The following is a 72,089-nucleotide window of genomic DNA, read 5'->3' as shown; positions in this document are numbered from 1 at the left end:
AGCTAGTTATTTGGTTTGCATGGTCTTTGTTTGGTCAGTTTCAAGAAATACTATGCAGAACACCTATGTTATCTCCCTGCCTACCCTTCCTCCATCAGTGCAACCTGCTCCATCCCCTAACTCAGATTCTTGCCCTTCGTTTGCCACATTTTCTCACTTTGACCTAATTTCCATATTTTTGTGCAACATTGCTCTATCCATCCTTGAACAAATCCAACCATCCTCATCACTTCTCAGCTTCATTTTCCAGGTCCTAGACCCCTCCACATCCTCATCCAACCTCCATCTCCACTTTTCCACCTTTCTTCCACCATCAACCCTTCAAAATCCCCTTTCGGGACATCCTGTAGAACATCCTGTAGAACCCCTGCAGACTTCCTGTAGAAGATCACGTGAGCGGTTTTTCGAGGTCTGAACACTGTGAAACTCTCTGGAAGGGTGTTAGGGACCCCTTAGGCCCTCTTCTTACCTTCCCAACCTCCTGCAAGTGCCTACCCCATTTCCTTTCGCCAATCAACCTCTGCATAGTTAAAAACAGTTAAAGCACATGCACATATGATTTTTACAAAATCACTCAAAAATACAAAAAGATGTTCCTTTTCAGATTTCACTTCAGAAGTAGCTTAGACACATGCACTTTACCTCCCCAAGAGTCAATGGCATCCCTTTCTGTAGTTTCATCCTCTCTTTTTTGCACCAGTAGGGGTAGTCAGTAAATCTAGGGTTTGCTAGGGTTTGCATTTCCTTTCAGCTTTCAGCCTCTTTCTGCAAGTAGATTAGCTTCCTTTGAGTTACTTTTGTCCATCATAGTTAAAAGCTTCTTCTAAGAGCTCATAGAAGTTGGCTTAAGATCCTAGCGGACTTGTGCCAGCTGATCCAGTGACAGCCTGTGACAAGAGCTAGTACTTGTGCATATAGCACTATCGCTTCCAAGTTTGTTACGAACTACTGGGTTGATAAAAGTAAAGAAGGGAGTTCCAGGAGTTGCAGCATTATTTCTGCAATACTAGAGCCAACCAGAGAGCATTCCCATATACTTTACGTACTGTAACACCGCCCTATATACTCGAAGGTACGTGGACGAGCTACGATATACTCACGTACGTGGAATGAGGTATCACACTCGGGATGTATTGCAGACAAGTTAGCGACAGCTGCTTTGTTTTACGACGTCGGAACACGTCTCTAGCCTAGACCTCTAAATGTTTTTCATTAGGTGACAATGCTCCATTAGGTAAATTTAGATAAATTTTAAGTTGATCTTCATTAGAATTTGCCTTTCAAGGTTCACCACGTGATGTATGTTTGCAATTCCTAAAATGCAACTAAAATGATAAGCATTCTTTCCATTCAATTTAACAATGAAAATCCTTAGCTAGTAGGGATAGAGCAATCAGATCTTTGACAAAGAGCAAAGAGCACATATAATGCAATTTCCCTAGCTATTCCTTTCAAGCATTCACAAACTTTTTCAATGCAACATGCATGTATTTCTTTTCAATTTCCCTTAATGTGAATGAATAAAAAGGAAAACTAATGCACAATTGATCAATAAACTCTTTTCATAAAAATGACGATTTTGTGACAATGTATTTTCAAGGAAAGGAAGACTTTACAACACTTTCATTTTCAAAGAAATGAGGAATTACGACACTTTCAAAGAAAAGACTAATCATATGTACACATCAATCAATCGATCTTTCATGAATGAAGACTTTACGACAATTTAATTTTCGAAGGAAAAGACGATTTTACGACACTTTCTTTCGACAAAGATCAATTGACGATATTATAATTTTGACTATAGACTGATAATGACAAAGAAAACATTAAAGAAACATTAATCAATCAAATCAAAATAGGGCTAGCTAAGGAGGTGAAAAACTATTTTCAAAGACAAGACATCATTGACATTCAACAATCATTCAAACAAGAGAAAATTGGCAAAAAACTTTAGCTCCTAGATGGGAAACTCACCCTCAAGGGATCAGCACAGGCTGCAGTGAGAGATAGTGTGCTTCAGTGCACTGGTTCTATGCAGGAAGTGCATTGCAGCACACTGTGTCCTTCACTAGGCTACGCTGGTGATAGTAAGCCATTTTTGAAGGCAATTTGACACAATTTTGACTCAATTTTCAATGAAATAAGACTAAAATTCAATCAACGACCACAAGTACAGTATGTAAAAATGTCTTAAGAGGCTGATAAGCTACTAAGACGGATAATATCTCCCCAGTGGAGTTGCCAATTTGTTTTGGAATTTTAGTGTCTATGGATAAACGCCTAAACCCATAGACTAGTAGCAAATTCTAGAACAACAATGCAAAGCATTCTCTACTTTTTCTATAACCAATAGATTAAATAAGACAGTGAAGAAGCCTACTTGAAGCTTTCGCTTACTCCTTATCTCCCTTGACCAATTTTGTCGCTCCTTTCCATACTTAATCTGCTTGAAAAGTACTTGCACACAGATAGAAGACAAAAACTGATCAAAGCATATGATAATGATCTATTGAGTAAACATAAAGTGGAATCAAGTGCATAATACACATATGAAAGCATCAATAAACAATACAAACATATGGAAAAAGCTTTGTATACTTTATTAGTAAAAGGAAGAGTTACAACCCAATTTGCTTGATTCAGTGCCACTCCTCCAATTCAATCCCATCCTCTCCTCATAACAAGCAAGACATTTTGACATCATTACAATACTTGAAACCAACTCAAGTCTCATACTAACAGCATCTCTCTATAATTCAATGATTTCCAGCCCCTGATCACTTAGATGAATGGTCTTTTTATAGGTGAATGAAGGAAGTTATGTCATAAATGATGACAATGGATGCCCTCCCAAACTTAGGATTCAGTTCCATGGAGGAAGGGATAAAGTGATTGATGTTCCTTAACTTCCTCCCTCATCCAATTTTGAGCCCAAAGGAGTGGATAGCCTTGGGAAAATTTTAGAGGCATCTATGGATAAGAATATTCCAAACCCCAATGCATATTTCGCTCAAATTCACCCAGCACAGGCCAAAGAGGGCTCAAGTGCACTGCAATGCACCCTGGCAGTGTACTGGGTTGCACTGCAGTGCACCCTGATAAAGGCCTGCCTGTGCTGATCTTCTTAGAGGTAGTTTTTTTGGATGATTTCAATCATGGAATCTCTTGGGAAGGAGGCATTCTGATGGTTGGATTCATTAGGGCATGTAACAACTGAATTAGGGTTTGATGGGCCCTAATAATATTGATCTGTAAGTTGGAGTTGATGTGCCCAAATGGATCTATAAAAAATGTGCTCCTCCCATGAAGCATTGTAAACTAGAATATCATCCAAATAAACAATAACAATTGAATGTAGATAAGGGTGCACTACATCATTCATTATCTCATGAATTTAGTAGGTGTATACATAGATGAAAACTCATGAATAACCACTCATACAAACCTTGTCTAGTTTTCAAGGTAGACTTTTAGGTATCTTCTTGTTTGACTCGAACTTGGTGATATCTTGATTTTAATTCCAACTTGGTGAAGTATTTTGTTTGGTTCAACTATTCTAGTAGGTGATCAATCCTTGGCAAGGGGTACCTATTCTTGAGAATGTATTTTCTAACAAATCAATGCACATTTTCCAAGTTCCATCTTTTCTTGGAACAATTATGATGGGTGACCCACATGATGAAGTACTTGGTTGAATAAAACCCTACTCTAAAAACTATTACAAATGTTTCTTCACTTCACTTTATTTTAGAATAGATTTTATATAGATCCCAATGTTTGGAAATGGAGAGCCTGAAAACAATTAGATCATGTGCTACACTTCCTTCTTGGGTGATATCCCTTTATGCTCCTGGACCACTCCCACGTATGCTTATAGAAACTCTTATGGTTGTTTTCTTTGTTCCTTAACACACCCCTCCAAGGATGGTTTTTCCCTGATGGACTCCTCACTAGACTAATTTTCTCTTAGAAACAATAAAAAATATATCTTGTTAGAACTCATCAATTTATTAGCTTGGTTGGCACTTACTAGTGAATTTTTTTATTTGCACCTGTGCATGTTGATGAAGAAGGATTTTCCATCCTTGATGAGGCAGTACTATTTGTATATCCACATCAATATTGCATCTTGCATGTACATATAGGGACTCCCAAACACAACTTCACATACATTAAGTGGAACCACAGTCAATTCTACTTCTTTAGTAAAATCAACACCAATAGAAAAATTAATTTTCCACTATTTGGTTACCTCTATCTTTTCCTCCTTATTGACCCATATCAATGGATATGGGCTAATATGTTCATGGATATCCAATCCAAGTTTGTTGACTAGATCTATTTCTATGAGATTTGACTATGAATTTGAGTTTAATAGAGCATTAATAAATGTCTTCTTGACCTCCATCTTTATATGGAATAATTGGTCATCTATTTCTCTTCATGTTAATGAAGGTTACTAAGATTCACCTTAATCTACACTGAGGCACATATAATATTTTCATCCATGTTGGAGCTACTTTGCACTTGATTACTTAAATATGTGGTAATATGATTATTTTTCTTCCCATCCTTCTTTTGGTTCTTCGGGTTGATATTTGGATGTAATTTCTAACACTTCTTCTATGTACGACCATCAATATTGTAGTGGTTTCAATAGTTGCTAGGATATTTTAACTAGTATGTTGTGGTTTATTCCTTTTTGTTCTTCCCTTGTTTCCACTTCTTCTTCCCATCCTTGTAATCTCCCTGGTGTTCCTTCACCTTTGAACCACTCAATTTCCCTTTCTTTTGGCGTATGTTTTCCATTTATTCTACCTGTACACAAGCCTTATCTACCATTCTGGGTTTCAACAACATCACTTTATTTCATAGATGGTTGTGTAGAACCCCCATATACCATAGGAGTGTATATGGGTTCTTGAGACAGATACCCAACATTATTTCCATCTTCTTGAATTTTGTGGTGTACTCATGTACAATCTACCCTTTCCTTTTTATGAAGTAATGTCATTAGATCCACTAGTACTCTACATACCCGATAGTATATAATTGGGACTTCATGAGAGTTTTAAAATCCTCCCACCTAGTTATTGGAGGATCTCCCTCTGGCTTAAAGGTTTTCTATGTGGCTTTCCTACCGGGTTATGGCATGGCCCTCTAATTTTAAATAAGCAAATGAAATATTATGTTCCTCAATGATGTGTTGAACACTAAAGTAAATCTAATCTTTGTAATTAGTGATTTAATTTTATAATACCACCTTAATATGGTTTGATGTCCATGTTTGCTTTCATCTAGAAGAGACATTATGGATAGTTCATAACACTTGAATTTGACTACTCTTTTTGGTGTTCTTTCTTGGACTCCTTCTTTGGATATTCCTTGTCCCTTGATTTTTCCCTCTGATCTAGCCTCTAACATGGAACCTCCATATTCTCCCATTCCAAACTTGTTTGCTAGAGTCACCATAAGGAGGTCCATATTGTGCCTGATATTTTTGACCTACACTTCTAACCTTGAGAGTCTCCCTTATGTTAGATCTCAAGGGTTATATAAACAAATTCATTGGCCATGACATGGATTTTACAACTTCCTACTCAAATCATTTTCTGGATCTGCTACAGCCTCCCAAATATACCCAAAGAAACTTGTTGTAATACCAATATGATCTATAAGTTTTCATGGATATTGCATTAGATAACTTATCATAAGAGATCTATTAAAATAAGCTAAAACATATACTATGAAGGGATAATTCCTTTAGATTCTAGATTTGTTATTACTAATGTTGGTGTTTCCGCATACAATAGATAAAATGAAAAAAATAGATAATAATGAAATACAAACACAAACCAATCACAATGAACATTGAGATATGTTGAAAAATGCAGCAAGAAATTCTCAATTTTATTTTGGCTTGATTAAATTGAGAAAATTTGAATTTCCACATCAGCGGACAACTTGGATGTAGCTAACTTGTGTGGCATGGCTTGTATCACCTAGTTTACTTAGTAAATTCGATTTGGAGGAGTTAAAGTTCAGTTAAGCATGCATGATTTCTAATTTGTAGAATTCAAGGTCAGTTATTTCAAGTTGTTTTCAGTTAAACTAGTTCCAACTATTGGAGGAATTAGTGGAAGGTCAATTGTGCAGTGATAGTATAGTCTAACTTAGTGATCATCCAGTTTCTGATCAATCAACCCAAAATAGCTAGTTCATGTAGAGAATTCAATTTCCCCAACTGTGGTGGAGATTCTAAGGTAGTGTAACATTAGTTGTATACTAGTGTTGAGTGTATAGATGTTGCATGTGGTCAGATCATCAACCTTGGGAATTGTGCAATCAATTTGAGGAATTTCTTAAATAATAGGGGTTTAATTTCTTAAGGAATCGTGTAAGGAAATAGGAGCTCAAGAAGAGGCAGAAATTGACTTAGTCTAGGTCAGAGCTTCTCAGTGAGCAGAGAGATAGGTTATTCAGTTGCAGGTTGTGCTTAGTTGAGCAAAGCAATTGTAATACATCTTTATTCATCATATTAATGCAAGTAGGAATAGGAGTTTTTAGTAGATTTCTTTCCCTTGGAAAAATACTGTGTGCATGTTTGTTATTTCTCATTTCATGTTTGTGATTGATGTTCTAATGACTGTGAATTGAATTCCGCAGAGCATTAGAGTAGGTTTGTGTCTTGTGTTTTTTATTAAAATTTCATGAGCAGTTACAAATATACACCATAATTTATACATGCTATCGGAGTAAGATTCAAATTAGAGCAGGAATTTCGAAGTTGTTTTTGAGGAGGTTCAAATTTGCAGTTCAGTGTAGCAGGATCTCTTCAGAGTTGGGAGAATGGACCTCAATGCACTGTCAGGATCTCTTTAGAGTTGGGAGAATGGCCCTCAATGCACTGAGATTAGAGTATGCCTTGGAAGGTAGCTTTAACTTAATTGCATGGAAGGATCGCATGGAGGTGGTGCTTGATGAAAATGGATTTCTAGAATACATCAAGAGAGATGTTGCAAAACCAGCGGAATCTGATGCATAAAACCTACCCCAATGGAAGAAATATATAGCCAAGGTGAGGAGAATAATCTCAAAGGGAGTGTGAAACCACATTGCCACAAATATCCATGGGAAAGAAACTCCTTATGCAATGTGGCAGACACTAACATATTTGTTCCAGAATAGTAGCGACTATAGGAAATTGGAGCTCAAGGATAAACTTCGAAATACTATCAAGATGTAGAAGAATGACACAATTTAGTAGTATCTAAGCAGGTTCACCCAAGTTTGTGATGAGCTTGCATGAGTTGGTGTTACTATTTCAGATGATGACTTGGTAAGCATAGCCCTTCTAGGCCTTCACAAGAGCTAGCGTAGCTACCAAGATTCGGTGATCGGAGGGAGAAACTACTAATTTGGGAATGATTATGGTCTGATTTGGTACAAGAGGAAATAAGGTAGAATAATAGAGATAGAACTTCATCCAAGGGCGAGGATGAAGAAAAATTTTCATTGGTTGGAAAGGGAAAGAACAAAAAAAGGAAGAAATCTCAAACCAAACTAGAATCCAGCCAAGGGGGCAAGAAGAAATATTTGTCCAAAATTAAATGCTTTCATTGTCATGAATTCAGGCATTATGCCACGAAGTGTCCACACAAAAATCCAAGCAAGAAGACCTTAGGAGGAGGAGTGGGTGAAGCTTTGGATTTACAATTTGAGCTTGAATTGACCCTTATCGCATGCATGACCAACACAGTGATGGGGATCGTGTGGTACTTGGACTCAGGTTCATCGTTCTACATGACAGGGTGTAGAGAGATTTTTAGTGACCTGGAGGAGAAAGATGTTCATATGCACATCGATCTAGGGGACGAGATAAGGTACAAAATGACAAGGATTGGTACAATCACCTTTAAAAGGGAGTTAGACTCCCCTCTTAAACGCAAGGATGTCATGTTTGTTCCAAGACTAAAGAAGAATCTCATCTCTATTGCAGTTTTGGAAGATCGTGGTTATGATCTAATCTTCAACAAAGGGAAAGAATTCCTAACACATATAACCACAGGACAGGTGAAGAATATCGAAGTTCATTTGAAGAACTTGTATAAGCTAGATGTGGAAGATTATGTTTCATTAAGCACTAAAGCAGAGAAAGTGCAGAGTCATGATGTTGGTGAACTTTGGCAGAGAATAATTGTGTAACACCCTCCTCCCACATTTACCCAAGTTAAGTGGTTTGCTGGGGTAAACATGTGATGAGAGGCTACTATGATCTTATTCAAATCTCCATGTATAGTTAAGGGAGTGTAACTGACACAACATAACCAATCTGACCTTCCACACATGCTATAGAACCTTCAGGAGCCAACCAATTTTTCCAGGTGACCAACTCCTAAGGAAACTTAGAATTTTACTAACCTAGAGTGTCATTCGCTCCCATGACCTAGACATGAATGTCATTGCGACCCTCAATTAGCTCTCACAAAAAGGGCATGCGAATGACTAGGGACTTTTTCAGCTAGTTCAGAGCCAACAACCCTATATTATGTGCCAATTTTTTAGGGCTAGGACTCATGCCACTACCTAGAACTCCATGAAACATCCAGAAATGAAAAGTAACATTGAAACAATAACATTAACGAAAATACTTGAATAAATACTTGACTAGACCCCTAGTAGCCATGACAGGAATTTTGTCAAACATGTCACAAATATGCATTCTAAAAGCCATAACAGCATATTTGAGCATAGGGGTCTCATACTTATATGAGAATTGTTAAGAAGCATTGATGCCTTATCACATTAGATGCATTATCATATATTAGGTCATATATTCATTGTTCATTTATTTACAAATCAAAACATGATGAGAGCCATACAACATCATTGTCATAAAACATGCTCATAACCAGCATATAACCAACAGAAATAACAAGGATATAACAACCATAAAACCCACATATAAACAAGTATATTTACCCATAAAATATAAGAGGAAATAATATCTTATTAAGATATGAAAAATGCAATAGGGTATGGGACTTCCACGAATCACCTGAGCATAGACAAGGCTGAACCAAATATCTTTCATCCAGTCACCCTCATGCCATATTCGAAGCATGAATGTGGGATCTCATGGAATACATCCAACAAAACGAAACAAGGGATTCCAGAGGCCCAACCACCTTAACCCTCAACCAGTGATTCTGCCTCACGGTCGGGCATCACTAACCATCACCATATTAGTCTCTACCCAAGTTGTCAAGGGCTCTAGGTCATTTTTTCCAGCCAAGGCTTCCAAGACTAGTAACTCAACCCACAAATGTTGTCAGTCTTCTAGAGCATTTTTCCAACTAGGGCTTCTAGGACTACTAACTCAACTCAAGCTACTATAGGGCTTCTAGAGTGTTTTTCCAACCAAGGCTTCTAGTAACTAGTAACTCAACCCACAGCGAAAGGAACATGAGAACCAACCAGAAAGCAAAACGAAATAAACCCACAAAACCATGACTATCTAGGAAATGGAAAGGCTAAGAAAATCCACCATCAATCCAGGCATTCCTCCATGCCAACGATGGATCATAAATTAAAAAACTACATGCATATGCCATGCATGCCAAAACTAGCAAGGAAATCATACATGAAACTTAGTACCTGCAAGAAAAACCTGTTTTAGTTGTTAATCGTGATGTCCTCTTGCAATTTCCTACTCTTCATTTGCCTTCTTTCTCCAAAACTCAAAGTATGCCACACACCTCAAAGAGTGCTCCAAGAAAAATCTAAGTTTCCAAGAGTATCAAAGAGAAAGAATAGAGAGAGGGCTCCAAAAAAGAACTGCGAAAAGATATCAACTAATCCTCAGAAGCCTTTTTATTAATGAGGCCTTTATTTTCTTCATTTTCCATTATTTTCCTTCATTTTCCTCCTCACATATAACCTGTGACCTTTCACCTCACTTTTCTCCTAATTTCCATTATTTTCATAAATAAAATGTCAATTAATGCTACTTTTCCTTTCCAAGGCCTTTTCCATTTCCTTTGCCAATTTCCATAGCCATTAATGAATCACACGTGATCCCCATCACTATATTTTTGCCCAACATTCAGTTTAGAATACGTGTCCCATTACCATGGTTATTATTTTGCCTTTATTAAATTTATTACACGGATTTTTTACTAGGGTTGTTACAGAACCTTCCCCCTTGGGGTAACATTGTCCTTGGTGCTCAACAACACCTAAAACCAACAAAACTACTGTAAGCAAAGCATATTGCCTATGGAGCTTTATAAATTAGCTCATTGCAATATTTACAATGATCACCCTGCTGAGAAGCAAACTAAAATGACAACATAACAACATGTCAACCATAATGACATGACACCCATACTACTTATTGGAGCTTTATAAAAAAACTCATGGTGGTATTTACATCCATATGCATATATACATATACCAAAACACCACAACAAAACTTATACCAAAAACATTTGATCAACCAGCGAATAGAGAAGGATACATAGCCCGCATATGATATGCCATCTCCAATGTAGCTTCATCAGGTCCAAAGTGCTTCCATTGCACTTTAACCTGCTCGATTGCTTGGTTCTGGAGCATGAGCATCTTTCTCTGCAAAATGCACCAAGGTTCCGGCTAGAATTCTCCTTTTGGTTCCACCTGCAATACAGACTAGTCAATCTCATGATCAAAATATTTAACATACTTCTTAAGCAATGACACATGGAAAACATCATGGACTTTCACTGTCAGAGATAGTGCAAGTCGATAGGCTATTGGTCCAATCCTTTCAAGAATATTGAAAGGTCCACAAAACCAAGGTGCCAGCTTGGCACATGATCCAATCCTCAAGGATCTCTTCTTCGGCTTGATATGCAAGCACACATGTTCCTCAATCTTAAACTCCTTAAACAATATGATCTGATTTGCATAACTTTTATGTCTATCCTGTGTTTCCATTATATTCTTCTTGATTACCTACATCTCCTGTTCCATCTCTTCCAACATGTTCGGTCTAATAAACACCTTTTTCACTGGATCACTCCAACTAATGGGAGTATTACAACTCTTCCCATACAATGCCTCGAACAGACTCATCCTCAAAGATTCATGATACCCATTGTTGTAATAAAACTATACCAATGGAAGATACTCTTCCCACTTTCACTATTGATGCATGACATACATTCTCAACATGTCCTCCAAAATCTTGTTGACCCTCTCTATCTGTCCATCTGTATGCAAATGATAAGTTGTACTAAAGGCCAACTTTGTACCCAAACTTGCAAATAACTCTTTCCAAAACCTAGAAGTGAAGTTGGCATCCCTATCTGATACGATATTATTTGGTACACCATGCAACCTCACTATATCTCTGATGAATACTTGTGCCACATCATTAGCTGAATATGTAGACTTTACTAGAATGCAATGTGCTACCTTAGTCAACCTGTCCATAACAACCATGATAGAATCATTTTGTGTAGATGTCCTCGGAAAACCTGTAATGAAATCCATGGAAATGACCTCCCATTTCCACTTTGGAATCAGAATAGGCTGAAGTAATCCACCCAGATTCTTACACTCTACTTTTACCTGTTGACAATCCAAGCATATAGCCACAAACTCTACCACTTCCCTCCTCAAATTCGGCCAATAGTAGAACTTCTTCATCGCTTTCAATGTCTTCTGATATCATGGGTGACCTGAATATAACTCATCATACAATTCCCTCAAGATCAGCTTCTTGAGCTCATTGTTGTTCAACACATATATCCTGTCCCTAAATCTGACCAAACCATCTTCTGTGAGACAAAAGTCCACATCTTGATCACATGTACCCTTACGTAACCTATGTACAAACTCCATATACCTGTCATCTTGTTGTCCTGCATACAATATCCAATCTTGTAAATTTTTCCCATAGGAACTCATAGTTGTTATGTGATTTACTTGTATCGACCTGCGAAGAGCATCTGCAACCTTTTTCTATTTACCTTTAATATACCTGATCTCAAAGTCGAACTTGTTGATCATGGAAAACCATCTAGATTTCCTGGCATTCAGGTTTGTTTGGTCAAATAAGTATCTCAATTCACTTATATGCCTTCCTTGGAGACAACATGTCCTAATTAATGTACCCCTATCTGAAAGAAACTGCATTTTCTAAGCTTGGCATACAACTGATTCTCTCTTGGTAATCTCAACATTGTTGCTAAATGCTCGACATGTTCTTCCTCATTCTTAGAATATATCAATATGTCATCAATGAATACAATAACAAACTTGTCCACATAAGGACACAACACACTATTCATCAAGCACATAAAAGTAGTTGGAGCATTAGTCAAACAGAAAGGAACTACAACAAACTCATAATGTCCATACCTGGTCCAAAAATTAATCTTGTGAATGTCCTCTTCTTTAATGCATACCTGATGATATCCGAATCCCAGATCAATCTTCAAGAACATTATGGATCCCTTCATCCACTCAAACAAATCATCAATCCTTGGCAACAAATACCTGTTCTTGATGTTCACCTTGTTCAATTACCTGTGATCAGTGCATAACCTAAGAGTACCATCCTTCTTCTTCACAAACAATACTCGTGCATCTCAAGGTTATACACTTGGCCTATTGTATCCCTTGTCAAGAATTTCCTTCAATTGAAACTTCATCTCCATGAACTCCGTTGTGCTCATCCTATAAGGTGCCTTAGATGTTGGTGTTTCCCCTGGTACCAACTCAATAGAAAATTCCACTTCCCTGTGAGGCAACAACTTTGGAATATCTACCAGAAACACATCCTAAAACTGTTGTATAACTAGGTACTTGCTCAAGACATCTGCATCCTCAACTTCCTTACCTTTGTCACCAGAGATATGCACTTCAAATAACACACACCCTTTCTGGCGACTGCACTTCGCCTACATAGTTGTAACCATTTTGACTAATGTTACCTTCTTCTTACCCTGTAACACTCTTTGTTCTCCATTGGCATCCAAGCACTCAATGTATTTGTCATAAAAATACACTTTGGTGCCATGAAGATACAACCAGTCCATGCCCAAAAATATATTATATGATCCCAACAACAATACATTCAAATGTGCTAATGTAGGCATAGAATTCAACTCAAATGCACAAGATCTTACCCAATGATGAACTCTCTTCTTTGCACCTGTAGCCAATTGCACTAGCCAAGATTCTTCATCCACTTCTTTATTCAAACCACACTTATCCACTAGGTCAGGACTAACATAACTATAATTATATCTACGACCAATAAAAATAGAAACAACTTGATCACAAAGCTTATCATCCATCTCAATAATAGACACCTAGTGATCTGCCTTCCTGTTCTCCAATGATGCATAGATCCGTGGAATACTCTGTCCAACATCTCCCACTATCTATGCCCCCTGCACACTGTAAATATGCAGTCTACCACCATGATGTTGTGAACAATCTCTCCTATGATGCTCTCCTCCACAAGTCCAACACTACAAGGGCTTCCAACCATCACCCTTATTCTATTCCTTAGAATGAAATCCTTACCCTCTATCAGATGCATTGAACTTCTTATGCGGGGCTACATTCCCTTTGTTACTTGTATCTTGAGCTCTTGTTCGCTTCTTGTCCCATTTTCCTTTATTCTTATCATTACCTTTCCAATCTGGCTTAGTCTTAGATCTACCCTTTGATTGCTCAAAATAATTCTTTAACTTCCGAACGACCTCCTCCAATGATCTAGGCTCATCAAACTCAATCTTGTCTTTTAATGCTACTGACAACCCACTAAGGAATCTATGAATCTTGGCCTTCTCCTCCTTGAGGTAGGGCACATACCTCAATAACTCGAAGAATCTAGGAGTGTACTCCTCATCGATCATAGATCCCATCTTCAGCTCATAGAATTATTTTGGCCTGTCATCATAGTATCTCTCTGATAGATACTTCTTCCTTAATAGTCTCTCGAAATTTCTCCAAGTCAACTCCTCTTCATAAATACCTCTAACAGTGTTTACATCTTCCCACCAGATATCTACTTTACCTTTAAGATTGAATGTTGTTATTCCAGCCTTCATGTTTTCTGAGTAATCATGCAACCTGAAGAACTTATTCATACCAAGAAACCATGCTTTTGTGTCGTGTGACTTCTTCATTTTCCCATCGAGTGTAAGTGGCTTTGATTTCTTGAAATCATCTGACAAATATCCTCTATCACTCCTCATGTAAGGATGATATCAATGACGATCATAGTGCCTATCAGAACCAGAACTAGAATAGTACCTATGTCCATCACCTCTCCTATATGGAGCATCCAAGAGCCTACCATCTCTAACCATGTCATCCATATTTGACCTATGCCCACCATGAGACCTACTGCCATATGCCCCATTATTCCTATCCTCTTGTTCATGGTTGATCCGAAGTGGTCCTTGCCTCTGCAATTTTGACAAACTTTGAAGAATTACTGCATTGACTTCTGCTTGTTTCTCTTATGCCTGAATGATTTTGTCATTGTATTTTTTACAACATCTTATTTCTGCCTTCAAAATCCTCAATGTGTCTTCTAATTCAAAATAATTCCCAACACCATGTTTCTCATCTAATCCATGGGGACAATCTCATGAACTATAGTATGCCATCTTTCTAGTCATTTTTTTTTGTTTTATTCCTACAAGTTATATCATGTCAGCTAAACCAAATCATAAACAACCAACATACATCAGTTTAGTTTTGGGGAGGATATCTCACTGGCAAGATCAACCAGATTAGCATAATAAATATATATAAACATGATTTTATCAACATTTAATCATTATCCATTCATTAATGCATGACCATACCAACTACATACCATGACCTCATGCAAGATAACTACAACCATATCCATGTAAGAATAACAATATATAAGCATCGGCATGCATAACCAATACATAACCGACATACATTCATGACGACCACATCCAACAACAACATCGTCAACTTTCACATGGCGACACCACTTCAACTATGACCAATGCTATGCATACACAACAAGTACATAGACCACAAGCATAGAGAACACATATATGCAACTGACATGAATGCATGACCAACACACTGCCCATCCAGTCCAAGGGGTGAGCCACTCTCTGATACCACTATAGCACCCTCATCCCACATTTACCCAAGTTAACTGGTCTGTTGGGGTAAACATGTGACGAGAGGCTACTATGATATGATTCAACTCCCCATGTATGGTTAAGGAAGTGCAACCAACAAAACACAAACAATCTGACCTTCCACACATGCTACATAACCTCTAGGAGCCAACCAAGCTTTCGAGGTGACCAACCCCTGAGGCAACTTAGAATTTTACTGACCTAGAGCCTTAGTCACTCCCATGACATGGGCATGCATGAAACTGGGACCCTCCAGTCACTCCCACAATAAGGGCATGTAAGCAACTGGGGAATTTTTCAGCTAGTTTAGAGCCAACGACCCTGGATTCTGTGCCACTTTTATAGCATTAGGACTCAAGCCACTGCCCATAACTCCATGAAACTTCTAGAAATGAAAATTAAGATCGAAACAATGAAATTAATGCAAATACTTGAACAAAGACTTGACTAGACCCCTACTAGCCATGACAGGAATTTCATCAAACATGTCACAAATATGTACTCTACAGGTCATAACAACAAATCTGAGCATAGGGATCTCTTACTTATATGAGAATCACTAAGAAGCATTGATTACCTATCACATTAGTTGCACTATCATCTATTAGGTCATATATTCATTGTTCATTTGTTTACAAATCAAAACATGATGAGAGCCATACATCATCATTGTCATAAAATATGCTCATAACCAACATATAACCAACAAAAATAACAAGGATATAATAGCCATAAAAGCCACATATAAACAAGTATATTTACCATCAAATATAAGAGGAAATAAGATCTTATTAACATATGCAAAATGCAACCAAGTCTCAAACTTCCATGAACCACCCAACCATAGACTAGGCTTAACCAAATCTCTCTTTCAACTAGTCACCCTCGTGCCATTTTCCAAGCATGAATGTGGGATCTCATGGAAAATATTCAATGAGAACAAACCAAGGCTTCTAGAGGCCCAACCACCTCAACCCTCAACCATTTATTCCACCTCACAGTCGGACATCACTAACCATCGCCAGATTGGTCTCTACCCAAGTTGTCTATGGATCTAGAGATTTTGTTCCAACCAAGGCTTCTAGGACTAGTAACTCAACCCACTACTGTTGTCAGGCTTCGAGAGCATTTGTCCAACCAGGGCTTCCAGGACTAGTAACTCAACCCAAGTTGTTACAGGGCTTCCAGAGTGTTTGTCCAACCAATGATTCCAGGAACTAGTAACTCAAACCACAGCTAAAGGAACAAGAGAACCAACCAAAAAATAAAAGGAAAGAAACGTACAACACCATGACTATCTAGGAAATGGAAAGGCTAAGAAAATACACTGTCAATTCAGGAATTCCTCCATGCCAATGACAGATCATAACAAAAAAGACCACATGCATGCCAAAACTAGCAAGGAAATCATACATGCAACTCGATACCTACAAGAAAAACCTATTATAGTTGCTAACATGATGTCCTCTTGTGCTTTCCTACTCTTCCTTTTCCTTCATGCTCCAAAAATCCAAGTATGCCACATTCCTCCAAGAGTGCTCCAAGAAAACTTTAAGTTTCCAAGAGTATCAAAGAGAGAGAATAGAGAGAGAGCTCCAAAACTAAACTGACAAAAGGTATCAACTGATCCTCAATATCATTTTTATTAATGAGGCCTATATTTTCTTCATTTTCCATTATTTTCCTTCATTTTCCTCCTCACATGCAACCTGTGACCTTTCACCTCCCTTTTCTCCTAATTTCGACTATTTTCATAAATAAAATACCAATTAATGCCACTTTTCCTTTCCAAAGCCTTTGCCAATTTTCATAGCCATGATTTAATCACAAGTGATCCCCATCACTATGTTTTTGCCCAAAATTCAACTTGGAATACGTGTCCCATTACCATGGTTATTATTTGCCTTTATTAACTTTATTACATGCATTTTTTTATCAAGGATGTTACAACTTGGCCATTTGCATCATGGCACCTTGAAGACTATGCAACAAATAACCACTGGCCTCCCTAAAGGAGCACTTGAGCATTAGGATGTATGCAAAGGATGTACCTTAGGGAAGTATGCAAAATCCACATTCTATGAGAGAGACAACAAAGCACATGTAGTCTTGAAAAGGGTCCACTTTGAAATATGTCGACCTTTCTCGACAGACTCCACTGCTAGACACAAATATTTTGTCATTTTTATTGATGACTTCTCAAGGAAGTGTTAGATCTTCTTCATGCATAAGAAAGATGAGACATTCTCTAAGTCCAGAGAATTCAAGGAACTGGTTGAGAAATAAACTGACAAGAAGGTGAAGGCTCTCAGGATGATAATGAAGGTGAATATGTTTCAAATGAATTCAAAAATTTCTATGTGAAAGAAGGCATTCGAAGAAAGATGACATCACCCACAACCCACAACAAAATGGGGTGGCTGGGAGAAATAATTGTAACATTGTGGGAGCTACGGGAGCTATGTTACATGACCATGGTCTACCTCTACATTTGTGGGCTGAGGCATGCAACAAAACAATCTACTAGTAGAATTAGAGTCCTCATTAGATTCTTGGTATGATTACACCAGAGGAGACTTTCTCTAGGAGGAAGTCGAATGTGTCACCCTTCAATATTTTTGGAACCTATGTTTACTGCCATGTCTCCAAAGAATCAAGGAAGAATCTTGAGTCAATAGCAGAGTTGGGGGTATTTTTGGGTTACACGTAAAATTCTCACAACTACCGTGTGTACTTACCTTCCCTCAAAATGACAATTGTGCGAAGGGATGTAAAGTTTGATGAGGAGAAATCGATAGGGTGCTCTCTTGAGAGGGAGCTCCAGATCCCACTAGAAGATGAGCTTTTAGCTCCAAAGGAGGAGCCTTAGGAAGTTGTGGAGCAACCAAAAGTAGAGTAGTAGAGAGTGGACACATCCACTCAATAAAAAAAATCCAGAGAAGGCAGAAAAAGAACCAGGGAAGCTAGTAGACTTGCACAGGATGCTAGGGAACATATGGGAGATCCTTCAAATTTACGCAGGTAGAGGAGGTCACCTAAGAGGTACACTAGCTAGATGGATCTAATGATCAAGATTCTAGAAATTGAGCCATCCTCTTTCAAGGAAGCAGTAGAGAAACCTTTATGGGTTGATGCAATGGTGGAGGAATACGAACCCATTGTAAAGAAGAGTGTTTCGCAAGTGGTCCCAAGTTTGACAGATAAATCTTTTGTGGGTTCGAGATGGAACTTCAAGGTTAAGAATATAGCAAATGGAAGCATAGAGAAGTATATGGCCATATTTGTGGCTAGAGTATTCTCTCAAGTTAAGGGAATTGACTATGAGGATATCTTTACTCCTGTCTCAAAGTATTCATCCATTAGAGAAATTATTTCTCTGGTTGCACTGATGGGGTAGAAGATACACTAGATGGATGTGAAAACAACATTTCTCAATGCGGATATTGAGGAGGAAGTGTACATAGATAAAACATAAGGTTTTGTGACATTTGATCGAGATTCTCATGTGTGCAGACTCAAGTAACTATTGTACGGTCTCAAACAAGCACCTCGTGCTTGGTACACCAAGATCGATAGTTATCTCACCAGTTTGGGATTCATCAAAACTGAAGCGGATGAAAACCTCTATCACATCTTGGTAGAAGGTAAATTTTGTTTTATTGTCTTATATGTTGACGATTTGATTTTGGCTAGTGATGAGAAATTGATCAAATCTTGCAAGGAGGACCTTGCAAGAGAGCTTGAAATTAAGGACATGGGTCTCATGCACTACTTCCTTGGATTGGAAGTATGGAAAAGTGATGGGGAATTGTTTGTCTCTCAGGAAAATTGTGCCAACAAGATACTTAATAGGTGCTACATGGACAACTGTAGACTCATGGAGAAATCTCTACCAAAAAACTGTAGAAAAGAGAATGTCACTTCAGGTGAGGAAATGGATGCTATTGTTTACAGGCAGTTTATGGGTTCACTAATGTATCTTGTGAACACATGACCATCTATGTGCTATGCAATCAACCAGCTGATCCAAGCTATGGTTATGCCAACCAAACTATTTTGGAGGGAAGCTAAGCATGTTATACGGTACCTCAGAGGCACTACCCAGTTTAGACTATGGTACAGATGAACAGAGGGATTGAAGTTGTGTGGCTTCACAAATATAGATTGTGTGGGGAGTCCATCTGACTCAAAGAGTAATCAGGTGGAATTTTTGTAACAACCCTGGTGAAAATTCCATGTAATAAAAGTTAATAAAGGCAAAAATAAGACCACGGGTAAGGGACATGTATTCCAAGCTGAATATCAGGCCAAGATATCCTAGTGGGCTTCACTATATGTGTTTATAGCGGAAGGAAATTGGCAAGGGAAAATACAAAGGCATAAAAATTCCTTTTTGGTACATTTATCTATCAAAATAAAGGAAATTAGGAGAAAAGTAAGGGGAAAGGTCACATGTTGCATGTGAGGAGGAAAATGAAGGAAAATAATGGAAAATGAAGAAAATAGAGGCCTCATTAATAAAAAGTATTTTGAGGATTAGTTGGTAACTTTTTGTCAGTTCAGTTTTGGAGCTCTCTCATTGCCTCACTCTCTCTCACTCTTGGTAGAGTTTTCTTGGAGCACTCTAGCTTTGGAGAAAGGAAGGAAAAACAAGGAAAGAGGAAGGAAGGAAAGAAAGGATCAAGGAAGGAAGAACATGGTCAAGCAACTTCAGCAGGAATACTTGTAGGTAACATATTTCATGTGTGATTTCCTAGTTGATTCTTACATGCATGGATTTGCATGTTTGTGTATGGTTCTCTTTCTGTCGGTGGCATGGTTTTTCTAGGTTATGACAATGGTTTTCAGCCTAGCCTTCCCTTTTCCAGATGCCATGGTGTGTTGGGATGTTTATCTCGGTTTTGAGCTTTGGAATTGTCGAATGGATTTTAGAATCTGGGGCAGAGGTGGTCTCAAGGTTCATTCCCAAAGGCCTAGGAATCCCTTGACTGGTTTTGGAGGGATACATAGTAAAACCTGAGGGAGGAGTCTCGATTTAGGGCCTAGTGATCCGATGTGGATGGCGGTAAATACTAAGAGACTGGTGTCTCGATTTAGAGCCTAGTGATTTCAAATTGGATTGCGGTAAAGCCTGAGAGACAAGGAGGTGGAAAATTCCTCAAGGATAGTGATGGATTCTGGATGGCATTCCAAGTTCAATTTGGTTTTGTGATTGGAGCACTGGTTTTGGTGTGATCATGGTTTGGTAAGGGTGGAGGTGGTTTAACCTATGAATTCCCTTAGTTGTTTTTGGATTGGTTTATCCATGAGATCCCACATTCATGCTTGGAATATGGCACAAGGGTGAATCACTGAAAGAAATATTTGCTTCAACCATGTCTACGGCTGGGTTGTACGTGGAAGTCCTGCACCTAGTTAGATTTTCCTATTTGCTTTTGTAGTTGTTTATATGTGGATTTAATGGTTGTTATCTCATTTTTATTTTCATGGATTTATGTTGGTTATAAGCATGGTTAATTGATTGGTTCATGTCATGGTTACTTCATGTATTTACTTGTAATGGTTAAAATGATGGATGCACGACCTGATTGATGTCATAAAAGTTCAAGGGAGAAGGTGGTGATCCTTCTTCTCATGTTTCATAAGAGTTTTCAGTCATTCATGTTTTGTGTTGTATCTTAGACCAGTAGATTTCATTGATGCCAAGTGTTTGACAGAATGTCAGTCCCGGTTGGGGATGATCAAGCCTAGTCCTAAAGTTGATTTTCATTTTATTAGTCTTGTCATCATGTGTTTAATTGATTTTGGAAGTTACAACAAGTTCTAGTCAGTGGCCGAAATTTTGTGCTAGAAAAGTGCCTTAAATTCCACAGACACTGGCACAGGTCTTCTAGGAAAAATCCCTGGATGTAGACATGTAGGCTTGTGGGAACGTTCAAAGGTCCCTAGACACTAGCATGCCCATAGCATGAGAGTGTCTAGAGGTCAAGAGGTATAAAAACGAAGTGGGACCCAAGGGCAGGATGCCTGAGTGGTTGAGTTGCCTCCTGAGAGTGTTGTTGCTGATGTGGAAGGTATGGTTGATGTGTTTCCATCGATTCCATTTCCTTAAGGTCACCAAGGAGGCTTAATTCTATCATAGTAACCTCTCATCACATGTTTACCCTGGTTCGCCGGTTACTTGGGTAGATGTGGGAGGAGGGTGGTTCCAGGTTGGTACTAGAGCATGGTTCACCCCTCGGACTGGATGGGATGTGTGCTGGTCATGCATTCATGTCAGTTGCATGTGTGTATGTCATCCTTGAATGCTTGTTGCATATGCAAGGTGTTGTCCATGGTCGTAGTGATGTCACCATGGGAATAAGGATGTCGTTGTGTGAAGTGTGTTTTCATGGGTGTATGATTGGGTACACATTGTTTATGTTCGAATACAATCAGTATACATTGATATGGTTGTTGTTGTCACACATGAGGTCATCACATGTGTAGTTGATATGGTCATGAATTAATGACTAGACTCTAGCTGCAATGATGAAAATATGGTTACATTCTTATGTGTTATATTTTATATGTTTTCATGATTATATCATACATGCATCACATTGATTTGTTGATCTTGCAGACAAGGTATCCTCCTTGAAGTATACTAAGGTATGTTGAATTATTGTGATTTGGTTCAGATGACATAATATGCCTTGTAGGAAAGAGATCAAAATGGCTAGCAAGATAGTAGACTACAAATAATCTCCCTATGAATCGAATGACTAGCGTGGTGTTGGGAACTCTTCTTATTTGATAGATACATTGACAATATTGAAGGAATAAATAAGGAGTTATATGGTGGACAATAACAAAATCATGCGGGCACAAGAGAAACAAGCGGAGGTTAATGCAATACTACTTCAGAGTTTTCCAGAATTGCAGCGACAAGCACCACTTCGGATCAGCCATGAGCAGGAGGATAGAACTAATGGGGCATATGGAAGCAGGTCTTATGGTGGTCACAAGTTGAACAAAGATGACACAATCATAGATGGATGGTTGTTGGACACTCCATATAGGAGAGGTGATGGACATAGGTACTATTCTAGTTCTGGTTTGGGCAGACATCATGATCGTCATCGTTATCATCCTTACAGGAGGAGTGATAGGGGATACTTACAAGATGAGTTTAATAAAGTAAAGCCACCTACCTTTGATGGAGAGATGAAGAAATCACAGGATGTAGAGGCATGGTTGCTTGGTATGAGGAAGTTCTTTAGATTCCATGAGTATTCGGAAAACATGAAAGAAAAGATAGCCACTTTTAGTCTCAAAGGTAAAGCATATATTTGGTGGGAAGACGTGAAGAATGTTAAAGGTATACATGAGGATGAGTTGACTTGTCATGAGGTTGAGAGGATCTTCAAGAAGATTTATTTGTCGGAGAGATAAATTGATGATAGAGCTAAGGATTCTTATGAGTCGCAGATGGGTTCCATGAAATATGATGAGTATGCTAGCAGGTACTTGGATCTGTTGAGATATGTGCCTTACCTCAAGGAGGATAAGGCTAAGGTTCAAATATTCATTAGTGGAGTTCTAGTATGTTAGGGTCCAACCCTAACCCCTTTATTTATGTAATAGGGTCAAGTCATAGTTATAGTTAGTTAAAGAGTCAATAAAGCCCGTATTAATAATTGTAAGTGGTTGACCCGTATTTAAGAAAGGGGCCACAATTAGTTGCAAACGGGCCATGGTATTAGATAGATGGTATTGAGAGAACCATGGTACTGACCCATGGTATTGCATGTATGAATCCTATATAAAGGATAGAGACTCCCCATTGAGGAGCATCATGTCTTATTTTGTAATTGGGCTCTACTCTGCTGGAGGTTGCCCCTTCAAAGAGGCAAGTGAACATTGCTTTCATCTCTGAATAATAAAATACTTGTTGTTTTTCTCATTTTGTTTTGTGTTCTGGGTTGTATTTCTTCACATATTTGGAATTTTTGCATCTTCTCGCAGGTCAAGAGCGTAACAAGCGGTATCAGAGTGCTTTCCAGGGTCGGTGGTATCTCCATTTTTGGCCAATTTTTTTTTTTGGCTAGAGACATGTTCTAGCGTCTTTAAACCACGGGATCTATTGTTGAGAGCATAAACCTGAAGATTTGGGGAGGCATGCACGCAGGAAATACAAGAGGTGGTCATGCTTGTTCGACTCCCTTGTAACCCCTGTTGGTACCCCTTCGAGTAGTAGCACATTAGACAGAACCACACACAGCCTGTCTTCCACATACCCTCTAGGTATATCGGAAGCCCCTAGGCTCACCTGAAACCTCACCTTATATAAACCATCGGTCATCTTGCTGCTACAATACACCGAGAACAACACTCGGGGAGATTACTCGTGCATATGATAGGGTAGTTGGGTAGTATGGCTAAGGGTACAGTTGATCCTCCTTAGTTAGTGCCCTGAAAGATTGGGCCGAGTACTATTGTTGGACCCTTATGTATATTGCGATCTGTAGCACCTAACACTCCCTGAGACCATAGTTCCCTCAACTCTCTGAAGATCACCCATTATCTTCTTTACCAGATCAGATCTAGTAGTTGGGGTTATGTCGCTGTCGCAACAATCAGATCGAACTGACATTCAATAGTTGGGGGTTTCACAGGCAGATCTAACCATTTGTGCAGTGAGGCTCGTGGCTCCTATACCCTAGGGCGATTCTCGCAGGACATTGGGCAAGATTAAATTTTCTGGAAATTGGCCACTGCAGTATTGATAAGCGAGGAATAAAACTCCATTTGGAGTGAAACTCCATTCTGAGGCCTTCCCGAGATGCTTATAGGAGACTTAGCCCATAATAATCAGGATGATGAGCTGATCACCATGGTACCATTCACTTGTCAGCTTCAATTTTCGGGTGGTCCTAATTTTTTTCAAAGTGACGACAAGTGACCAGGATCTGTGTATGGTAGAAACTAGAGCTCAAGCCATGGCCAACGAGAAGATCGAGAGCCTTGAAAAACAGTTGGCTTCTTTCAAGAACATAGTGGACCAGATGCAACAATTCATGGACACATTCAAAAGGAGCATGTCGGGGTTGCATTCGAAGGCACATGGTATTAATGAAGACCTTGAAGGAGAATCTAGCCATCATATTCACTTCCATGGAAATCACCAACATTCCCACCCTCGACCACCCAAGTTGGACATGTATAAATTTGATGGCTCTAATCTGGCAGTATGGGTAGCACAATTGGACCAATATTTCATTCAGAATGATATCCTAGATGATGAAACTAAACTATGTGTGGGAGCCCTTTACTTGGACCAAGAGAGATGGCAATGGTGGCAGTGGCATCGGAAATGCTATCCCGAGAAAATTACTTGGCAGGTGTTCTCAAAATCCATTTGTGACCGCTTTGACTGCGAATCTAATTTTTTGGGTCTTCTTACTAAGCTTCAACAGACACACACAATAAAAGACTACATTGTAGCCTTTAAGACATTGGCCATCCGCACATAAGGTCTAGGAGATGAATTCTACTTGGAATGTTTTATAAGTGGTCTCAAAGAAGCCATCCAAGCCCATGTCTAGATGCACCACCCACCTACATGGATGGACGCTTGCACAAAGGTTATCGAAGTGGAACATGCTTTAGCTACCTAGTCGCCTCATCCGAATTTCATAGCCAAGGGATGCCCACCTAGGCTCAGGGAGCTACCCAAACACTTAAGGTTCAAAAGGTGTCCCCAACAAAAATGCTTGAAAGAAGAAAACAAGGATTGTGCTACTACTATGATGACAAATACTCCCTGGGGCATAAATGCAAGGAACCCAAATTCTTCCAAATTAATGTTACTGATCAATGCTCATATGAGGAAGCCCAGGTGGGGACTAGAGGAGGAAGTTGAGGACATCTAGCAGGACAATGATCTCCTAGCTACGTTAGAAGAACCAGTTATCTCGCTACATTCTTTGGCAGGCATTTCTGTGCCCCAAACTCTCAAAATCAGAGGTTTTATTAAACATCGCCTTGTAGTAGTATTGATTGATAGTGGCAACACTCATAACTTTATCCATCAGAGAGTTGTCGAAGATGTTCATTGTTTTTTCAAGGCAATCTCTAATTTCCAGGTCCAGATTGTTGATGGGGGGATAATGAAATGTGAAGGCCGCTGCGAAAATATCAAAGTTCAAATGGGAGACTACCACCTAAAGACCCATATGTTTGCAATCAACATGGGTGGTTGTGACATTTTCTTGGGTGTTGAATGGCTTCGCACACTAGGCCCAATCACAATGGATTTACAGGAGTTATATATCAGTTTTAAGTAGAATGACCACATGCATACCCTCCGTGGACTCCAGGCAGGTGCTCCTTCTATCATCAGCTCACATCAAATGGAAAAGTTGTTGAAAAAGGGCCATCATGGAGTTATCGCCAATTTAATGCCATCCAGGCAATTGAGCCCACTACTCTTCTTATTCATCCTGAGATGCAATGGGTCTTAAATCGCCACCAACAGGTCTTTGACAAACCTAAAGAGATTCCACCCTCTAGAGGGGAACATGATCATAGCATCACTTTGGTCCCAGGGGCACAGCCGCCGAATGTACGCCCATATAGATATCCTTTCGCCCAAAAGAATGAAATTGAAAAAATCATCAAGGAACTCTTGGAAGCTGGTGTCATTCATCCTAGCATCAGTCCTTATTCATCACTAGTGATCGTGGTGCTCAAGAAAGATAGGGAATGGCGCATGTGTCCAAACTTCAGGGCCCTCAACAAGCTTATGGTCAAAGACAAATTCCCTATCCCGGTTGTTGATGATTTGCTGGATGAACTACTTGGTGCTCAATTCTTTACTAAGCTAGATCATCGCTTGGGCTATCACCAAATATGCGTGAAAGAAGTAGACATTCCCAAGACTTCTTTCCGAACTCATGAAGGCCATTATGAATTCTTGGTCATGTCATGTGGTCTCTGTAATGCCCCATCCACTTTTCAAAGCCTCATGAATCACCTACTCAAACCATATCTCAGAAAATTTGTCCTCGTTTTCTTTGATGACATTCTCATCTACAACCTCACCTGGGAAAAACATCTTCAACATGTAGACCTGCTCTTGCAACTGCTCTGGAAGCATAAATTATTTGTCAAATTTTCCAAGTGCTCTTTTGGCATGGAAGAAGTCGAGTATTTGGGCCACATTGTGGGTCGTGAAGGTGTCTGGGTGGATCCCAAAAAGATACAGGCAATGCAGGATTGGCCCCAACCAAAAACCTTGAAGAGTTTGAGGGGATTCTTAGGTCTCACAGGCTACTATCACAAATTTGTTTGCAATTATGGTCACATTGCTAGACCCCTCACTAACCTTCTCAAGAAAAATTCATTCCTCTGGACTGATGAAGCACAACAGGAGTTTATGGCTCTCAAACAGGCCATGTGTTCCACTCCCGTATTGGCACTACCCGACTTCACCAAATCTTTTGTGATTGAATGTGATGCTTCAGGTATTGGTATTGGTGTTGTCTTAATGCAGGAAGGTCGACCCTTGGCTTTCACCAGCCAACAACTAAGTGGGAAACATCTGGGACAATCTACCTATGAGAAGGAGATGATGGCCATCTTACATGCAGTAGATACCTGGCAACCATACTTATTGGGGCGGCATTTCCAAATCCGCACAGACCATCAAAGCCTCAAATATTTTTTGGAGCAATGTCTATCCTCGCCCCAGCAAAATAAATGGCTGGCCAAAATGTTGGGATATGATTATGAGATAATTTACAAGAAAGGGCGTGAAAATGTAGTAGCGGATGCTTTATCACGCCAATTTGAGGATGAAAGCACCCTGCTATCAATCTCTCTTCCCATACCAGATTGGATTGAAGAAGCCTGCAAGGAATGGTTTTCACATCCCTCTCTCTCCCAACTCATTAATAACTTGAGAGTAGATCCTAATTCCATAGTGGGCTACTCTTGGAAGGATGAGATTCTTCACTATAAGGATAGATTAGTGATATCGCCGACATCCACCCTCAAAACGCGCATTTGAGTTGCACTCATCTCCCACTACAGGCCATGCAGGCTTTCAGAAGATTTATGCTCACACTCATCATTCTTTCTTTTGGATGGGGATGAAAACTGACATTCTTACTTTTGTAGCTGAATGTGTTGTGTGTCAATGCCACAAAGGAGAAACAGTCAAGTCCCCAGACACCTTACAACCATTTCCCATCCCTACCTCAATCTGGATGAATGTTTCTATGGATTTCATTACTGGTCTTTCGAAGTCAGGCAGCAAGTTAGTCATGGTGGTCGTGGATATACTTTCTAAATATGTTCATTTTTGTGCCCCATCCCACCCATTTACCCCCACTTTGGTGGCTCAAGTTTTCATGGACCAGATCTTCAACCTGCATGGCATGCCCACTTCCATTGTGTTTGATCGTGACCCGACCTTCACCAATAACTTTTGGCAAGAAATTTTCAAGCTACAAGGCACCCAACTCAAACTAAGTACTTCCTATCATCCCCAAACTGATGGTCAAACTAAAGCAGTCAACAAATATTTGGAGACCTACCTAAGGTGCTTCACTTTAGAAAAGCAACATCAATGGGTACAATGGTTACCTCTAGTTGAATGGTCGTATAATACTAACTATCATGCAACCACCAAGATGGCTCCATATGAAGTAGTGTATGGTCAACTCCCACCTTCACCTACTTCTTATATCCCTGGATGCTCTAAGGTGCAAGCAGTGGATCAACTCCTATAAAATCGTGCAACCATGCTAGCCCATCTCAAAGATAATCTCCATCAAGCTCAGAATCACATGAAACAACAAGCAGACCAACATTGTTTAGAGCGCACATTTCAAGAAGGGGATCAGGTATTCCTGAGGCTACAACCATACAAGCAAACATCACTGAAAGACAATGGCTGTCAGAAATTAGCTCCAAAATTCTATAGACCTTATCAAATACTTCAGTGCATTGGAGTAGTAGCCTACAAGATAGCCTTGCCACCAACTTCAAAAATCCATCCCATATTCAGTGTATCATGCCTCAAGAAAGTGGTGGGGAACAATTGTAGAATTCAAACCAGCCTACCTGAATTGGATGAAGAAGGTTCACTCTGGCTCCAACCTGAACAGGTCCTCGACATGCGAGAATGACATTTGCACGGGCGCACGATTGTGGAAGTCCTCATCAAGTGGAAATACACCTCTCCAGAAGATGCAACTTGGGAACCAACCACTATTCGTCAACAATTTCCGCAGCTTCAGCCTTGAGGACAAGGGTGCTTTTTATGAGGGAGGGCATGTTAGGGTCCAACCCTAACCCCTTTATTTATGTAATAGGGTCGATTCATAGTTATAGTTAGTTAAAGAGTCAATAAATCTCGTATTAATAATTGTAAGTGGTTGACCCACATTTAAGAAAGGGACCACAGTTAGTTGCAAACGGGCCATGGTATTAGATAGATGGTATTGAGAGAACCATGGTACTGACCCATGGTATTGCATGTATGAATCCTATATAAAGGATAGAGACTCCCCATTGAGGAGCACCGTATCTTATTTTTTAATCGAACTCTACTCTGCTAGAGGTTGCCCCCTTGAAGAGGCAAGCGAACATTGCTTTCATCTCTGAATAATAAAATACTTGTTGTTTTTCTCATTTTGTTCTATGTTTTGGGTTGTATTTATTCGCATATTTGGCATTCTGCCATCTTCTCGTAGGTCAAGAGCATAACACAGTATCATATAGAGACCATATTGAGTTCGATGAGCCTATATCGTTGGAGGAGACCATCCGAAATTTGAAGCATTGTTATAAGCAGTCGAAGCGCAAAGTTGAGCCTAAGTGTGACTTGAAAGGAAATGAGAAAGCTAAAGGAAAATGGCCACCAAAGTGAGGAAGACATCAAGATGCAAGTGAGAAAGAAAATGTAGTCCCTTACAAGAAGTTCAATACAACTGAGAAGGGATATGGAGAGAAGCAGGTTAGAGGCGATGGTAGAGAACCATTGCAGTGTTGGATATGTGGCAAGGATCATCATAAGAGGGATTGTTTGCAGTATCAGGGTAGTAGACCTCGTATCTATAGTGCCCAGGAGGTGCATACAGTTGGTGATGTTGGTCATAACATTCCTCGGATCTATGCAGCTGTGGAAAATAGGCAGGTGGATCACCCGACATCTATTATTGAGATGGATGGTAAGCTTTGTTATCAAGTTGTTTCTATTTTGATTGATCCCGGATCTAACTATAGTTATAGTAATCCTAACCCAGTGGATAAGTGTGGTTTGAGAAAATAAGTGCATGCAAAATCTTGGTTGGTATAGTTGGCTACATGTACAAAGAAGAGAATTCACCATTGGGTAAGAGCTTGTGCATTTGAGTTAAGTGGTATGCCTACAACAACACATTTGAATGTACTATCATTGGGATCATATAGTATTCTTGTGGGTATGGATTGGTTGTACCTTCACAAGACCAAAGTGGATTGCTTCGACAAGGCAATTGAGTGTGTGGATGATAGTGGGGAAAATAGAACTTTGCAGGGGAAGAAGAAGCCTACATTAGTGAGGATGGTTACCACTATGCAAGCTAAGCATAGTTGCAGAAAAGGTTGTGTGGTATTTGCAGTACATATATCTAGTCACAAGGGAAAATATGTTGAGGATGCATAAATCTTCAAGAGGTACCTTGTATTGCATCAATATCAGAATGTGTTTCCAACATAGATTCCAGAGTTACCTCCTCACATGGAAGTGGATTTCTCGATTGAGTTGGTGCTAGGGGTAGCACCAGCATCGAAGGCACCTTATAGGATGAGCACTATGGAGATAGCAGAGTCAAACTTGTAGTTAAAGGAGATGCTTGACAAGGGATACATTAGGCCAAGTGTATCGCCTTGGGGTGCACCAGTGTTGTTCATAAAAAAGAAAGATGGTACTCTCATATTGTGCATTAATTATAGGTAGTTGAACAAAGTAATGATCAAGAATAGGTACCCATTTCCAAGTATCACTGATTTGTTTGATCAGTTAAATGGAGTGACAATGTTCTCTAAGATCGACTTGAGATCGGGATACCATCAGGTACACTTCAAGGAAGATTATATCTTCAAGACTGCGTTGAGGACTAGGTATAGGCATTATGAGTTTGTTATAGTTCCATTCGGTTTGACTAATGCTCTAGCTACATTTATGTGTTTGATGAATAGTGTGTTGCATCCTTATCAAGACAAGTTTGTTATTGTATTCATTGATGACATATTGGTATATTCTAAAAATGAGGAAGAACATGCTAAGCATTTAGCAATATTGTTGAGATTGCTAAGAGAGCATCAGTTGTATGCTAAGCTTAGTGAAGCTTCTTTCAGACATAGGTGCATTACTTGGGACATGTCATTTCCAAGGAAGGCATAACAGTAGATCTAGAAATATAAGGGCCATCATGGAGTGGGCAGCTCCTAAGAAATGATGGTAGAGGGTGGTGGAAAAATGATGGTTCTGGAGATGGTTTCACCATTATGACTCTTGGGATTTCATGTTATTTGAGATTTCTTGGCTTAGACTATGCAAAGTTAGGATTTTTCTATCTGAGTTTAGTGATTCACAAGAGTGTTTCCCATCAATGCACACAAAACTCTAATTTCTCCTAGGGGAAAGGACTAGATCCCCATGGCCTGATGTCCCCCAACTCTGTAAATTTGGCTCGTGGCTTTGTTTAGGTATTATAATTCCACTCCAGTGAGTGATAGAAAGTTGGGTGAGGACGAGCTACAATTACAACTCATGCATGGTATATTTTCTCAGAGATGATACTTCTCCAGTACCCTTTAATTTGTACTCTTTCATTTATGGTTTTCATATTGAATGTTGGTTCCCATTTCTTGTTAGAGGAGCATGCTTCTATCTAAATTTTCCTCTACATTCTCGATGGCTTATTTTAGTTAATGATTTGGTTAATGGGTGTGATTAGGATATGGTTGCTTTATTTTAATTCTCATCAGCTTCGGTTGATGGGTGTGGTCAGGCTAGTGTTAGTTTCACTTACCCTCCAACTTTTGCAAGCCCTAACTTTCCCTCACTACTTTACACTCCCACAAAACTTATCCTAGTTGGTATCCTTTACATGCGCCTCTCCCCACCTCTACAATGCCTCTGCCATTATCTCCACCATGTCCTCAAAATGAACTTGAAGCCAATGAGACTCATCAAAACATGTGGAGGGTAGTTCTCGAGCTTGTCTCCGTGCACATTCTGCAACCCAACGCTTCCACTTGCATACTATGATAGAGATTTAAGAAGAAATTCATCATGTAACTAAAGAGGTCCTAACAGATAGAGGGGTGTTTATTGATGTTGATATCTTGGACTTTGTCATTTACTAGCTACCCAATATGGGCCACATGAGAAGAAAAAAAACCAATATCTTTGCACAATTAAGCTCTACTTGATCTAGACTTATGCAGGAATGCAAAAAAATATAAATATAAACATGAACACAAAGATGTAGTAGAAATAAAACTTCATTTCATTAATATCAAAGAACTGAAATATGCTTACATACAAAATGGAAATAAACCAACTCGAGTGATGGTATCTTATCTTTGAGAAGAGATGTGGTGGCTACGTGCCTCTGAACTATGTTACAATGAGGCTCAAGGGAATTTTTATTATTGAACAACAAAGGAAAACTCTAAACAACCATAACTCTAACCCCAGGAGATGAAATGCCAAGAGTTTATGGGCCCCATTGGGGTTAGTTGGGAAGCCAACTTCCCGGGGTCGTAACTTGGTCATATGATCTCCATTTGGTGCATACAATACCTCGTTGGAAATATCTCTCTGAGTAATATAGGATTTGGTGTAAAAAAAACTCCATTTAGGGGGTCAAAATAGCTCCAGAAGTTGAGGACCCGAAAAATTGCTAAAAATAGTAAATGTTTCTATAATAAAGAAAACAAACTAAACTGACTGGAGATTTAGGTGAAATAGCGGGTGGCCACCAGTATCCACCTGGATCATTCCTCCCCCCTTAGGAATAAATGGTCCCCATTACGTAAAGAGCCTCCATGAGGTGAGGAAATTTTTGTTGAACCTAGTCCTTGGTGAACCACTTGCCCTAGTGAAGGAGTTGGACTGATTTAACAACTCGATATAGTTGGATCCTCTATTGGCGAGTGTTCTTGACCTGTGTGTCCATTACCATGTTAGTTGTGTCCTACTCAATTGAGCTTGGTATGAGCTCTATTTGTGTCAGCTGCTGAGCAACGTCAGATGTGTCCAACAATGGAGGAAATTATGCTGGCATACGACCTACATTGAATACTGGGTGCAAACCAAGGAATGGTGGAATCATTAGCTCGAAGGAATTATACCTAAATCCTTGGTTTTGGTGTATGATCCATATCACGACGGGTGAAGCTTGTGGTGGGGCCCAACAAGGCACTCCTTCTGCAAATGTAACCAATTTTTTTCACCCACTTGGAACTTGTGTGGCACTTGATGTTGATCATGATGCTGCTTGTACTCAGCATTGGTTCTATCCACTATTTCATGGACCTACTGGAAGATGTGTTGAATGCGCTCAATGAATATGTTAGCCCGGTTAGCTTCAAACTGGACATGAGCCGAATCTGCTTGAGTAACTATAAATGGTATGGCCACATCAATGGGACATAGTGGCTAGAATCCCAACCCCACCTAAAATGTTTTATGACCAGTTGAGCTATGGAGAGTTATGTTGTAGTTGTGATGGACATAGGGGAAGCTTTTGTCCCATGTGTGTGGATGCTTCGAGTTGTACATGTGAAAAATGTGCATGATCAGCCTGTTGACGACCTCTGTTTGGCCATCAATTTGGGGGTGGAAGGCAATGGACTTAGTGAGCTTGGTATCCAGTATCGGCCAGAGGCTTGACCAAAATTTACTCAAGAACCTGTTGTCTCGATCTAAGATAATGGACTGTGGGATCCTGAAATGTACCCACACTCGTTCAAAGAAGAGCTTAATAGTGGATTATGTTGTGATACTCTTATTGCAAGCTTTTGAATGGCCATCTTAGAGAATATGTTGATGACCAAGAACACGCAGTCATTGCCATGATTAGTAGAAGGAAGGCCCAACATGTGATCCATGGATATGGATTCCCAAAGGCGACTAGTAGGAAGAGGAGTATATAGGCCCTGCTTCTTGATTGTTGGTTTGGAAATGGCATATGCAGTGTAGGATCTGATGTCTTCCTATCATATTATCGAAGGTTCAACCAATAAAAATACTTTTACAGCACTGCCACTTTTTTCTCTACTGTAAAATGTCCACTGACCCAACTGTAGTGCGCCTCCCAAATCATCTTGGCATGATCACCTGTAGGAAAACAGAGGTGTCCCATGTGGCATAACAGCACACCCTGGAGGTGAAACCTTGAACTTTCTTGCCTTCCAGGAGCATCTGGTATGTGTTGCCAAATTTTGGATATCTCTTGTAAAGATGCGACCAGCCCAAAGTCTCATGTCCACAAGAGTCGAGCACAGTGATCAACAACATAACCGGTGGTCTACTAAGACAATCTACAACATTATTGGAGATACCCTTCTTGTACTTGGTGTTCAAATGGAACTATTGAAGATATGTGGACCATTTCTGATTTTGATCATTTTGCAACTTCCCTTGTGTTTGTAAAAACTACAGGGATTAGTGGTCTGTGTGGATGATTGTTTCCTTCCTGAGAATGTAATGCTTCCATTGTTGACAAGCCTGCACAATAGAATACATCTTTTTTTCATAAGTCAGATACTTTTGAACTATATCATAAGGCGTTTCATTGTGATATGCCATAGGATGCCCCTGCTGGGTGAGAACTACACCAGTAGGATAGTCGAAGCCGTCTCCCTCAATTTCAAATGGTTGTTGCAAGTTTGGTAATGTGAGCTCTGGTGCAGAGCAGAGGTGATACTTCAAATCAAAAAACACCTTATATTGGAATTCATACCAAAATAACTTTGCTTTTGCTCCACCCTTGGTGACCTAACTCAAAGTCCAAGTGATATGAGAGAATCCGAGAACGAACCTACGAAAGAAATAGGCAAGACCCAGAAAGATGTGGAGCTATATTGGAGTGGTTGGGGTTGGTGAATCTTGAATAACTTGTATCTTGGTTGGGTCCACATGCACACCACGCTCATTAATGATGTACCCTAGATATTGAACTTAAGTCATACCAAAAGTGCATTTCTCCAGATTGGCACACAGTTTGTGCTATCACAGGGTTTGGAGGACTTGTTGAATATGGTGTATGTGTTCTTCCCAACTCTAGTTGAAAATCATGATGTCGTCTAGGTACATTGCCATAAACAAGTTGATAAAGGGACACAAGATGTCGTCCATCAATCGCATGAAGGTTGTGGGGTCATTCGTCAACCTGAAAGACATCACCAACCATTCGAAAAGGCCCTCCTTGGTGTTAGAGTCGGTCTCGTCATCCCTCCGTCAGAGATCATTTCTTGCATTTCATTTTTAGGTGTCTCGCTCAATTCAATCAGTTGCATTTCGCTAGGGGCATGCCATAATCTGAGGGAAGGGTCTTGTCATTCATTATCCCCCATGCCTTATCCATGTTGGCCTAGGTCTGTTCATTAAAATCAAACTTTAAAGTCACTTACAGTCATGTTTCAGTTTCTAGGTCAGCAAGAGTCATTTTGGTCATTAGGTCTAGGGTTAGTCAATTTGGTCTTCAACAATGTCTAATAATTCTAGCAGACTTATGAGGGAGGTCCTTAATAAGTTTTCATTTTTAATATTTTCATCATCATATGCTCGACTATGACTTTTCTTCAAAACAGAGTTTTGAAGAAAATTCATCATTTCGCTTTGTAATAAATTGTCATGAAATTTTCAAAAAGTTTTTCAGTTGTTGAAATCTCCAGGTGCAGCCCTGGTCTTCCTTTGTCAAGACATGCTACTATCCCTGCAAAAATTGCCAAAAGAAAACATCATTCAAGCCAAAAATCAAAAGGGAAACAAAAAAGACAGAGTTATATTAATTGTGACAAAAAGTGCCAAGTCAAAACATTACAAAGTGGGTTTGTGAGAAGCAAAAATCAAATCTATCACTATAAGAGGTTCTCATGATTTTAAAACATTCATTTGCATGCCAAGAACAAAGAGGAGGCATCTCAAAGTGAGTTTTGGTGAAAGAGTGAGAAATTGGACAAAAACCGCTGCAACTTGTCGGCGCGGCGCATTGGGCAGAAGGCGCGACGCACCGGGGAGGCGCGGCGCACTGGGAGAAGTTGCGCAGTGTAAATTAACACGGGTGCAGCGCACTGGGACGGCGCGGTGCATTGGGCAAGCTGCGTGGCGCACTCAGCTGTCTGGCCCAAAAAATTCCAGAACGGCCTCCAAACGCCCAAAACGTGCAAATTTCTCTTGAATTCAAGTAGGTTGAGCTCCTCCTTCGCTGTTCATCATCCAAGTTTATGGTGTATATTATGTTTGATGTGGTGAATGCTAAAACAACAACTCAAACCCTACCATGTCAACATTTTCACATGAAAATTGCTACCTAGGGTTTCAAACATTGTTTGCCACCAAAGTTACTCTTTTCCATCATTTCTTTTATCCTTGATTCCAGTTTTTCCCTGACTTCATTGTTCCCTATCCCCTAAAATCACTAGACCCCTATCCCAAATTCCCTTTCCCAAACTTTAAATGTGAAAACCCTAAACTCTATTCCCACACATAAATTCTAAACCCCCTCCCATATTTCCCAAACAAATCTCTCCCAATAATTCCTAATCCCTTAATATTATTTCCCCTTCCTAACAGTCCCTTGTTTCATTTGTTTCCCCTTGGTGGCAGAGTTTGAACACGTCACTAAAAGAGCAGTCCAAACAATTTTCATACGCCAACATCTTTTTCTCCAAGGCAGTTTGAAAAACAACAGTCATGGCATTTGAGCATTCATCGGATTAAGAAATGGAAACTCAAAGTGACTCCCCCATGGAGGAACATGCACCCGTGAGGCCTGATAGAGGATGTAGACATATCAGAGAAGAACCCGTCACCCTCACTGAATTACAGGCCTGCCCTCTTGCCATGTTTTGTTTCTAGCATCAGTCATGCTATGAGTTTTGTCAAAAGGTGGTTAATGTTCAATTTCATCATGAGTTGGCTCATCTATTTGTGCTGCATTTACATGGAGATCAAGCTACCTTAGCTGGTGTCACCTTCACACTTACACCAAAATCTGTCTCACTAGCAACCGGCATACCAAACATTGGGGAACCATGGACCAAGAGGAAGAATATTGACCGGCAGCATTATGAGCCATACATTAAAATCGGTTTCTTGAGGCAGCTCAAGAGAGTGTTTCCATTCTGATATCTGAAAGATGAATATGCTCCACTAATGAAATTGATCATGAAGTATTTCAGCCGTGAAGGATGATTCTCACATTTGTATTCTTATCACATCAGGTTGCTCATGCATTTCACCAGGGTACGGATGATGAACATTCCGTATTTCATTTGCCGAAACATTGAGAGGATGACCACCCTTGTGCAGCACAAAACACCTCAGCAGCAACTTAACAATGTTTACCATTTTTCTCTCATCAAGATTTTGGTGGTTCATCAGCTTGGATTGCAGGGCATCACTTGGGATGATTTCATCTCTCGTGACTTCTTCAGAGCTTCACAGGGATTTTCAAAGGTTAAGCATGAGACAGGTGGACCTTCTCATCAGTATGAGTGCCATGAGACCGCTAGTGTGCCGGTATTCATCACATATCAGAGGGGCACTAGACATTTGTTTGCAGTAGCGAAGCGAGTGTTATCTCCACCCGGTGTGGAAGGGGCCTCGCTTTCGAGATCAACACCATAGGTACATGACAAAGGAAAGAGGCCAATGTAGGATGAGGGGCCTTCAGGGGAGACCGACTTCATTCTCGTTCATGATGATGATACAGATACGGGCCCACAAAGTGCCAAACTTAGGGAGATCATCCAGGAGCAGCAAACAGAGATCCAAGCCTTATCCCTTGACTTGGAGAGAGCTAAGTGGACTATGAAATACTTGGAGCAGAGGAACAAACAACTTGAAGATCAACAAGCAATCATGGAATTACAAAACATTCGCGAGAATCGACAAGCTGCATAAAGGGGTGTTGGAAATAATACTGAGAGGGGGGGGGGGTGAATCAGTATTATCAGATCAATAAAACTTTTTCAATTTCATACTCAGAAACATATACGCTACTTCAGTTAAGTGAACCAGCGTGTACACGCTACTATGTCTAAAGCAACCATCGTATAACCAGAAATCTTATGATTCAGTTAGTTTATCTTCAGTAAATGCATCAGGACATTATTAACCATATTAAAAGTAAACAGGTGCAGTATAACAGAACAAATCATCACACAAAAGCCACACACATGAACACCATGATATAAGGTGGAAACCCAATGTGGGTGAAACCCACCTGCTGCAAGTCGTCTCTATCTTTCTTTAATAAGAAACTTCAGTTTACAATCTTTTGTACTGGTGCAGCCTTATACCAGTACGCAGGCTACAACCTGCAGAAGGCTACAACCTTCTCTCGTTTTCCAGACTCTCCTGGAAGGGAGCTCCAACCCCCTTTGCTCTTGTACTAGCTAAGATACTAGTACGTAGGTGCTGGCCTACAATCTTCTTTCCTTCAGGAACCACTTTTCATACATTTTCAGACTGGATATTCTTGAAGCACAACATTATAATCTGAAGACCACAATTCATCAGTTTTCATAACAGATCATACTAGCATCATCAATCTTTGAATCACTGAACCACTGAAACCATGTCAACACCCAGTCACCAGAATACAGAGCAGACTACAGAACTTCTGCAATAACAGTCAGACCCAACTGCAACCCCAAAAATTAAGCTTCAAAAGATATACGCTACTTCAATGAAACCAACCCGCGTATACACGCGCTTTTACCAAAGACAACCTGCGTACAGATCTAAAAATAATTTCTCATAACTTGCAGCTGTACCAGACATCAGTCATACTCAAAACATAACATTGCGTCAGTATGCAGATCTAAAAACATGCGTAATCAACCATATACCGATAGTTCATTTCAAACCATTTGATCCCGATCTATCCTTAGATCTAGTCTTCCATCAACCGATGTGATCTCTCCTTAGCTTAGATCAAGCAACCCAGAACCTGCATACTAGATCTCTTTCTTTATCAGATATTCAAGAATTTTTTCAGTGCAATTTGCTAATGATCTTCTTCTCCTTATATAGCCTTAGGCCCTTCACAATACCACGGTCCAAAACCATAGTAACACAATACCATCAACTTCAAAACTAGGGATCAACACGTCTGTCGAGATACCTTGGTCAAAAACATAGGCTCAAGTACCGAGGACTAACTACCACGGACCAAAGGGAAGCTTCTCGACATGTACACTCTTTTTTGTTCATGAAACTGCGTGTATACGCGACTTCGTATATAGCGAGCTTGCGTATCTGCGACTTAGTATATAGCGTACCAGCGTGTATACGCAACTTGGGCTTAATGAACCTGCGTATATGAAATTTCTCTTCATTCTTGTAGTCTGGACTGAGATCTGTCATCAAAGAGAGTTTCCATCAAGGACAACACCTGTACCGTAGCGCCACACCTGTGCCAAAATGCCAACAATGAGAAGGGTTGAGCTCACTTCATTGGAGCAAGAGATTAATGATGATCGAGAGTCTAATCTCAAGAGAGTTAACATCCACTTAGAGAGACTGTTGGACAAGGCTGATAAGGACCATGCATTGCTGAGACACATGGCTTTCCACTACATGGCACAGAACAAGGTCTGCAAGGCATGAATCAGGAATTTAAAGGAAAAATTAAAGAAGGCAATAAGGAAGAAAAAGAGGCAAAGGGAGCTTGATCGGCTTCAGATATTGGCCGAAGCCTCTTTAGCCCAGCATGACACTTGATGGAGAAGATCCAGCCCAAATTTCAAGAAATTTGGGGCATTTTTGGCATTTTGACAAATTTTGGCACAAAAAACAGGGTTTTTCTCCCTATGCGCCGCGCCACGTGGCACGCGCTTTTGCTAGGGAGCTCCAAATTGCAAAAAGTTTACATTTTTGGATTTTTCATGAAAAATCATGGTTTCTAGTGCATGGCCAAGAAATTTTGGCAAGTTTTGAGTCCTCAGGAGGTCAAAAACACTCAAAAAATGACCTCACTGCCCCTATTTTGACACACAGGAAGCAGTCTTGGGAGATTGAAGTTTTGGAGGGGAAAATGACATCCAAATTCAAAAATTCCACTTGGGTTGGAAAGTAGACAGGCAGGGATTTCCAGCAAGCACACTTGGGCTCAATTTGGACTTCAGGAAGTGCCTCAAAATCAGCTCCAAAGTGGTGCGACGCATACAGATTTTGGCGCGGTGCATAGAGGATTTTTGCCTATTTTTCACTGTTCAACTCAGAAATTCGCCCAGTTTTGACCAGTTTTGCTTCTTGATGTTATTCTTGACTTTTCATGATGTAATTTGATAACCATGATGTAATATTGGCACATTTTTACTTGTTATAGAAGATTCATTCACCAAAAGGTGAAATGTGAGTGAATGAATCAGTTTCCTAGCATATAGGGGTAAGTTGTTTGACTACCTAGATTTCAGTTCCTTGTTTAGAATTAGTTCAAATAGCTCCTAGAATGATGAGCTCGACCCATAGAGGCAAGGGAATAGGTTTGGCTTTTCTATATTATGTAATTTCTAAGTCATTTTCAGGGTTGGACATTTGGGATTGCTAAGCACTTCATTGTACATTTCATTTCTGCAATTTTGGCAAAGGAAAGACCAGGGTTTTGCAGCACTTGTTGGGATCCTTGTGGCTCTGTGTTTGGATGGTGTTTTTCTCCATGTATTTGTAAGTTCATTAATGTTTATGTATGCCATTTCCCTTCTCTTTGCTTCAGAAATTAAACAAATGAGTACTTAAGGTGGAATTCATAAACTGCTATGCTCTACCTTTGACCTTTGTTTAGTTTTATATTTTTTCTTCAGTTTGTAGAGGATTCTTGATAAAATCTTTCCCTCTTCAGCTTCTCAGCAATTCTTTATATCCATTCCTTCAAATTTAAGGTATCATAACCATTGCTTTCCTCGCCCCAACTTGAATTCTGCAAGAGCTGGCCTTCATCTCGGACCCAAAATTTGCCTGTCCCTTTTTCCAACAAAAACCTCCAAAAAATCAAATTAAATCCTTGCACTTAATACCTAGCTAAAATCAGTTGTTAAATCAGTCATCTCCAACCCCATTGATTATATTTCGCTGAGATTGACTCGAAGAGAGCCCTCTCCTGTCCTCGTAGGGCTAGCTACGAGGCTAAGCGTGGTTTGATGTGGACCTAAAACCTTATCTTTTCAACCTGAGGCAAATATAGGCTCTAACACTTGTATTTGAAGGAAGTCTTCCACACATTAGATGGTTCAATTGGTACCTAGTGATACCCAGACTTCAAATAAATTCTGTTGAAATATTTGCCCCCCTTGAGCTCGTCCAGAAGGTCATTAATCCATGGGATTGGATACCTATTCTAGATAGTGATCTTATTCAATGCCCGATAGTCAATACAGAGTCTCCAGGTGTCGTCTTTCTTTTGTACCAACATGATTGGGCTACCACAAGGTGATTAAATCGGCCTGATGTGCCCTTTCTGTAACAACTCCTGAATCTGCCTCTTAATTTCACCATTCTCTAGAATAAAGCGTCAATTGATCGATCTTTTGGGTAGCGACGCACTTGGGGTCATATCAATGGAGTGCTTGACCTGATGGTATAAGGGTACCCATGTGGGTGAGGTGAAGATGTCCTTGTACTCTTCCATAACCTTTTCCATCTATTGTTGACCCGCAAAGGAGCCCTATCTGGAGTCTTTGGATCTGGCAACAATCTTATTTCCTTGAGGGAAAATCATAAGGAAGACAAATTTCCTAGTCTGGGAAATGATCTTATTACACTGCTTCACAAAGATCAAAGAGATGGCAGTAGGCAGTGCAACCTTCAGTATCCTGTATAACTTATTTCCTAAAGAAATAATGACAGTGCGAGGCCTAGACTCATACACAGCATGACACTTCCACAAGCATGATGGCCTAATAATACATCACAAACTTCAAGAGGAGAATCATCACAGAGTACCTCATATGTGAAGGGCTTGATGTTTTAGGGAAGACGACACTATTGGTTGACGTGAAGATCTTGCCCTTGTTGAAGCCACCTGATGGTGTATGACTATTGGTGTGGTATGGTCAGTAGCCCCAACCACTTCATGACCTCCACTGAAATGAGGTTCTTTTTGCTTCCTCTGTCGATAATGAACTACAGTGGAGAACCCTTCACCCACATCTAAGTGGAAGAGTTTCTCCCCCTCCTCTGGATCTTCGGGCTCAATATTTTGGATCTTGGTGGTCGCAACAATGGCGTTAGGATCTACATCAATAATCTGCTTCCCTTTGTCCTTCCCCTTATCAGTTTCTAACTTAGAGTGGGAACATGCATCTGTTTCAGAAGCCTTCATCTTGGCCACCAGTAACTTATTGGCTCGACACTCACTTGTGTTATGAGTGGGGCTCTTATGGAACTCACACTATTTCCTTGTGGTCCTTCATTGTCTTTGTGGTGTTGTTTTTTTCTTGCGGCTTCGACAAGTTGTCTTGGGTTGCCACACCTTGTCTTTGTTCTTTGTTCTGCGATTTGGGGATCCTTTTCATTACTTCGAATTCGCAGATCCAAAGTCTTGCTTTCTGTTTAAATTTATGCTCGATCTTAACAACGTATCGATAAGCGACACCAAGCGAGGAGATTCCCAGGAACTCCATATCGTCCTGGATGTATTTGTGTAGACAGCCACAGTACTTGAGTACCAAATGCCGCTCATAATCCTGATACCCAACTTTGTGCAAAGGGTCTGAAAAATATTTGTGAACTTCGACACATCTTGGTCCCTTCCCTGCAATAGCATGGTCCACTTTATGTATTTATCTTCATAGCTCCCGATAGGGTAATATTGTTCCTTGATGGCATATTGGAAATAATTCCAAGTGAGTGCGGCTGAAAATAATATTGTTCCTTGATGGCATATTGGAAATGATGTTCTCATTATCTTTTTTCTTGCAGACTTCTTTGTGCTTGTTTTGGAGGATTGTGCTTGGTCTTGGAGGGCTGCTCTAGGCTTGTATACATTTTACATAGGCTCATGAAGAGATCCTTATTCAATACTTTGACTCTTTGACCTTAAATATAAATCCTAAGGCTCTCAATCGAAGCCATCTATAAAACCTCTTTCTCATGAAACCCATGCAGTAAGGAATAATAAATTTATTTTCTTATTTTACAAAAATCATAGTTACAATGTCATGAAAACCAAACCTAGTTACATTTTCTTCAACACTCTCTCTTAAATAGGGAGGTATTCATGATGGTACTTGGTCATTCTCAATCTAAATAATTTCTCATAAGAAGAATCAGATTGGTAATCCCATCTGTATAGCATCATATCAATCAACATTGTCATAGTGCAAGGCCTTGACTAACAACTCCATCTCTCTATGAGACCATGAGCTACAATGTTGGCGAAACCAATGACTTATAGACATCTTCATCATTATCTCTCAAAGTTCATACCCACCTGAGTGTTCACTGAGTATGACCTTCTAGGACTATTCTTATCTTGTGTTCCCAACACTCAACTAATACCAATCCTCTTGCCTACTCTTATCTTGGATTCCCTACACATCCTCAAAGGGTATCTGATGCGAGATGATTACCCAACCCTCCATTATTTCTTCCCAGGTGAAGACAAGAATGATGTGTCTATCATGTGTCTACATTTCCATTCATGGCCTTCATCTAGACTTACGACTGTTAGTCCTGGTCTAGTGCATGACACATGAAATAGAAAAACACAATTGTCACTCATTTGTAATCAGGGGTGATTTAATTCAAACTCCCTCTTGATTAGGGACCTTTCAGAGATCCCTCTTAGCTAGGGACTCTTTTATAGATCAACAACTTCTTCTTTGTGGGTCCTTCAACTGCTTGATCAAATTCTCTCCTTGATGTCATGAAATTTAGTTGAGCTTCTTCCTTGTAGGGCATTAGACATCCATCACTTTCCTTCTTGGTTCGTTATGTCATTCCTTTCTTCATGGAAAGTGGCCTTCTTTATACATATATGGAACCTTCGTCATATGGCTACTTCTTCCTCATCATGTTTCTTTTAGGAATTTCCATCCACCACATGAATGCTAGTTGTACTTGTACTTATAAATCTTGTGCTAGTAGCCCTGCATGAACTCATCTAGATATTATTCAAGAAATCAAAACATAACATTAAATCAAATTGTACCTTTCGAGATGGCTCTTCATCATGACATCTTCCTGTAGGTATCAACATCTTGCATACATGTTGACACATCTCCCAAAGATATCCATTGTCAAGGGTCTTCATCTTTTTCAAACTTTCATCAGAGTCTTCATATCTTTCCAGGAGATTTCCTAGTCAAATCTTCTTGGTATTTTGGATGTTGATTTCCTTCATCATGGTTGCATATCTCACGATCTCTTCCTTCCTCACACATTCCATTTCCATTATCTTTCAATCATATTTTCTTAGTCAACTACCTCATACTTCATATGAGGACATATTATGTTGATTTCATCTACTACGTCTTATGCTTTCCTGCATTATTTCAGAGGAGAATATCCTTTTTCTCTTGATCATGCTTCTCAAGATATAAGTAAGGATCCATGTTACCTGCAACCATATGACATGACATTATAATATTAGATACAAGCATACATACCTCATTTTACCTTTAGCTCATCTAGGCTTCTTCCAGTAGCTTCCTTGATTGAAAAGATATTCAATCCCTTGATCTGCTTCATGTCATCACACCATCTCCCATGAATTCCATAAGTTGGAGTTCTTGATGAAACACTTTCTTCCTCTCTAGATTAGTGAATCCTCTGATGAGGATTCCATCAAAGAACCTTGAGGATGTTGTATATCCCCATCTGGAAAATGTTTCCTTTTTGCATTGATGTATGATGGGGCTTTTCTTGGATGACGTTTGTCTTTCCTTCAACGTTCAATGAGATTCCCAAGAGATATATCCTTCATGTTTGACTGCCATGGATTTTGTCCCTTTGGTCCTTCAAGATTCCCATGGTGATGTCATGAGCTCTTGCTTCTAATGCTTCCATGATGCCATGATGCATCTTATTATCATTGTCATATATTATAGCACGAGATATAGGAGCTTATGATAGGACCTTTTTGTGAGGGATACTATCTTACTCATAGGAGAGATTTGTTACTCCCCCTTTCCTTGGCCTTTTTCTTCAACTTCTTCCATCTTTTAGTGATATGAGCTTCCAAAATATTTCTATAGCATTTAATCTTAACTATACTTATTTTGTCTTGCTTGAGGACCAACCTTGCCTTCCTTTTCTACACATGGTTGAGTTCTTTAACCTTCAATATTTTTTCCATCAACTTGTCCTTCTCTATCTTGCATAGAGACTACAAGTTTTTGAATGAGGTAACCTTCTTGGTCATGGATATTTTTTACCTTGCCAGTGCATCAATGATGGCTATCTTCATTCCTAGATCTTATATATAAGACCTTGTGAAGATATCCTACATCCTTTGATGCCTTTTTACTTTCATGTAGATCAGATTTCATTTGACCTTGTTTATTTCACCTTAAGAGAATGATTTTATCATCTCATCACTTTGATGTCTCCAATTTTTCTATGTGAGGGAATCTTTCATAAATTCAGAGTAGACCTTTTGATGACTTCAGCTACTTAGAGGAATATGTCTATTCTCCTTCTTCATGCAAGGAATATTGATAACCCATCTAATTCATAGATTTTCTTGAAATCATGAAGTCATTTAACCAAACTTGAATATAGAATGAAAAGATACTTACTTGTCATGTGAAGATGAAATCTTCACCTTGATGATTTCTTGAATGATCTCCTTCAATGATATTCTTGCTTGAGCTGTCTGGTAAAATAGAGTTCTAGAACCTTTCTTGAGACTTCCTTGCATTGTTCAACACCAAGCACTACTGCCTTTTATGATATGTTGAGATTATTTGATTCCTTGACTGTGAGGGTATGGTATCAAAATCAATAATTTTGAGAGCATTGTCATGATGTCCACCCAAGATGTGGCATTGTGTTCTCCTTTTGAAGTGATATTGCTGTAATGTATGTTGTGACTTTATATCTTTGTAACCTTGTTGTAATGCTCCTTGTTGGAGTAGAACCTTGCTTGAGTTGACTAGCATGAGGAAAGATCCTAGTGGCCTTCAAGAATTGTTCAATACCAATCATCGAAGTTGCTTAATTCATTATGATTGTTGTAGTATGACATGGGTTGTAATGACATCCAAATTTTGAGGCTAGCACTGAGACTGTGAAAGGTACCGTGTTTTCCTTTTGTTGTAGTGTAGATTAGGAATGCTTCTCGGATTTTCGACATTCTCTAAGATGCTAATCTTTGACTTTGAGTTATCTTGCTTTGTAGTCATATTGATAAGGTTCTTGGTGACCCTTTTGATGATGGTCGTGGAGAAAATGTTCTTTGCTGATGTAGACTGCTTGTTGTAGACTTGATCCTTTATTCTTGACAAAACCCTTAACCTTACTTTGATTCCCTTCTTGAGTATTGATCCTTGTATGTCTCTTTTGCTTCCCTTCCTTTGACTTCTGCACCTTAGCTCTGATACCATGTTGAAGAATCTAGGGAAATTAGTATTAGTAGGATTCTTCTATGCTTGATAACAATTTGTGAAGTTCTTTTACAATTTATCTTAGCTTGATATTCTTCTTATTATTAGTTTGTGTGTGTTTACTTTATCAAACTACTACCAAAAATAAAGAGACAAGAACACAAGATGTTTGGCTTTCTGCTAAGTCCAAAACCTCTCCCTCTTGGAGAGGAAAATCTGCACAAAATTCTTCTTATAGAGATTCCAATTGACGAACACCAAGACCATAACCCTTGACCTACTCGGCCACTCAAAGACCAAGTCACCAATCCTTATTCTTACTGTTGAGATTATCATCAACACTATTGCTTCATCGAGTTCATCATTCATGCACCTTCACTGAGATATTCATCACAATAAGGAGAACTTAGTTGTTGCACCATATCTCCATCTTCTCTTAGATCATTACTACGCTTCTCACTGAGATCATCATCATGTTGATGAGACTTCCATACTGAGATATGTGAACGCCTCAATGATGTCTAGTGTGTATAGCTAAGAGCTTCTTGTACTAGGATCCTTATTATGATATATATGCCAACACTGCCTTAGTATGCCAAAATTGTAATCATGATGATCATCCAAAATTCTCAACCGAAACTGTAATTATGATGTTCAACTAAGATGTTATACTCCTGTACCCAGTCCGAGATACTATCTTTTCTAGGCCTTCTGAGATTTTGTACCACACCTCTGAAATTTCAAACAAGTCCGAGATTCTATATGAGTTTTTGTGGATACCCCAGCTGGGTATAAATAGTGGTTATGTCTCCATTTTTGAACCGACTTTAACAAGTGAACCATTGTGTCATTTATATGAGCCGACATGAAAGTTGTATATATATATGAGGCTGACATGATGTTCTCCTTATTGTTTTGCTTGCAGACTTCTTTGTGCTTGTTTTGGAGGATTGTGCTTGGTATTGGAGGGTTTCTCTACGCTTGTATACATTTTACCTAGGCTCATGAAGAGCTCCTTATTCATGACTTTGACTCTTTGAAGTTAAATATAAATACTAAGGCTCTCAATGGGAGCCATATATAAAACCTCTTGCTCATGAAACCCATGCAACAAGGAATAATAATTTTTTTATCCTGTTTTACAAAAATTGTAATTACAATGTCATGAAAAATGAACCTAGTTACATTTTCTTCAACATGTCTTGCAAAGGTTCAACCAGTTTGAGCCCTAACTCCTTATACTCTGACCTTGTTGTGGACATGCAAACAAAAACGGAGAAAGAGAAGACTCTACGATACCACTGATCCAGACTTATGCATGAACGCAACAAAATACAGATATAAACATAAACATAGAGATGTAGCAGAAATAAAACTTCATTTCATTAATATCAAAGAATTGAAATATGCCTACATACAGAATGGAAATAAACTAGCTTGGGCGATGATAGTTTATCTCTGAGAAGAAATGTGGTGGCTACATGCCTCTGAACTGTGTTATAATCAAGCTCAAGGGACTTTCTATTATTGAACAACAAAGGAAAAACCTAAAGAATCAAAATCCTAACCTGAGGAGATGAAACATCAAGAGTTTGTGGGCCTTGTTGGGGTTAGTTGGGCAGCCAACTTCCAGGGGTCGTAACTTGGTCATATGATCTATGTTTGTCGTGTATGATACCTCGTTGGAAATATCTCTTCGAGTACTACAGGATTTGTGCAGGTTACAAGCTTGCTGCAAACTTCAAAAAAATGTTGATTAGGGGGTCAAAACAACTCTAAAAGTTTAGGACCCTAAAAACTCCTAAAAATAGTAAATGTTGCTATAATTAAGGGAACAGACGAAACCAACAGGAGGTCTAGGAGGAATATGTGGGTGGTCACCAATATCCACCTGGATCACTACTAGCATATCAAATCATTCCTTGGTAAGGTCCTCCTTGAGAGGAACGAGACCAAAAGAGAAATCATCCTTCAAATTGACAACCACCAGGTTGACCATAGGGATATGGTGCTTTTGTTGGGTTGCATAGAATCCATACTAACTCATGGCAAGGGCCCAACTTCATTGGTAACCCCAACAGACCCCATTGATGTTTCGACTTCCTCTTGAGCCAATTCAAATGGCTCACAATTTTGATTGTATGGTTAGTTCTCTTCATGGCTCCATGTTTATATTATATAGTTTATACGTGCAACAATTCAATTTTTATTTCTGGCATCTATATTATTTACATAGGAATGATAGTGTTAGTATCACTAGAAATTGACTCAGCTAGTATGAATGATTTTATAAATTTTCGGACTAACATCCTCTTTTTCACTGTTGGTCTAGTTTCCCCAGTGGGAGACAACAATGATAAGAGGATCCTTATGGTTGTAATTTTGTTTTGTTGATTAATAGAAGGATATTTAACTCACAAATATATATTTTCTTTTAAAGATAATGAATCATGAAGATAAAGAGTTGTTTTTTCTTTTTATTGGTAAAGTTAAAAGCTAAATCTTTTTATTGTATGTTATTCATAGTGTTTTTTACAAAAATGATACATGAGAATAGGTTGCCACTTCATAAACCAAGACTTTCTTATCTTTAAAGGTTAGAGTTTTGTTGAAACTAAAAACTTGCTTTTTCATATATAACATAATAGAAACAAAAATTTTAGGACCTACAATCTAAAGGTTGGACCATGCCAACATCATAATTTCATTACACACCTAAATACTAGAAAATTGAGTGCTTTCCTCAAGGGAAATTTTTAGAGTTACCTCTTCTTAATTGTATCTTCAAAATTGTTGCTTGTGCTAGTATGTTGATTTCAGAGGTGTTTGTGGCTAAGGATCTTATGGAATGACAATGGGGTCTCCAATGTGGGTGCCACTCGAGCCTTTAGACCCCTTCACTTCCTTCATACAACCAACTTCCCCATCAAATTTCTTAACCAAAATATCAATATCGAAGACCCTTTTCACAAAGGCTTCAAACATCTCATCAAATATGCCCAATTGGTGTCTTAGGTTTGTAATTTCCTAGCACTCAACGACAATTGCTTGGAACACCAAGGTATTCACCACCCAATACATTTCCACTAGCCAAAAATACTTCATCTTACATGTCCTTGTGTTCCTTGGGTTCCTCACCCATCCCTCCACTTGAGTTACCACCTCTTTTGTTGTTATTTCCCTTACCATCTATAGGATAGCCATGGAGGAACCTACTTTCGCCAAGAGCATATCCTGCTTAGCCCTAGTTATTCTACATGAGCCATAAGCCTCCCTTTCCACTTGAATTTTTCACTGGCTAGATTGCCCCTTCTTGCCCCCTCTGTTGCATTTAGATGGAGCCATTGGGTACACAACAAAGTTTAGACCCCTCACCCTCGTTTCCAACTTCACCAACACAATTTGCAATGTTACACCCCTGAGATTTCAGTCACCTCCTGATCCTCATGCAATAGCACCATTCACTACCAATGACGTCCAATTCTCCTTGCAGAGCCTCACAACAAATTAACCCTTTGATATGAGCTCTAAAATAACCACCTCTCACTTCTTAGAAATTTGCTAACTTTTCACCACAATCCTGATTGAATAAACATTGCCCTTCCTACTCTACAAATGGTATAGTGCAAGTGAGGGCATACCTCACCTTGTCCCATCTCCTTTCCACCACATGTTGCCACAAATATTCAACATACCTTACTCACATTTGTACCATGTTAAATGTGTTAGGAAGTGGAGTTGTATCACCCCTGAAATTCACAAATAACCTCAGGATGACAACATCCATAACTTTCACCATCTCCAAGCAACTGTACCACGTGCCTCAAGTTACCTCCCTCACCTAGCTTTTGGTCAATCACCCTTATCTAGGAAAGAGTTATAGTGTGTTAATAAACACATAAATTCAAATAGTGTAAATTTGAGATAAAATAATATTTTGATTTATTTATATTTCCAAATTTTTTATAGTCTAAATTGTTGTAAAACATTATAGTGTGTTTTTGTTTGTTTGTTAAGTCGCGTGAGTCCTGAGATGATTGCAAGCTTAACCTATGGCTTGAGAAACTGTGACCTAGGAGCATCTAAACCATCAAAATCACTCAAGGATCACACTTCGCTTGGGCCACACCAACCCCTTAACATGGTTAGATTTTTGTTCAGAGAGTTTCGAGCTGTTTGACATTCAAATTACAAAATGTCATAACAGTACACCCCATCACCATTAGATAAACAAGTCGCAGACTTAAAAAACTATAATGTATTAAAACATATAATTCAAATATTTAGATAAAATAAAATATTATTTTGTTTTGGTATATTTTTGTTTTTATTTTTATTTTTAATAAATCTAAAATGTTATATAATTTCATTTTCTTGTGCCATGTGAACTTCCATTTTAAACTTAAATAAACATGTAAGAGGCTTGAATTCTCCACTTATTCATTTGCTTTTTCCTATAATTCAATAATTTTCACACAATTTGCCATTCACACGGACAGTGTTTCACCCAAATTTCACGAATGCCTCGATTTCCAAGAAGTCATAATCAGGGTAATGCCTCCATATAATGGAAGATTATGTTTTCAAATTTTCAATGACATTTTGTCGTGAAAGGAGCTTGCAAGGTAAAGCACAAACACGTCCAGAACCCCGGAATCAGTAAACAAATGGCTGCTTTGGTGGAGCAAATTTGAAGGCAAACTATTCATTCCCGAGGTGGGACATTGTAATTGGAAAAATAATTGAATAACTGAACCTTTCTGGGAAAGATGAAACCAAATCTAAGAATTTATATGCAAAACTTTCTCACATGGGAAATGAAAAACCCTGATGGGTTTGATTTGTTCAAATGGAAAAATAATTGAAGAACTGTACTTGATTTTGCAGGCTATGGAATCAACCAAACCAATTATACGGAAGACTTTCCCAGCTGGAAATTTGAAATGGGTTTGATGGGGTTGAAGAAACGAGGAAAACGAGGAGCGGTGAAGATTATGACATTGGGACTTGGTGACTGCAAGCCATCCAAGAATCGAAGCACCATTCCCACACATAGGAGCAGGAGCCTGACAGAGCCCTTGTCCTCTCATCCTCATCTGTTCCTTTTTCCTGCTTCTGCTTCCAACGAACGACTGCTCTGAACGACTGATCTGCCCTGTCCTGAACCACTGCTCTGCCCTATCCTGCCCTGCTCTGCTCTCTCTACCTTTCTAGGCCAACAAGTCCAAGTAAATCTGCAAAGTTCAAACCCACAAATCAATCACATTCACATTGTATCAGATCTAAGGTTTAAAACCCAATTCTGCTACTTAACCCATTGTAAAACCCCTCCATTAACACCGACCAATACAGAAAAAAATGAAGTCCTCGGGTTCTACTTCTCCATTGCCTTCCACCACTACGCCAAGGTTCGAATCACAGGACTGGAGATCCCAGACCCAGATGCTGCGAGCAGAGTGCAATTTCCTTCGAAAGGAAAAAGAACTTGCAGAGAGATTGTGTGAACAAGGCAGCCTGGAGTTGGAGAATGCCATTCGCGTGGTCCATTGCATGCGCTCTGCTCTCCAAACTCTTTTTCTCAAGGTAGGTTGGTTGGCTGGTTTTGGTTTGTCTATTAAATTTCTACACCCATTATTTGCTTATAGGCAACTTTGAATTTTCAGGGGAGTGGGAGCTACGTTGTAGAGGAAGAGAAGGCAGACCTCATTCTGCAGAGCACACTCAGACTGCAGATCCAAATCCTGCAAGAAACACTGGAGAAACTGCGAAAGAGCTCTGAATTGAGGGAGATGGAGCTATTGAAAAACTGCTGCAATTTTGAGCATGAAATTGTTGCTGAGGAAGCTGATCTAAAGAGCTGCAAAGAGGTCTCATGCAACATTGCAGAGCAGCTAAAATCAGAAACTCAGCAACTTTCGCAACTGCAAATTGTTTTGCATCATTTGCAGGAACGAGCAAAAGAGCTGCACAAGTCTAGAGATGCATGGCAGAACCGAGCATTCCATGCCAAAAAACATGAGACCACTTTACTGTCATCGGTTCGTGCTTTTGCTTATGTGACTAAATATAACATTTCAATTTCTTCCTACCAGATATCATTTTTTTTTCATAAATTAACTGCCTCTTAGGATTAACTATTTATTGGAACTCATTCATCAATGATGAATAACCAGTGAATCTTATTTAGTAATAATGACTAATATTTTGTAAGTTTGAAGGTCTTCACAGGGTGAAGAAGTACAATTTGCGTTCATTTTGCTGGTTTTGGTTCCACTTCTTCATCTTTATGTGTGATGCATTTGATTCATTTCCATCTCATACTTCATTCTTTTGTGTGATTCTTTTGGCTGGTTATGAACCCTTTTGATCGTTAATGAGAGTTTGTGATTCATTTGGCTGGTTTCAATTTTACCTAATCCCTGTGAGTCTGTTTGAATCATTTGGGTTGTTTCAATTTTACCTGATCTCTGTGAGCATTGGTGAGTTTGTATGATCCATTTGGTTGGTTTCAACCCATTACATTTTTTTGAGGCTTGTTTTATTTAATTAACATTAAGTAAACTATTCAAGTCTATGAAAAGTTAATTATCACTAAATAAAACTTATATAACATTGATCATCTCAAAAATTTAAACTTATGTGGATTGCAGATTCTGGCAAACTTTAAACTTATGTTGATTGCAGATTTTAGCAATTATGTCAATTACAAATTCTGACATGTAGCCAACTACATAGAGTACAGTGTTACCTTGATTGTTACCTTGATCAATACTTATTAGATGTAAGAAACCTGCAATCTGATTGCAGATCCTGACCTCTAATCAGATTGCAGATCCTGACCTCTAATAAATATTGAGCAAAGCTAACAGTTAAACTGTACCCAACAGCATGGAGCAAGACAACAGTTGGCTTTGCTTAATACTTATTAGATGCATGAAAATCTGCAATAGACATAAAGATACCTCCAAAGATAAGTTTAAGATCAGTTCTTGTAACTGGTGTCAATCGCACATAATTTATAACTCATTCCTGTATAAACATTTCAAATTTTCATATAGGTATTTTGAACATATTTTCTTTGAACTTTGAAAACTGAGTGTGTTTATTGGGTAAACATAACAGATGCATGAATGGAGATGCAAGGCACGTTCGTCGCAGAGGAAGGTCTCACACTTGCAATTGAAGATTTCTCGTCTGAGAAATTATCAACAAAATCAAAATGCCTCTGCCTCAACCTTGGCTGCATCATCTTCAACTTGTTCTTCTGCAATCACTACGCTGTATCACGATAAATATACCCAGCAATCGGTATGCAAGGATCAGAATAAGAAGACAGACAATGCTTCAACTGTGTCCAAAGAGAATTTCAGAACTCCAAACACTAGGCAGAAGCCGAAGAAATCGGATCGCAATGGCAGAATTCAGAGATCTGAAGGCCTGAAGCGTGAGTTTCCATTGGCTGATCTTTCGAATAGTGTTAATATTTCTGATGGTAGGTTTGATAGATCTCAATCACTGGCATTGAATAGCAATCTGCGCAAACTGTAACAATGGAGATTTCTTCTTCAAGCTGGTCCAGTTGTAAGCTGAAGTGACTGCAAATTAGGTAGAATGGCACTTTGGGAGGTTGAATTTTGTACTCGTCATATAACAGATATGGCGTCGGAGAATATTAAAAGAAAGTGAAATATAGCAGAGAGAGCTTAGAGAAAAAAAAGAGTTAAGTGTCTTCTATGCGTTCTGGACATTTCTACGTACATATGAATCTGAAAATGGAGAGGCCAGACTGTAGAATTCTGAAGGTCGATCAATCAGTCATTTGAAAAATGTTAGATTTTTTTTCATTCAAACAGATTTTCTTTGAAAAATGTTTGATTTATATAAATTTAAATATATTTGCTTCTGGTTTAGTACAATAATGATAATTTTTATTTAATATTATAGTTTAAAATGGTTAAGTTCGATACAATTTTGTTTAATTTTAATAATATTTTATAGATATTATTTAACTAAATATTAAATTTTGGAAAGAAATTAAATTGAAAATATTTGATCCACAAATTTTGAACCATTCAATGTGGTTCATCTTCAGTACAGGATGAAGAGATAGATCTCACAAACAAGCTAAAGAAGAAAAAAGATCAACTTAATAGTCGACCAAATATTTTTAATGTATTTTTTTCAGAAACTCTTCATATATAAATATTAAATATTAAATTGAAATATACTAAATTTGTAGTTACCAAATAAAAAGCTTCCACTACTGCACATTTAAAATTACAATATTAAATTTATAAATATGTTGAGTTCTTTTAAATATTGTAAAAATTTGCCTCACAATCATACAAAGTATTATACCATTTTAAAAAGTAAGCTTAATTTCTTATATCTCAATAAAATAAAATACAATTAAACAGGCTTAATTTCTCGTATTTCAGTAAACATAAAATAAAATAAAATAAATATTAATATATCTTATATCTTTAAATATGAAAGACAAATTAATAAATTTAATATTAATATATAGAGTAGTATGAAAGACTACTTAATATATATCTAAAATGTAACTAACTTCAATTTATTAGGGGTGACATGACATCGTATCAACCTATGAAGTATCTATTAATTGAATGAGACTTTGTATATTTAATTAGGTTGTATATATTTTTAATTTATATTTCTTTCTTTATTTATATTTTTTAATTTAAAAATTTTACTCGGAATTATATTTTCATTTTATTAATTATATTTTATAAAAAAATAATATTAATTAGATACTTTAATTATTTAATCAAGTTATATAGTTAATAATTTTTAATTATATATTATATATTATTTAGCCATATTATTTTAAAATTGTTTTTAATACTTATAATTTTAAAGTCACAAAATTGTGAGACATTTTTCATAACTTTGTCATATATGTTTATCTTTTTTCTTTCTTTTATTTTTAATTTTGGATGTGTAACAGTTAGTCATTCAAGTCATCTCCACACTCTTTCTAGGTAGTTATAGAAGTTATGACACTATTTATTTTCAACAACTTGGTGTTGGTTAATTCAATGCACACATAGGATTTTAACTTCATGTCAATATTAAAGTTCTTACCTTTGAAGGTTCTTTGCTTTTAACATGTTATTAAGGTTCTTACCTTGAAGGTTTTTGCTCTTAACATTTTTTTACATTTTTATAAAATGTAATTTCATCATTTTTTTTAGTTTTTTTGTTAATGGATGTAGCAATCACATTTCTTCTCATATTTAAGCTCCAGCCATTTTAGCCACTATGTATTGTTATGTACATTGCAATGTTGTTCACCATTGGTTGCTAATAGAAATTGGTTTTCATTGTAATACTCCAACTTCAATATTGTATCTTTTGTTTTCTACACTATTATATTTTCTTTCATTTTGTTCTCAAGTTAGCCCCAAAGAAGTGGTATTAGAGCAATATCATCTCTATTGTTTTTCATGCATGCTCCCCATGGGTGATCATGGCTTAGGAAGTTGGGCCTCATTGGTCCATTGAGAAACCTTAATGTCAAATGAACTGAAATAAAGCAAATGAAGTAGGATTTTTTATTGAGTTGTTTTCCTAAGAAAACCTCAAACTATAGAAGAATGTGATAATGGATCATTTTCTCCAAATGCTTTCAGAAATCACAAAAGAGCTAAATGCACCCTCAACAAGCAACCATTTTGGAGGAATATATACATTGCATTGAAAACTACATCGATAAGCCCACATATATGGGAACAAATGCATCCATAAAAATGTGAACAAATGATGGTGTCATATGTTTAGTAATCCAGTATTAATAAAAACATAATACATGTTATAATTGAAAAGTGGATTATAAAATAAACAATTGACACAAATATACTTTTATAAAGTTGTTGCACCTAATCTCTATGTTTAGGGCATCCTCTTCACCACATAGTTAATAATAAAACCAAGCATATGTTTCTCTTGGTTAACCAAGCAAGTGTTGGATAGATCTTTATAAAATTATCAAGAAAATGCATGCTTCTATAATTTAACCATCTATCATTGTCCCATTCCCCCCACACCCTTAGTCAAGGCAAGTTATAGTCAAGGAAAGACAATGATTAAATGATAAAAGCATGCTTTTATCATTGTTTGTTTCCCCTATTCTCTTCATACAATGGAACCCATAATTCTAATTCCTTCGTGTTATTAAGAAATTTTTTTTTGATGGTAACAACTTTTAATTACACTGGTATCAATAAGTTTAAGTCCAATGTAAATAACATTGAACATAAACTAATTGACCATCAAACGGAGGTTATCCCTTTGAATCAAACAATTATACAATTTTCCTTCTCCTTCTTTGTTTCATATACTCTTAACTAATCAACCAATGTCATTATATCAGGCATTTGAATTCTCTTTGGTTTTCCATTGAAAGAATATGGTTCTCTTCTATAAGGGTGGTCTTTTAGGGAAACCTCTAGGATTTTTACACTATCTTTCTTAGGTGGTTAAACGTCCTAACCTTTGTAGAAGGTTCACAACATTTTGCATCTATGATACTTTTTGTTACAAGACCTTCAATTTAATTGTATATGAAATATGTCACACAAAATAAGACAATCGCACTAATTAAGTATGACAAATAACGTTGTAGATATAAACAAGTAAATCATTATGATTTCAGAGAAAAATGATAATCCTAGATAATCATGCATGGTGTATGCACATGTGCCATACAACATAATAATCTCTCCATGATACATTGTATACCTATATCGTTTCCCATAATTTCTTTAATTCATTAATAAATGATTGAAGGTAGACACCAATTCTTTTCACTTGTCCTCTACCAAGAATCATAACAGGCAACATAAGATGATCATTCTTCATAGATAACCACATGGTATGATGTTATTGATAACTACCATTGGCCAAACAAAATATTTGGTGTTTTGAAGGGAATATACGTAATGCCATCAATGGTTATTCTCAATTGAAGGCTTCCTACCTCATCTTTAAATTTATCAAGCCATGTACCCTCTATATGCTTCATGGATATTGAATCTATTAAGATCCACATAACTCTTAGCTCACATTATATGAGGCATGCCACCCTTGGAATATAACTAATCTTTTACAATTAAAAATAATTTGGATCCTTGGGATTATAACTATGTGTGTCAATATATTATGAGGAGGACCATGTGCCTTATCTTTTTTTGGGACCTATCATGCCCACATTATAAGCTTAAATATTTTTCCACATATTCACCTTTATAAATGATATAATCATTTAAACAAGCATGATATGTTATATACTCAAGAACAAACATTTTTAGTAGTTGAATTTCCTCTTTGTAGCTACCAAGGAGAAAGTTGTCACTTGGAAGTACCTAATCTTGGAATTACGTACAATTCATAGGAAATATAAATGTCTGTTTTCATTAAGCATACATAAAATCCATTTTCATTGTTGATAATATGACAATATCTATTAGAATATAGGACTTAATGGTTATCTACCTCATTAGTATGAAGAAAAACACATTGAACGTACCATGCATTGCTTTCTAGTTGTATAGAAAAATTGTTGTCCCTATTTGGGTAAACCCTAGCCTATGCTCTAAAATTGGGTTGGTGGAAGCAAATGTAAGGATTTTAAGGTATTACAACAACATCCCTTAGATCATCTTGCTAGAATTCATTTAGCAACACTCCAATTTGTAGAACAAGTATCCCATAAGAAATCATCTATACCAACCTACGTATCATAGTATTTGTCCTCAACATGTCGAAAACTAGTTTTAATTTCTAGACAACATGCATTGGTAACTGTTGTAGCAGCTACAACCACCCTCCAAAATTTTTCCTTAGCTTCGTTTTGGAGCCTCCCTACTAACCTTTCACAGCAGCATGTCTTGCCTTGTCAAGTACACAAGCTTCAATGGTTCTCTTGCAAAATGACAACCTGTCCATTAAAGCTTGTTGCATCCCCCTCATAGGTTGTTTCTCCGAACTTAGTCCAGCTGTAGGCTGAGAATCTCCCTCAAGAAATTACGCAATTCTGGAGGGGAACCAAACTTCTCTCCAAAAGTTGCGCAATTCTGTCTGGCAACCTGTTGGGCCCCAGAATTGTGCAAATATGCCTGTCATTGTTCACTGAATAAATTGCGTAACTCCTCCCAGCAGGACTGCTCAACCCAAAAATTGTGCAATTCTGGGTAGCAGTCAGCTACTCTGCCCAGAAACTGCACAATCCCTCTGGGTAGCCAGCCTAACTCCCTCCCAAAAATGTGCATTTTTTCCCCTTACCTAAGCAGATCGATGCATGTGCTTTCAAGTTGACTGGTTCCCTCCAGGATCGAGAAAAACTGATTTGCATGCATGAACTGCTTCTCCCAAGGCAACATGCAAAGGCATCCCTTGTTTCAGGGATCTATTTTTAGTAGTTGGAGGTTACATGAAAGGATTATTTCATAAACCTCCCACGAAGTTTCGCTTTCCTAGATTTGTAGCATGCGTGCCGTAACCTCGATTTTATCAAAACTCATCAACCGGACGCTGTAGAGCTCATTCCTCAAATCAACCTTGCATCTTTGACATCCCACATTGCATCTAGGAGTCGTCGACACATTCAGCTTGACTGTTTTGGAGTAAGGTTTCCTTTCATGTTATGCGCTGCGTTTCTATCGATTTTTGTGTTTCGCTTCGTGTGAGTATTATCTACTTGATTTCAGTGAGTGCTTGCTATCTTTTTGATGTATGTTAGCTTGTAGAAGCATTGTTTCAATTTTCGTTCACATGTCACTGTTGTCACATGCATGACATTGTTTTTTCATGGATAGTCGTCGTCGTCGTGACTCGCTTCACACACATGCATGCTTTCCCGTTTTCTGAATACTACACTTGTTGTTTGCATGTATGATCATTCACTTTTCTTTGCACTCATCTCACCATGCATTCAGAATTCTCATGTTTTCACTCCCTCGTCGGCCGGACTGGGCTGCCTTGGCCCGAATCGTGCCTTTCCCGGCTAGCACTGCACATTTCCGGAAGTGAAGGCTCTCCCTTTCCTCCATAAATTGTGCAAGTTTGGCCCAACACTGACCTCCAAGCTTGCATTGTGCAATTCTTGGAGGCAATGTCTTGCTAGCCCTAGAAACTACACAATGCAGTTTGCTGGTTGCATGTCACTGCTGACTGAAATTGCGCATTGCACAGTTTCAGTCCTCAGCAGGCCAGGTTGGACTGTGTAATGCATAGATCCAGTAGTCAGTCAGCCTCCTAACAGCTTGGACTATCCCTTGCGTAGTTTTGGCAGTCAGTCTCCCAACCTCCTGGTGGAAATTGCACAACCTTCATGTTCAATCACAAAGGTATGTTGCAAGTTAGTCCTCAAGTTTGTTTCGATTTCCAATTGAAACATTGCTTGCCATGAGTGTTTCTATGTATCCAAGCATCACAGGTGTTCGCTTGTCTCTCAGCAGCACAAGTACAACGGATTCCAGCAGAGCAGAGTCAAAGACACTGTTAAGAGCGCAATTGGGGATGCAGACGGTCAAGTGTCTATGAACTTGCCTGTCCATGAAGACATCAAGTTGTTCATGGATAAGGATATCAAGATCAATGGAATCATCATCACAGCAAGCAACACCATCAGTAGCAGCAGAAGGCAACACACCTACACACGACGAATGCAAGAGGAAGATAGTTGACAACACAAAAGCGAAATAAAGTTGCAAGCTCAAGCATATCCACTTGTAATGAAAGAAACTTTGGATATTGAGGCTATGAGGTGACTATGCAACATGAAGATCACGTGAAGGCAGAGAAAGGAACAAATAAGGAGTTGCATGTGCTGAAGCAGCAACTTGAGGAAGAACAGGAGCTGCACAAACAAGAGAATGAGTTGCAGCAGGAACATGTACAGCAGGGGGCACAACATGCACAGAAGGATGAAACTGTGCCTATACAACTTATAGATCCATCCCAGCAGCTAGTATGAAGCAGATAAGGTGAGCATTGTTGTTGATAGCATGCAATGGAATTCAACAGCATGCATGTCATTGTACGCACGCACGCGATCCAACCCATTTGGCACACTCACCAAGGTGAAGAAAAGAAGCAAGTCCAACTGGAGTTGAACATGTATTTTGACAAGTTGGCACACACGGCCACCGACACATGCTTGGAGAATAGCATAGACACTATGCATCAACATGTTGTTAGCCCGGTCACACCCAGGACGACCATACGCATGCTATCAGATGAGTTGGATGGAGGAGCCATATCAATGCACCCAGATGCAACGAAGGCAAGAGTTTGCTTCAACAAGATGTCATCGTTGAGCGCACAGACACCATCACAGATGACCAAGCTCCACATTAGCTCACCACCTTCACCATCACAAGGATGTCAAAGAGTTGGTCTCACCGTAATGACCTGAGTGTCAGTGATGTCTTGCATGGCTTGCCTAGCCATTTTGTCTCACATGGGCACATGTGCATTGTAATGCAACATCTTGTCAAGTGGAAGTTCAAGTGTCGATAGTTGAATGTAATAGTCATAGAGTAGTTAAAGAGTCATGAGGATAGATGAATGGTCAGAAAGGGGAATTTCAAGGGTTACCCCACCCTTTGCTATAAATAGAACCTCATAACTCATTGTAGAGGATTTTGGTCAGCCAAGCTTTGATGGGAATATCTTAGAGAAAGCTTGGATAGTATTGTAATGCGCCTTAACTTCTCCACTGCACAGAGCTTGTATATCTCTTTGGAGGAGCAGGCGGTTTTGGCTGTAATGTTCTGCTATCGGAACTAGTGGTTGGCCATGGATGTATTGTATGAATAGAATTTACACTTCTTAATATAACATAGCCAACACGTTTCATGCATATGTCATATTGTATTCGAACTATCTTGTTTACTCTAAATGGTATATGTATATGTTTGCTTACGCATGCATGTATAGACTATTTTGTATAAGTATGTCTGAATCTTACTGAAATGTGTTGATTTGTTTAACCATCACTTTGGATTGTTAGCTAACTTTATTTCCAGTTTGTGATGCATCTTCGCTCGTGTGTTCCCTTCCAAGTTGTGTGCTATCACAGGTTTCCAAGGGGCACACTCACCTAACTCTCTGTGTATTAGAATCGTTCATGCACCTTCCTTGTCTCGCCGCAACTGTCACACCCTTGCTACCAACAGGGACATCTTATTTGCCTCTATGCAAAATTGTGGTCAAGGCATTACTGTACGAGCCACTGCTAGGACTCCTACACCAAATGGTTTGAGGTCTAATTGGGACTTCTTACCTGGGAGATCCCATGAAATGTTGGTGGGTCCAGCACCGTCAACATTTCTTGTGCTAGAAGGAGGGCCAGATGACAAGCTGTGTCCTCTCATCCTGTTTTAAGCTTTTTCATATCTATCATGGAGTCTTGCACTCTCCTCCCTCCACGATGTTTTTCACATGCCGAATCTATTACCATCATGAGGGAGTTTTTAGATCTCTTATCCACATACACGTATGATGGTGAAGGCGAAGTGGCCTGGACTGAGTTCTTACATGACTTCCTTGCCTTGCTTAACGAGGATGATGGATGTTCTGACGAACAGGCCAGTTTGCTGCTTGCATACACACTTCGCGAATCTCCACATCAGTGGTTATGCAGCCTATCGATTGACAGCGTGCACTCACTTCAACACTTCTATGATCTCATTGAAGATACTTTCTATCATTTTGATCCAAAGTATCTTGACCAAAACTTGTTACAACAATGGAAGGCTCCGCATGAATCGCCTATGGATTTTTGGCAACGCTTCTGTGATTTTCAATTTCAAGCTCCAAAGAGTCAGATAAAATTTCCTTATCTTTGGGATAGACTGAGTACTGTCTTAACAAGTCAATCCATCCCAAGATGAAGTTCAAGCTAAAACTCCTCTCAACATACTTCGGTGATGGAGCTGTGAAATCACAAGCACATACGGTCGCTATCACAAGTGATTGTCCATCGTCCCCTCGTCAAACAATTCCACCATCGCAGAGTGATGTGGGAGAGCATGAACACACATTTGTTGAACTGTCATGTCCTCCCGACATCGCTCCTTCCAATTTTAGCGTGGACTTAGGTTGTGAGTCCCATACCTCGTCACATGTATTTTGTACCTCAACCCCTGTCTTCATATTCTAATCATCCTTTGGATGACACTGTCTTATGTTCTTCCATTCCGGACTCTACACTTGTTTTGAATGAGGATCGATCTATTGACGGAGTTGGTTTTGCACAACCAACATGCGTTGGAATTCATGAAGAGCATGATGGGGAGCTTGAACATCCATCGAAAACAGGGGATCATCCCTATTTGTCCGTACCTCCTCCATTTTTTCCATACATCCTTGATGATCCTGCCATCCATGATTTTTCATGCGCATCTCCATCCACAGATGCACCCATTGTTGATCATTCGCAGGACACATCGGATACCAATCCATCATTTGACAATGGAGAGGACCAATAATTCACTGAAAATCCTCTTGATCTTTCATCTGCTTTTTTCGAAAACGCAGAGGGTGAACATCCTTCCTTCTCATCTACCCCTCTCTGTAATTCATCAAATCATGAGGATCCTGACCAACATCCTGAGTTTTTTGATATTGGTTGTTGTGATCTCTTTACCTCATCATCTGATCACGATGTTGATTCACTCGTTGTTAATCCATCTAAGTCACTGGTCTACGATGATCCATCTATCGACGAAGTTGAAACCCCCCAGACCATTGAGGCACTTCAACCCGAGTTGATGGTGATGTCAGGACCTCATTGTCTTGAGGTTGGTCTCACTTACGATCAGGAAATTATTCAAACAACTAAGGCTCCTCATCACTCATCTGTATGCACTGAATAACAATCCAACACTTTGATTTCACTTCCTCCACTCGAACTACACGATCCCATCGCTCATGCATTGTAGGAATCTTACATAGCAAGCACACTTGCGCAACATAAGTGGTCTACCTTTCTCATGCTTGCTTGCATCTCACGATCAAGGGAATACATACACTCAACATATACATGCAGTGTAGCACAACACCATGGCAAGTCCACAAAGTGCATGTCATGTGATTTCACTCATTTTGTTCTATGGATGCTTGTAAGCTCGGAGTGTGTCTGCTTTCATTGTTGTATCTTTCACATCTGCTGGTTCGCAGAACTATGTTGTTCGTGAACCATGCCTTCACCAACATGGGTCAACTAATGCACCGGTGGATGCATTGGAAGTATCGCTTCATGTGAGACGACCCATGCACTATTATCTTAGGAGTAATAGTGTTGACTTTTAGTTTGTTTGTTTGCATGCTTGTTTGCTTTCTTTCTTTGCATGTTTGTTTGTTTTCTTTCTCGTTTGCTTACTCGCTTTGCTTTCATTTCTTCTTCTGCTTTGCTTTGTTGTTTGTTTTCTTGTTTTCTTCGTAGGTTAGTTTCACATTAAACCATGCGCAATCCTTGAAACAATATGGGTAAAGTACAAGAGGCCTTGTGCAGCTATCACTACTTGGTTATCTATCATCCTACCTCTTTATGAATAACTTGTTACTTTTAGTCCATGATACATCGATGGAAATACGTACTGTTCAAAGTGAACCTTGGTGAAAACATAAATCTTGAGTGCAATCAACTAGTATCACCTACTCTAGTCGGTTGCTTTTGGGTCAACCCTTGTCAGCTCAGTCAAGTAGAGTAAGGTGAGGGGGAAAACCTTAAAAGGCACGTCAGAGGTATATAATAAACTACTTCTTTGAAGGAACAACCTCTTCTACTCTCAATAAGTCGGGATCCCTCTTCCACCTCTAAAATGAATAAGTGTTATGCACAATTATGAAAAATGAAAAAAATTAAAAGTGAAAATTTTCAAAATGAAAAATGAATAAGGTGAAAGAAGAGAAAGGATTCCTATGTAGAGAGGTGATGCAAGTAACTCCACCGTGGTACTGACTAGGCTCGTTGGTAGCGAAGTGATGCTTGTGTTCCTGCCTGACTCTGTTGGGGTATTGTCCAGGCCTGCTAGCAGTGGAACAACACCAACGATGAAAATAAGACTCTGATGACTATACCGCTTGTGCACCAATATACCCCTCAACCCCAATCGAAACAACTATGCTGACTTGGCTTGGACTGTGTGTTAATCGACCAAGATCTTGGAAAATTCTACATCTTACAATCAAGCAAGTGTGGAAAACAAGACGAATTGAGAACTGAACAATACTTCCAGAGGTTTTAATATTGCTTTTCACGAACAAGGTCCATTCAGAGAGATAGAGTTCTACCAGTGTGTCGCCAAGTGTTGTAGCGGCTACAACTACCCTCCAAAATTTTGCCTTAGATTCATTTTGGAGCCTCCCTACCAAACTTTCACATCAGCATGTCTTGCCTTGTCAAGTACACAAGCTTCAGTGATTCTCTTGCAGAATGGAAACATGTCCATCAAATCTTGTTGCATCCCCCTCACAAGTTGTTTCCCCGGACTTGGTCCAACTGTAGGCTGAGCAGCTCCCTTAAGAAATTGTGCAATTCTGGAGGGGAACTAGCCTTCCCTCCAAAATTGCGCAATTCTGTCTGGCAGTCTACTGGGCCTAGAATTGTGCAAATTTGTCTGTCACTGTCATTGGAAAAATTACACAATTCCTCCCAACATGACTATTCAGCCGAAAAATTGTGCAATTCTAGGCAGCAGTTAGTTTCTCTGCTTAGAAATTGCGCAATCCCTTTGGGCAGCCAACCCAACTCCCTCCCAGAAATACACATTTTTTCCCCTCAACTAAGCAGACCAATGCATGTGCCTTCAAGTTGACCGGTTCCCTCCGGGATCGAGAAAAACTGATTTGCATGCATGGACTGCATCTTCGAAGGCAACATACAAAGGCATACCTTGTTTCAAGGATATATTTTTAGTAGTTGTAGGTTACATGCAAGGATTATTTCAGAAACCTCCCACCAAGTGTCAATTTTCCTAGATCTGTGGCATGCGCATCGAAACCCCGATTTTATCAAAACTCATCAATCGGATGCTATAGAGCTCATTCCTCACATCAACCTTGTAGCTCTGACATCTCACATTGCATCTAGGAGTTGTCGGGACATTCACCTCTGTTGTTTTAGGGTAAGCCCACTTTTCATGTCTCGCGCTACGTTTATGTTGCTTTTTTTGTTTCGCTTTGTGTCAGTGTTTTCTGCTTGATTTCAGTGAGCGCTTGCTATCGTTTTGATGTATGTTAGCTTGTAGAAGCACTGTTTCAGTTTTAATTTGCATCTCACTGCTGTCGCATGCATGACACTGTTTTTGCACTAATGGTCGTCATCGCGGCGACTCGCTTCACACACATGCATGCTTTCCCATTTTCTGAATCCTGCACTTGTTTTTTGCATGTATGATCATTCACTCTTGTTTGCACTCATCTCACCATGCATTCAGACTTCTCATGCTCTCAGTCACCCATCGATTGGACTAGGCTGCCTTGGCCTAGACCGTGCCTTACCCGGCTAGCACTGCACATTTCTGGAAGCAAAGGCTTTGCCTTCCCTCCAGAAGTTGTTCAAGTCTGGCCGAGCACTGACCTCCAGTCTTGCATTGTGAAATTCTTGGAGGCAGTGTCCTACTGGCCCCAAAAACTGCGCAATGCAATTTGCTGGTTGCATGTCACTGCTAACTGAAATTGTGCATTGCGCAGTTTCAGTCCTCTGCAGGCAAGTCTGGATTGTGCATTGCGTAGTTCCAACAGTCAGTCATCCTTCCAACAGTCTTGGACTGTGCCTTGCACAGTTTTGGCAGTCAGTCTCCAAACCTCCCGACAATAATTACGCAACTTTCACGTTCAATCACAGGTATGTTGCAAGTCAGTCCTCAACTTTGTTTTGGTTTCCCATTAACAGATTACTTGCCATGAGTGTTTCTATGTCTCCAGGCATCACAGGTTTTGTCTTTCTCTCAGCAACACAAGTACAATGGATTCCAGGAGAGAAAAGTCAAAGAAACTGTTAAGAGCGCGACTGGGGATGCAGTCGGTCAAGAGTCTATGAACTTGCCTGTCCACGAAGACATCAAGTTGTTCATGGACAAGGATATCAAGATCAATGGCAATGACATCACAACGAGTAGCACCATCCGCAGCAGCAGAAGGAAGCACACTTGCATGCGATGAATGTAACATGAATATTGTTGACAATGAAGAGGTGAAACAAAATTGCAAGCTCAAGCAGATCCACTTGTAATGAAAGAAACTTTGGAGATCGAGGCTATGAGGTGATAGTGTGACATGAATATCATGTGAAGGCAGAGAAAGGAATAGAGAAGGAGTTGCATGTACTGAAGCATCAACTCAAGGAAGAATAGGAGCTACACAGACGATAGAATGAGTTGCAGCAGGAACAGGTACAACATGGGGCACAACATGCACAGAAGGATGAAACTACACTCGTAAAAGTTATAGATCCATCCCAGCAGCTGGCACGAAGCAAACAAGGTGAGCATTGTTGTTGCTCGCATGCAAGGGAATTCAACAACGTGCATGTCATTGTGTGCACGCACGTGATCCCACCCATTTGGCACACTCACTAAGGCAAAGACAAGAAGCAAGTCCAACTGGAGCTGAACATGTATTTTGACAAGTTGATGCCCATGACCACCAGCACATGCTTGGAGAGCAAGGTAGACACTATGCATCAACATGTTTTCAGCCTGGTTGCACCCACAACGACCATATGCATGCTATCAGACGAGTTGGACAGAGGAGCCATATCAGTGCACACGGATGCAATGAAGGCAAGAGTTCGCTTCATCAAGATGACACCGTTGAGCACACGAACACCATCACGGACGACCAAGATGGGCATCAGCCCACCACCTTCACCATCACAAGGATGTCAAAGAGTTGGTCTCACCACAACTGTCTGAGTGTTGGTGATGTCTTACATGGCTTGCTCAAGCCATTTTGTCTCACATGGGCACATGTGAATTGTAATATAACATCTTGTCAAGTGGAAGTTCAAGTGTCGATAGTTGAATGTAACATTCATAGGGTAGTTAAAGAGTCATGAGGATAGATGAACGGTCAGAAAGGGGAATGTAAAGGGTCACCCCACCCTTTGCTATAAATAGAACCTCATAACTCATTGTAGAGGCTTTTGGTTAGCCAAGCTTCAATGGGAGTATCTTAGAGAAAGCTTTGACAGTATTGTAGCGCGCTTTGGCTTCTCCACTACGGAGAGCTAGTATATCTCTTTGGAGGAGTAGGTGGTTGTGGTTGTAACATTCCACTATCGGAACTAGTGGTTGGACATGGATGTATTGTATGATTGGAACTTACACTTCTTAATATAATAGAGCCAACATGTTTCATGCATATGTCGTATTGTATTCCAGCTATCTTGTTTACTCTAAATGGGATATGGTTCTGTTTGCTTACACATGCATGTATGGACTATTTTGTAAAAGTATGTATGAATCTTACTGAAATGTGTTGATCGTTTTAACCATCACTTTGGATTGTTAGGTAACGTGCTTTCCATTTTTTGATGCATATTTGCTCGTGTGTTCCCTTCCAAGCTGTGCGTTATCACAGGTTTCCAAGGTTGCACTCACCCAACTCTCTGTGTGTTAGAACCGTTCATGCACCTTCCTTGTCTCGTTGCAACTGTAACACCCTTGCTACCAATAGGGACATCTTACTTGACTCTGTGCGAAATCACGGTCAAGGCATTATTATACGACCCACTACTGGTACTCCTACACCAAATGGTCTGAGGTCCAATTGGGACTTCTTACCGGATCCCCTGACATGTTGGCGGGTCTAGCACTGTCAACAATAACTAGTATGGAGTGGGACTTAAAAATTGGTTGAATCAACCATGATTGGTATGATTCCTCTTTAAATTGTGTTCATTTAGCAACCTTTTGTCAAATTGACATCATAGTAGGGTGAAATTGTAGCTGGTAAACATGTTGCTCATCATTTGAATACCAAATCCAAAAACATTATTTTTAAAACAATGATATTAGTAAACAAAATGCATATAACCAAGAACTTTATAAAATAATTGTTGAACCAAGCAATAAGTTTACATTAATTTCATTAAAATAAAAATTTATAAATACTCTATGATATTTTTCTTACATCCAAAGTGGACATTTAAAGGTAATCCAAATTTAAGTTTCCTTTGACAAGTGATTATTGGTCTAAAAAATTATAATTTATTAACAACTCATCACCATGAGACAAAATATGTAGCATATGTAGAAGAAGAATTATAGATGCCTTTGCTTTCATAAAAAATTATTTGTCACTGGAGTGTTCCTCAAATGAACAATTTGTAGTAAACAATGAACACCTACACATATTTATGAACCGTTCAATGTTACTATGAGTTTATGGTCAACTATTAATATATAACATATTCTTCTAATTAAATTTTGTGGAACAATAACCATTTATGCACATGTTATACATGAAAATGTTATGTTTGTATTTAACAATATCCAAGAAATAAAGCCAACTATATCGAGGATCATAAAATGACATATGCTATTAAAAATATAGGATTGAATGGTGTCATGCATATAAAACCTTCCTAATTTGTGGCTTCCTTTGTTCTAAATCATCTACAAAATGATGTTATCCCACATCAAATGGGATGTGACACAATTTGGTCAATATTCTATATGAATTTCTTCTCAACCTCAAACTAGATGTGATCTGAGTTATTTAACATTAACCATAAATTTATCCTCAATTTTGTAGTAAAATGCCCAATAAATATATAACTCTAATAGCCCAACAAATTTGCAGTTCAATTTGAATCCTCTAGGTTAGTTAGAGATTAAATTGCTTAAAGTATTTATTGTTGCTTCTAAGTGTTGATAGATTTGAAGGTGGTGAAGGGACAAGATCCTTTAAAATTTAACCAATTAGAAACTCTATTTGGACCCATGAATAAAGAGGATCACCGTTTCCTAGGTAGATTAAATTTTTCACTTAGCATTTATGGATTACATTAGTTTTCCCATACAATATATGTAAAATTTAACAAGCTACTTAATGATCAAGCTTCATCACATGCATACTTAGAATTTAAAAAATCTAGCATAACTAGATAAACTAATGGCATAATATTCATATTAATCATTAGAAATCCTGAATATTTTACTTATATATCTTAGCCTAGGGAAAGATAGCTAAAATGTCTACATAATATGGGATAAAAAATGAACAATGTGGAGGCCCTTTATATTTGGATTCCAATGTTTAGAAAAGGAACATATGGAGGTATTATGGCATGTACTTTATGTATCACCTATTATATCCTTAACAAATTATCAGCAAAATGGCATGGCTATTCCATTGGATAGTTTGTCACAACAAATCTGATAAATTATACTTGAAAATATGAAATCTAATCCATGAGAAATTATTTCTCTTTATATTTATGGATCTATAAATTATTGTTTATTTCTAATGCATATAAATTAAAATTATGTTAAAAATAGAGAACAACAAATAAAAACTCACAAACCATGATTGACACAAGACATATCCTGGGAAACCCTTTCGGGAGAAAACCCAACTCGAAGGTGAGGCCACTCTACTCTCTTTCTCTGAAAGGGAAATGGTTGCGAGTACAAAGAAATATGTCTTGTGGATAATTGTTAACTACAATGCACAAATCCTCTACTACAGTGCACAAATGCACTCGAAAATAATGGAACCCTTGTTCCTCATTTTGGCTTGGTTATAACACAACACGATAGCCTATTAGTGGTTAGGTTTGAATCCATTAACTCTTAACAAGAGTTACAATATGGACTTTTCTAAAGTTGTATTCATCATAATCACATGGCTAGCCCATTTTCCATGAGTATTGGGGTTGATGTGGCATCCTCTTGAATTTTGGTGGTGAAAACAGTAAGGTCAACTTCCGAGTGGCATAACTTTTACATACGAACTCCAATTGAGGTGATTTTTGCATCGTTCAGAATGACTCTATGTGAAAAATATGGAAAAAAAGGTATGGTGCTAGAGAAACAAATTTTTACCCCAAAATTCTCCTAGAAGGTTTTAGACCCAAATTTGCCAAATTGGGTCCCACTGCTAAAAATGGTCCTATGAGATGATTCCTCCACTTTTCCACTCTGAAATAATTGATATGGATGGAAAACAATATAATGATCCAATCCATATCAAAGCTATCTATTTTGGGAGGCTTTTGGTCCCCAAAAGCCTCTATTGAATGACGTGAGGAAAATTTTCCTCCACATTCTCTCAAGTGTACCATTTAGCCTTATCTGCAAGTTTTTCTTTCAACCAAATCGGCCAAAGCTCATGATGCCCCTATCTTATAGTTATGGACCTATTCTAAAAAAATATATCTTGTGTTAACTCTTCTTAAGCATTTGATGCCAAATCCTCCACAGAAGGTAGAACACATATTTCATTAAAATTGGAAATTTTTAATTACAAAGACATCACTAGAGTTGAGATTTTTGGTTATTTTGAAATTCTAGATTCATTGTTTAATTCCAAATTTAATGAAATATGTGTTGTAGGACCAGTTCCTCTTCCTCATCTAACATGGAAGGCTCTTAGAGTTTCATATTCTATACATTCACAACTAAGTAAATGTGCATACATGGGAGTAAACTGATTTTCTAGGAATTATCTCCCACCTTTCCAATGTCTCAAAGGAACCATATCGTAGAGCCTTGATTTTCTTACCAGGACTCTGTAGCATGTCCTTGTTCGAGTGCAACCATACTCTATCTCCCACCTTGAATGAATTCTTTGTTCTATGTTGATAGTGCCTGGCCCTACAATGTCTCTTATACATGTATATGGATCTTCCTGATCTTCTCAACAAAATTTTTAGCCCTTAAGGAATCCCTTATAAGATCCTCCCTTTCTCGTCCTTGTTTCTCGTATGCAATATCCAAAGGTGAAGGTGGAAAATGTCCAAAGCAAGTTTCAAATGGGGACATACTAGTAGAACCGTGGACTATATTATAAGAGTGTTGTATATATACCATATTTTAGTACCAAATATTTGTATGCTTATGATTGTAACCCCTCAAAAGTCGTACCAAAGTTATGTTGACTAATTTTTTCTCCCATTTGTCTAAGGATGGAATGTTGTAGACCTCTTTAACTTTGTGTCCATATTCTCCCACAATTTATTCCAAAATGCACTAATAAATTGTGTGTCCTTGTTTGAAATTATGCTCCTTATTATCCCAACGTGCACCAATACTTTTCCAAAGAATAATTTCTCTACTTATTTCCCATTGATGGTCTTTTTATAGGGCATCAAAACAAGCACATTTCTGAAACTATCAACTATGTGAACATTTAGTCATCTCCCTTCCTGGTCTCTAAAATCTTCTAACCTCCCTTCATGTTAGTAGAAGTGCAACAAGAGCCAGTGATTTGAAACCCTCCATAGAGTCTCCTCGACCTGAACCAGATTTTTCCCAACCTGCAAAAAAATAGGAAATTGTTAAATAAAGAACATTAAACAAGACATGGTTAAGAAAAAACAACTTCAAAGGAGAATTTCTCGATCTATAAGGACTAGGCATGAAATCCCCCGTGGATGTTCCCTTGGTTGATTTGGAAACCAATCATAAGCCATTGCTGAAAAAGAACAAGCCCCAATCTGAGTGAGCTTCTCATTATCATGGAATATGACTGATTATGATAATTCATCCCCGATCTCATTTCGATGAAATCATTACCAATATGTATTGGCAACATCAATACATGGTTACAATTACTCATTTGGAATATTAGATAAACTAATTAATCTCTGAAAATAACCAGCCCAGAGCCTCATTCCAAGTGAAGGATAAATCTAAAGAAAAAAAGTCATCCAGTGTCAAGGGTAAAATGTAATCAAATGACACTCACATTGTGATTAAATATATGAATCTCAAAGTCACTATCTCTTTGGAATTAGAGGGATCTGATGCAAATAAATAGTGAATTTTTTTTATGTATACATGTGAAGTGTTTCAAGTATGCTTTGTTTCAATC

General features: G+C 38.8%; 1 protein-coding gene across 1 annotated transcript; it reads left to right on the top strand.

Moving 5' to 3' along the window:
- Positions 1 to 50,862: 50,862 nt before the first annotated feature.
- LOC149239485 (uncharacterized) lies at positions 50,863 to 53,926 on the top strand. Its single transcript, XM_089367155.1, has 3 exons — positions 50,863 to 51,599; positions 51,680 to 52,054; positions 53,139 to 53,926. Exons 1-3 carry the CDS (start codon positions 51,375 to 51,377, stop codon positions 53,562 to 53,564), a joined length of 1,026 nt encoding a protein of 341 aa, XP_089223281.1. The 5' UTR covers positions 50,863 to 51,374; the 3' UTR covers positions 53,565 to 53,926.
- The last annotated feature ends 18,163 nt before the right edge of the window (positions 53,927 to 72,089 follow it).

This window comes from Pinus tabuliformis, chromosome 8 (genome assembly GCF_031772625.1).
Source record: "Pinus tabuliformis cultivar Carrire ecotype Pingquan chromosome 8, CPIR1, whole genome shotgun sequence".
Lineage (NCBI taxonomy): Eukaryota > Viridiplantae > Streptophyta > Pinopsida > Pinales > Pinaceae > Pinus > Pinus tabuliformis.
This window is presented reverse-complemented; position numbering and strand designations above follow the sequence as displayed.

Coding starts and splice junctions, on each gene's coding strand:
- LOC149239485 (XM_089367155.1), top strand. CDS start 51,375: ATGAAGTCCTCGGGTTCTACTTCTCCATTGCCTTCCACCACTACGCCA. Junction 51,600..51,679: donor TCCAAACTCTTTTTCTCAAG/GTAGGTTGGTTG, acceptor TTGAATTTTCAG/GGGAGTGGGAGCTACGTTGT. Junction 52,055..53,138: donor AGACCACTTTACTGTCATCG/GTTCGTGCTTTT, acceptor TAAACATAACAG/ATGCATGAATGGAGATGCAA.